Genomic DNA, 72,089 nt, shown 5'->3' with positions numbered 1-72,089 from the left:
GAATGCAGTGGCACTTGGGAACCACAAGCGTGCAAAGCGAAAAGCTCAGTGTATTCCTCATTGTGTGCCTTACTCTCTTGTAATCCCTTCCTCTCCAATCTCTGCAAGGGGGAGTAGAAATAAACAAGCCACTTCTGTAGCGATTCTATAATCTTTCCTATGCCTGACCTGTTCCCTCCCCCGCACTCCCGCAGAGCGGAGAGATTGAAGTGGAAGGTATTACAAGACAGTTAGCAGGCACACAGTGGGGAATATACCAGGCTGTTTGCGTAGCATGCTCAGGACTCCCAACACCACCACATTACTTTCTATGTGTATTCCCCATTGTGTGCCTGCTTACTCTCTTGTCCTTCCTCTCCAATCTCTCCACTCTGCAGGGGGGGGAGAAGAAAAACAACAGGTCAGATACAAGACAACATATACTGACTGTAATGGCGATCACATGACTGAGGGACGCTGCAAAGGTCCTAAACGCAGACATTCAAATGGTCACTGAACGAGGCAGTCAGTAAGTGAGGACTATCTGTATTGCCTAGGCAAAAGTGGCTGAAACGTTTTTAAAGTTCACTGTCCAGATAACATTCAGAAGTGGCTCAGACAGACACCTCCCTAATTCACTGAAGTATAAGAAGGAAGAGGAGGGAGAATACAATCAGACTCGCAAAATTTTGTAGCCAGTCTTAATGAAAGTAGTTTTAGCCTTCCTGTGTAGTTGATGTCATGGCCTGGTCCACCTAGTGAGATTGACACAATTCATTGCTAGGAATGGCTAATTCTGCTCCTTTCCACAGGGGTATCCATGAGTGGATGGGTAAAAAACTCAAGATGGCAGCCACACCTGTTGCAGATGCTGGGAAAGCCTTTAGCCCAGGAGAGGTCAAAAAAGTCACACACCAAGCATTTCTATAAAAATAATTTATTTACAGAAAACAAAAACAAAAGCAAAACATTTAAAGGACCTAGCTCCCTTTTTGGAGCAAGCCTTGCTGAGCTACATTTCCAGCAGAGAGAAAAAGAGGAAGTGAGAAGACAAGTCCGGGCAGGTCCTCCCCCCAGGCTATTTTGCATGAAGCACGTGCGAGGAGACAATCACTAGCAACCTTTTTCACTCAGCCAAAATGACTAGGCACAATAATCTATTAGTAGGAAAACCTCAACACTCCCCTTTTTACACTATAGATTAAGTTGCAAACCAATCTTCTCTGACAACTCTTTGTGTCTTGGTACAGGAAGAGGTTTGGTTAAAATATCAGCAATCATGTCTTTTGATTCACAATATTTTAACATTATTTCTCCTTTGCTTATCATATCTTTGATATATTGATATCTAATATCGATATGTTTTGTTCTACTTCTGCAGGCTTCAGATTTTGCCATAGCAATGCAAGCTTGATTATCCTCATAAACAGTTATAGGCTGGTTCACTTCCATGCCTATGTCTTTTAACAAATGTTTACACCATGTAACCTCATTACAGGTTTGTGTTAGAGAATAAAACTCTGCTTCTGCAGTGGAAAGAGCAACAAGTGTTTGTTTTCTAGAATGCCAGCCTAAGCTAGATCCAGCAAATTGAATTAAAATCCCAGAAGTGGATTTTCTGTCACTGACATCTGCTCCCCAATCAGAATCGGCAAAAGCCTGCAATTTCTCAGTTCCAGAGGCATTTAGCATCAGGCAATAATTCTTTGTTCCTTGCAAATACCTCATTAACCTCTTCAATGCTGCTTTTCCAGTAGATGTAGGCTTCTCTACCTGTCTACTTAAAATGGCCACAGAATTTGAGATATCTGGGCGAGAATGATTTGCAATGTACAGTAAACTTCCAATTGCAGATCTATAGTTCTCTGCCTCAGTTAATTGAGTTTCTCCTGTATCTTTCTGAAAATCTATTATCATCGGAGTAGAGACTGGTTTACAGTCTTGCATATTAAAATCTTCTAGGAGCTTTTGAATTTTACTACGTTGGTTTAACAGAAAGCTACCATCCTTGTCTCTGTGTACTTCCAAACCTAGGTAATTGGTCACAACTCCAAGGCTTTTTAATATGAAACGGCTTTTCATGCAGGCTTCAAAATCAAGCCTTTGTTTTTCTGTTGATGTGAATAGCAGCAAATCATCAACATAAATGCACAGATACATACAGCCTTGTTTGTCCTCCTTCATATATACACATGGATCTGCTTGTCCTTTTTCAAAACCAAAATTCTGCAGTTTTTCATCTACTTTTTGGTTCCAGGATCTAGCAGCTTGTTTTAACCCATAGATTGACTTCTGCAGTTCACAGACTAGATTCTCCCCTTTTTCATAGCCAGGGGGTTGCTGCATGTATAATCTGTGGTCTAAATCACCATAGAGAAATGCAGTTTGAATGTCATAGTGGTTAACTGACATTCCCTTGAGTGCAGCAACTTTTAACAGTAATCTAATTGATTCACCTTTAGTAACTGGTGCAAAAGTCTTGTCAAAGTCTAAATCTTTCCTTTGAGTGAACCCTTTTGCAACCAACCTTGCTTTATATTTTTGGATTTTGCCATCAGCATCCCTTTTCAGTTTGAAAACCCACCTACAACCCAGACAGCGTTCATTGGGAGGTAGATTTACCAGTTTCCATGTTTTATTTTCTTTCAAGGATGCTAATTCCTGTTGCATGGCAGAATGCCAATTTTGTGCAATCTCAGGTGGTAAAGCATTCACTTGTTCTAAAGACTCAGGTTCTGTGAATATGTGAAAAGCCTTTACTGTTTCAGCCTGAAAACGTGATGGAGGAACGCCTTTATTACTCCTCTGAGATCTGCGAGGTAATACAGGGCTTAAATTTTGACTCCTATCACTTTCCTGAGAAGCATCTGTCTCATCAGACAGATCTTCAGTTTGCTTTTCTGGTTTAATGTCCTCATCAGGCAAAAGATCACCATCAGCAAGTCCTTGCTGTTCTCTTGTGGTGATCAGTTCAACTGGAGAGCTAGAATTTAATCTCCCCCAGTTTTGTTCAGCAAAAGAAGCACTTTTGCTAATTATTAATTTCTCTCCCATTATGAACCTGTAGCTCCTCTGGCTTTGTTCATAGCCAACAAAGATGGCTTTCTTTGTTGTGGGGCCTCCTTTCCTTCTCTGCTGTTTTGGAATGTGAACCCATGCAGTGCTACCAAACACTCTAAGATGGCTTACCTTTGGTTTCACACCATAAAACAAATGGAATGGAGTGTCCTGAATCATAGAGTTATACAACCTGTTCTGAACATAACAAGCAGTCGATAAAGCTTCTCCCCAGTACTTAAAACATAATCGTGAATCTTTTAACATGCATTCCATCGCATTTTGCAAGGTCCTGCCCTTTCTTTCAGCAACACCATTTTGCTGTGGGGTGTACGGGTTAGAAAGAATTTGTTCTATCCCTTTTTCCACTAGGAACCTTCTGAATTTGTGAGAAAGGTATTCTCCTCCTCTATCACATTGGAGTGCAGATACAGGCCTAGGGAATTTTCCATTTGCCCATGTCACAAAACTTTTAAATTTCTCAAATGCCTCATCTTTATGTTTTAAGATGTAGATAAATGTGTATCTTGAGAAATCATCAATGATGGTCATTGCATACCTTGCTTGTCCAAGACTTGGAGCAAAAGGACCAATAATGTCAGAGTGTACAATTTCCAAAGGTCTAGTTGTAACTCTGTCACTGTGCTTACTCACAGGAGCTTTTAGTGTTTTGCATTCTTTGCAAACTACACAATCTAAGTATTTATCACAGGGTTTTATCTTTAGGTCAGCACACAGCTGTGGCATTTGTGCTATATACTTGTAATTAGCATGACCAAGTCTCCTGTGCATCAGGTGTACACATTGGTCATGATATGGTGTGTTGCCAACTGCAGCCTTGCAGCTTGGCTTCCTTGCATTTTGCACAATGTACAAGGAGTCTTTTAACATACCAGTAGCACACAATTTCCCATTTTTACGTATCTCACAACCATTTTTCTTAAATGTTATGATATACCCTGTTGCAGCCAATTGTGCCACAGATAAAAGGTTTGATTGTAAATTTGGCACATACAACACACCTTTTACAGTTTCTCCTAAGCAGGATAAATACAAGTCACCTTGTCCCATAATTTTGGTGACAGACCCATCAGCCAAAGATACACTTTGTCTTTCAGTTTTAGACAGTGACACAAAAGAGCTTTTACAATTACATAAATGACAACTGGCCCCAGAATCTAACACCCATACATCAGAATTACCCTTCTCAGCAACCTGTGCAATCTGGGTTGTCTGAAGAGCCTTCTTCTGTGTTGCCATTGTGTTCTTCTTCTTTGTCTTTCTACTCTTGGGTCTCATGGCACAGTCTCTTTGCAAATGTCCAGCTGAACCACAAGTGAAGCATCGCTGGCTTGCTAGCGCTGTGGCCTCAGGTTCCTTTCCCTTCTTTTCCCTCATTTTCTGGTCTTGCAGCTTTCCAGAAGAGATGGGGGGGGATCTTTCCTCTCTCTTCTCCCATTCAGCGAGTAAGCGCTGTGTAACATACGATGGGGTGAGGTCTGCTTCAGGCATAGCCTCCAGGGTACAAATCAGCGTGTCCCACATTGCATTTAGTGAGGAGAGGAGGATATAGGATTTTGTGAGAGGTGTAAATTCCATTCCTCTCTCCTGCAACTCAACAAACAGCTGCTGAATATAATGCAGGTGCTCAGGAAGGCTTTCTCCTTCTGCAAGGTAGGCTCTGTACAGCTTTTTCGTCAGAGTAACTTTACTCCCTGCTGTTGCCTTTACATATAAGTCTCTCAAAGCGTCCCAAAGTTGCTTTGCAGACTGCATGCCTCGCACGTGGACTAGCTGATTGTCCTCAACTCCCAAGATAATGGTGGCTCTAGCCCGCTCATCCTGTCTCAGCCATTCAGCATTGGGATTTTGGGGGGATTGCTCACCAATTGGCAGCCAAAGATCCTCTCTGCGAAGATACATTTCCATCTTCAGGGCCCAATTCAAATAGTTGGTCTCTGATAGGCGCTCCAGAGGCATCGCTGAGGGCTGGGAGGTAGCCATGGCTTCTTCCTTCTTTTGCAAGTCACCTCAGCTAGCTTCTAAGTCCTGCAGACCGGCAGTTGCTGGAAAATCTCCAGGTGGCTCCAAAGAAAATCTTCACAGGTCTTTGCTACCTGCCTTTAAATTGTGCATGAGGTGTGGAGCTGACCTCTCTTTTCTCTCTGGGTTTTACTGCGCTGTTTTACTGGGCACATAACCTGTTGCAGATGCTGGGAAAGCCTTTAGCCCAGGAGAGGTCAAAAAAGTCACACACCAAGCATTTCTATAAAAATAATTTATTTACAGAAAACAAAAACAAAAGCAAAACATTTAAAGGACCTAGCTCCCTTTTTGGAGCAAGCCTTGCTGAGCTACATTTCCAGCAGAGAGAAAAAGAGGAAGTGAGAAGACAAGTCCGGGCAGGTCCTCCCCCCAGGCTATTTTGCATGAAGCACGTGCGAGGAGACAATCACTAGCAACCTTTTTCACTCAGCCAAAATGACTAGGCACAATAATCTATTAGTAGGAAAACCTCAACAACACCCACACATTTGAAGCCCTGCCCCCTTTTTATCTGATGTCACTTTAAAAGGAGGCAGGGCTTTGATCTCAGAGTTGCAGCTGCCATCTTGACATTTTGTCCCCCACGCCCACAGATGCCCCTGCCCAATCAGATGCTTTTCCAACAATGGTGGTTGGTTAGTCACTTCTGATTTTGTTATGTCGCATCGCTTCTGCTCATGCATTCCCAGAGGGATGGGTTGCACAACTGAGTCACAAACCATCCAACCACAATTTAGCCTAGCATGTTCTGCATGCATAGCCTGTTCGATGTGTCATGCAAACCCAGTAAATTAAGTGGATGGAGATGATGAGACCCTCAGAGAGAGGTGTTCAAGAACAAAAGAGAATGTATGAATTGGTGGTGTATGGACCTGTTGAAAGCAAGGATGGTTTGTAAGGATAGAAAGATAGGGAAAAATATAGTGAATAGTATTGATGTAAACCAGATTTGTTTTAGCTCCTTTTATTTTCTAATTCCTCCCCCAAATTTCTTTCACTTAGTACTTTTTTTTTCTGAATGGGAATAGCATGCTGGGTAGACATGTAAGTTGAAGGAACCCATCATTATGACATGTAAAGTGGAACTAGTGCTCTTCAAATTGAACAGACCCAAATAACTATGCTGTAGTTTTATAAACTATAGTCAAGCAAACAATGCTTTAGCACAATATTTGAACTCAATGCATAAACATTAGGTTTATGCATTGTTCTAAGCCATGGTCTGTGGCCAGGTTGGAAAACAATGCTAAGCAACAAACCATTGTTTAGAGGCCAGCATGAGTTTGGTTTGGCTTAGCTCAAAGTAAAAAGAGAGAAAGAAAATCTAGAGTATGGGTGGTATTTAAAAGACAGTATCAGTTCATCATACTTGAATACAAAATAATTGCAAGCATTTAAAAAAGGGTCACAGTGGGTGGCAGTGCCTACCCAGACCTCAAAAGAAGCTCAGTAGAGTTATAGGAAGTAGGAAACTAAACTAGGAAGTAAAAAAAAAATCCAAGAAGAAGGCAATATAAATTACTTCCAAATCATTACCAGGAAAAGTATGGATGTGTCTATTTAAACCACAGGAGTGGAACACAACTCAAGGGAGCTTTTATTTCTTTTATGAACTCGTCTGAACTTTAATGATGGAACCATTTCTTAGGGCCATTGTAATATATACATTCCAAGAGACTTCTGCATAGTCTCCACTTCATTAATTATACAAAACGCTTGTGATTAAAGAATTCAAATAAGCCTTTGAACCTGACTCAGTAGACCTTGCCAGCTATCTCAGAAGAGAGCATGACATTTCCATCTTCTGACACAGAAGACATAACGACTAAACAAGGAGCACTCTTAAGGAGAGAGGAGCCTGACTCTGTCATCATCATGTCACAGCAGTCTGAAAGACCATGAAACTTTTTTGCTCTCTCTTGTTAGCCAAGAAATAAAATGACAGTGGGAAACAACATAGGCCTATCTAAAATGTTGATGGAATGATTTCATCTGCCCAGCCTAGCCTAGCCTAGCCTGCAAGTAGCATAGGCCTAGTCATTTACCAGCTAAGTGACTTTAGATCAATGTTTCTCAAACTTGGCAACTTTAAGATGTGTGGACTTCTACTCCCAGAATTCCCCAGCCACCTAGTTTGAGAAATACTGCTTTAGATGGTAGGATCTACTTTCCTTGTGAATACCTAGCTCACTGCTATAGGTACAATGCAGAAAGAGGTAGCACATGCACCCAGCGGCAATGTTGGTATAGGGACACTAAACTGGAGCTCTCTGTGTATAATCTTCTGCAATCATATGTAGAGGATTATGCTCACTTTGTTTTTCCATACAGCTTTATGTATAGAGAAACCTTGCCACAAATGTTACATGGGATATCATCTAAAAAACAACAGGAAATAGCATCTCAACAAGTAGCTAAAGCAGCTACTCTGGGTGTTCATGTGCTGATTTGAACATTTTGTTGAAAAGAACTATAGCTAACTACATTGTGCATGGATAAATAATAATTATTATGCAAGGATAACCCCATTACTTTTTAATCCCCGTCTTTTGTTTACTACATTTGCTCTACAGTTCTCTTCTTAGACATGAACAAATGGGTAAATTAAGCACATACATGTAATTATTCTACTTCAAAGCAGTTTTATATTTGATTGCCAAAGTGTTTCCTTCCCTTTCTTCCTCTGCAGCAAAGAAAAGGCAATCAAAACATCTGTTTGCCCAGATTGCAAGTATTTTCCTTTGAAGAGGCATTTGAGTTGCTATTGATGCTTTCTGCATTCCTGTAAGTACATTTGCAAAGTTAAGGCTTCCATCAATGTTTCCCCAGTGTTACTTGTTGAGTATACCTTGTTGTTGTTTATTCGTTTAGTCACTTCCGACTCTTCGTGACTTCAGGGACCAGCCCACGCCAGAGCTTCCTGTCGGTCGTCAACACCTCCAGCTCCCCCAGGGACAAGTCCGTCACCTCTAGAGTATCATCCATCCATCTTGCCCTTGGCCGGCCCCTCTTCCTTTTGCCTTCCACTCTCCCTAGCATCAACATCTTCTCCAGGCTGTCCTGTCTTCTCATGATGTGGCCAAAGTATTTCAGTTTTGCCTTGAATATCATTCCCTCAAGTGAGCAGTCTGGCTTTACTTCCTGGAGGATGGACTGGTTTGATCTTCTTGCAGTCCAAGGCACTCTCAGAATTTTCCTCCAACACCACAGTTCAAAAGCATCGATCTTCCTTCGCTCAGCCTTCCTTATGGTCCAGCTCTCGCAGCCATATGTTACTACGGGGAACACCATCGCTTTAACTATGTGGACCTTTGTTGTCAGTGTGATGTCTCTGCTCTTAACTATTTTATCGAGATTTGTCATTGCTTTTCTTCCAAGGATTAAGCGTCTTCTGATTTCCTGACTGCAGTCAGCATCTGCAATAATCTTCGCACCTAGAAATACAAAGTGTTTCACTGCTTCTACATTTTCTCCCTCTATTTGCCAGTTATCAATCAAGCTAGTTGCCATAATCTTGGTTTTTTTGAGGTTTAGCTGCAAGCCAGCTTTTGCACTTTCTTCTTTCACCTTCATCATAAGGCTCCTCAGTTCCTCTTTGCTTTCAGCCATCAAAGTGGTATCATCTGCATATCTGAGATTGTTAATGTTTCTTCCAGAGATTTTAACTCCAGCCTTGGATTTCTCAAGCCCAGCATGTCGCATGATGTGTTCTGCATACAAGTTGAATAGGTAGGGTGAGAGTATACAGCCCTGCCGTACTCCTTTCCCAATCTTAAACCAGTCCGTTGTTCCGTGGTCTGTTCTTACTGTTGCTACTTGGTCGTTATACAGATTTTTCAGGAGGCAGACAACATGACTTGGTATCCCCATACCACTAAGAACTTGCCACAATTTGTTATGGTCCACACAGTCAAAGGCTTTAGAATAGTCAATAAAACAGAAATAGATGTTTTTCTGAAACTCCCTGGCTTTTTCCATTATCCAGCGGATATTGGCAATTTGGTCTCTAGTTCCTCTGCCTTTTCTAAGCCCAGCTTGTACATCTGACAATTCTCGCTCCATGAACTGCTGAAGTCTACCTTGCAGGATCTTGAGCATTACCTGACTGGCATGTGAAATGAGTGCCACTGTTCGATAGTTTGAACACTCTTTAGTGTTCCCCTTTTTTGGTATGGGGATATAAGTTGATTTTTTCCAGTCTGATGGCCATTCTTGCGTTTTCCAGATTTGCTGGCATATAGCATGCATTACCTTGACAGCATCATCTTGCAAGATTTTGAACAGTTCAGCCGGGATGCCGTCATCTCCTGCTGCCTTGTTATTAGCAATGCTTCTTAAGGCCCACTCAACCTCACTCTTCAGGATGTCTGGCTCTAGCTCACTGACCACACCATCAAAGCTATCCCCGATATTGTTATCCTTCCTATACAGGACTTCTGTATATTCTTGCCACCTTTTCTTGATCTCTTCTTCTTCTGTTAGGTCCTTGCCATCTTTGTTTTTGATCATATCCATTTTGGCCTGGAATTTACCTCCAATGTTTCTAATTTTCTGGAAGAGGTCTCTTGTCCTTCCTATTCTATTGTCTTCTTCCACTTCCACGCATTGCTTGTCTAAAAATAATTCCTCGTCTCTTCTGGCTAACCTCTGGAATTTTGCATTTAATTGGGCATATCTCCCCCTATCACTGTTGCCTTTTGCTTTCCTTCTTTCTTGGGCTACTTCTAGTGTCTCAGCAGACAGCCATTTTGCCTTCTTGGTTTTCTCTTTCTTTGGGATATATATTTTGTTGCCGCCTCCTGAACGATGTTGCGAACTTCTGTCCAGAGTTCTTCCAGGACCCTATCTACTAAGTCCAGTCCCTTAAATCGATTCTTCACCTCCACTGCATATTCCTTAGGAATATTAGTGAGCTCATATCTAGCTGATCTGTGGGTCTTCCCTAATCTCTTTAGTCTGATCCTAAACTGTGCAGTAAGAAGTTCGTGATCGGAACTACAGTCAGCTCCAGGTCTTGTTTTTACCGACTGTACAGATGTCCGCCACCTTTGGCTGCAAAGGATGTAGTCAATCTGATTTCGGTGTTGTCCATCTGGGGAAGTCCATGTATAAAGCCGTCTCTTAGGTTGTTGGAAGAGAGTGTTTGTTATGCAGAGTGAATTGTCTTGGCAAAATTCTATCAGCCTATGTCCTGCTTCGTTTTGTTCTCCCAGGCCATACTTACCTGTAATTCCAGATGTCATTTGACTGCCCACCTTAGCATTCCAGTCTCCTGTGATGGAAATAACATCTCTTTTAGGCGTGTCATCCAGTAGGTGCTACAGATCCTCATAGAACTGCTCTACTTCAGCTTCTTCAGCATTTGTGGTTGGGGCGTATATTTGGATCACTGTGATGTTAGATGGCTTGCCCTGGATTCAAATTGAGATCATTCTATCGTTTTTTGGATTGTATCTGAGCACTGCTTTAGCCACTTCACTATTAATTATGAAGGCTACTCCATTTCTTCTGTGGTCCTCTTGTCCACAGTAGATCTGGTGGTCATTTGATGTGAAGTGGCCCACTCCAGTCCATTTCAGTTCACTGACGCCCAAAATGTCTATCTTTAATCTTGACATCTCCCCAATAACCACATCCAATTTGCCCTGGCTCATAGATCTTATGTTCCAGGTTCCAATGGCGTGTTGATCTTTAGAACATCAGATTCGCCATTCACCACCAGCACTGTCGGCTGCTAGCCGTCCTTTCGGCTTTGAGCTAGCTGCGTCATCACATCTGGGGCTAGTTGAACTCATCCTCTGTTCCTCCCCAGTAGCATTTTGACCATCTTCCGACCTGGGGGTCTCATCTTCCGATGGTATACCGACATATCTCTGGTTGTACTGATCCATTTAGTTTTCACGGCAAGAATACTGGGGTGGGTTGCCATTACCTTTCCCAGGGATCGCATTTAGTCTGACCTCTCTGTCATGACCTTCCCGTCTTGGGTGGCCCTTCACGGTTTAGCTCATGGCATCATTGAGGTGCTCAAGCTCCGGCACCACGACAAGGTAACGATCCTTTGCTGAAGTGAGCATACCTACTCACATGGTTTTCTACTGCTAGGGAATAAGTTGTTCCAATAGAAAAGAATAATTGTAGCTCAGGGTTGAACTGTGGAGTTCTTGGTGTTTGCTGAGCTTGGTTGTCTGCTTGCAGACATTTAATTACCCAACTGGGTGACATCATCAGTGCAAGTGAGGGTGGGGTTTCCTGCCTGTTTATATACAGTAGCTTGCCCTGCCAGTGTTGGTGGTTCCTTGATTAGAGTATTGTTTCCTGCCTGATGGTTCATCTGGTGTTAATCCCTGCTGATCTGAATGTTGGCTGCTGGATGGGATGTGTTGTAGTCTTTTTATTTCCTTCCAAGGTTTTTTATCTGAATGGTGTGTAAAGGTGGTTTATCTGTAAGTTACCTAGTTTGGTAATGAAACATCTGCAAGCAAACCACCAAGCTCACAGAGCATCAAGAACTCCATGGAGTAAGTTGTATTAGACATCATCTACTTTTGGCCATTATAAAATAATCTAGGGTACCTGACAACTGAGTGACATCATTCTGCGTGATTCACTCTTCAAGATTACTCTGGGCTCAAAATGTTCCCTTACAGCTGTTCTATAGATCCCCTCACTCCATCTTTATAAGAAAGAAAGACTGGAAACCCAGCAAAGCTTTCCTTGCTTCTAATAGCATGCAAATTAATGTTTCCCGATGGGTGGATTTCATTAAGGCTTTTTGCTGCAACCTGCCTTTTAGTCTTTCGCATTAAGCTCATTGTACCATCACATACATGTCATGTTAATAGGAAAAACCTTCCCTTCAAAGAACAAATGGCTAAAGCAATTTGGGCTTTTATGTTTCGAAAAGAGAAGATCTATAATAAAGGTTATAGGCAATCCCAGGGTTCAGAGATTATCTAAACCATAATGGGATTGGCTTGGACTCACTATGCTGGGTTAATCCAATTATAGTGATTGACCCATAATGGGAACTATGGCTAGTTCATATAACATACTTAATCAGGTCACTTTAAGACCAAACATTTACATTTTTATGATGTACTATGCCTTGTTCATTTTAACCTGGGATACTATTGTTTTTTATGTCTTTAACTTGGGATGGTGTACAGATCCAGCCTGTTTGGTGAGTTCAGTGTTATGAGAACTCAGATAATGGGTGAATTAAAAGTAATAAGGTTGCAAGTCCATCCTGTAGACAGTTCTGTATTAGTGACTTATACTGTCTTCAAACATCACCCAGCCATCTGTCCTTATTGCTATTATTTTAGCACAGCAGTGATTGGGTGATTCTAGAAGATGCTCCAATTTGTTACTGGGGGAATAACCTATATAGGCCTCTGTGAAGGCGTTCTGATTCCTTTTTGCATTTTTAAAATCTTAAATGTCCTATCTTAAAACTGTTTCCTCCGAAGACCAAAAGAAGAAACATATTTGACCACACCAAAGGTTAAGTCAGCAACATATTGCTCAGAATGGCCAATCAGATACCCATATGAAGGTCAAAAGTAAGCTTGCCACTTCTAATATTGGTGGTAACATAACTAATAGCCATTAATAGTCTTAATCTCTGTGAATCTGTCTAATCTCCTTTTAAGCTATGCGAATGGGTGGCCATCACTATTTATTTATTTAGATAATTTATATGGCTGCCCATTTCATAGAAGTGACCCCATGAGAGAGAACTGGCCACACTCTCCTTTAGGCAACTCCAAAGGATCCGTACAGCCAGATTCCAACTCCAAGCGAATCTGAGTGACTTTATCCAACAGATGCCTAGAATCGTCCTCACTGTGGCTCTGTAGGCCCCACATGTCCTCCTTACCTAGGTTGCTCTGAATGGGGCCATGGGTTGGCACTTTGCAGATGCAATAACAATAGACAAATAGCTCCATCTCTACAGACTTCAGGCTAACTATGTCAAAGTAGGAGGGTAGGGAAGGGAAGGGTTGGGATGGACAGCTTTAGAGGGCTAGACTTTGATTGCATGATCATGGACGCCATCATGACTTTTCTGACTGCCATAAGGCAGGCCCCCTGAGGACCTGTCACAAGGTATGACCAAAAGGCAAGCTGGTGAGGATGCTCTCTACTGCCCCATGATACATTTTAGAAATCAAATTTACCTTTGCCTTTTTGCTGGGCAAGTAAGCTCTCCATTTTGTGTTTGAGTGTATAGGGGAGTCCTAAATAGTGTTGGAAGTCCTGGCATATCCAGCATGCCTCATTAACATGTAAATTGAGTTGTCCCACAGTGCAACTCTGAGGAAGCTGTTTGTTGCCACTCCCTTTCCCTCTCTTCCTTCTTCTCCACCAGAAGCAAGCACAGGGATGTGTGCTGCTCTCCTCCGTTCTGGGCACCATGTGGTGGGCCTGGAATTCCCCTTTCTTCCATGCAGCTCTTGGCAGCTGTAGGGCTGAGAGTTTAGGGCAAAACTAAGTATTTAGAAAGGAAAGAAGAACAAAGGAACTTCATCTTTTCCACCAAGATGGCTGTAACACAAGCAACAATAAAGTCAGTAAGAAATTCTTTTACTTCTTAACCTAATCTAAGCGTGTGATTCTTTATGCTTGGGAGGGCTGAGTGTGTAAGATCAATAACCCATGTTTCCCTGACATGCTCACTGAAGCTATCTAAGATAATTTTCTTTTTCTGTGCCAGCTTCTCAGCTGTGTTATAAGCTCTGCTCCATTTCAGTGGTTCTAGCAGGCCACTAAATTGGCTTCAAATAGGACCTAAAGACTTTCTTGTGAATCGTGCTAGAGGTCAGCATATTACTTTGCAGTACTTAATTTTAAACTTTCCTATTAATTTTAATGATTTTTTAAAAAATAAAAGTCAGATGTAGTAGGGAGACTGGTGGGCACAAAGGGAGGAATATGTAGGCACATCATTACCTACTTCTAGTATAAAAGGTAGCTAGGCTCAAAGCTAAATCAGACTCTCATGATGTGGAATTTAAACAGAGACAGGAAAGGTTTAAAAATGCATGGAGGAGCCAATGGTAAAGCTGATAAATATCCTACAGTTCAAATAAGCACATCAGCATGGGAGGGATTTTTAAAGCAAGGCTGTTTTCTGCCCTTCTTTAAAAATGCACCAACCATTAACAAAAGAACACCAATTTCTTTGCTTTGATTCTTTTTAAGCAAGAGAATGACTAACACCCTGTTTAAAGGGGGAGGGGGAAAAATAGTAACCAAGAACTGGGATCTGATGTAAAAAAGGACAGAAGGGCTGTAATAATACAACCACGTAATGGCTTTGATCCATGCAGGTGGCACAGAGGAAGCAGCTCCCCTATGGGAAACCTAAAGAGAAGAGCATTAAGAGCATTAAAGCCAGGCACACTGGTTGGCCTTTGCACCACCTGTTATTTTAATCAAGGTCTGGCAGCTGCACCCAATCATTCAAACCTTCTTTATGTGTTCATTCACGCTGGTGGGGGTTGGTATGTGTATGTTCCTTATCTTCTCTCTCTGGTGTGCTCGAAAGAAAGGAGTAAGAAAAAGCAATTGGCCTTTCTGCCCCAAATGCCCTTGCACAGCAATTCATAAGGACACATGGTGTTTATCCATTGTTCTTCGAATGTGCTCTGAACATGGCTCAGTCATTCTTTCAGCAGCCTGCAAAGTAAGTTAATATTGTATGTGTGTACACACACATTCTATGACAGATGTTTCTGTAATATTATCTGTAATGTGTGGAGATGATAGCTTCACCAAGGCCATCTAGTGGATGGATTCACAAATCACACATAGCTATTACGGTTCGTAAATCATGATCTCTGGCTTAGTGTGATGTGTGAATTTAGTCAACCATGGCTTATTGTGATGTACTAGCCCAGTGCACAATGCCTGTGGTGAGATTTGAACCTCAAATGCTGTGGCTGGTTGTTTAGTCTTCTAACAATTATATTCTCAGGTCAAGATTATGGCTTCTAGTGTAACTAAATAAAAATTTGGCTGATCATTGGACAATTAGGAATCAATTAGCTGCAATTAATACTATGGTTTGTTTGGAATAAAAGTGCATGAACATAAGCTCATCAGCCTTCATGGAAGATCTGAATGGGGAATTAAACATGGAAGTCATTTTCCCACTTCAAGAAAGGAAGGGCAACCCCTTTGACCAGCAATCATATTTTATCTTTGAAGATGTATGTATGTATTTATGTATTGCTATTGCACTGGCTCCACAAGGGCTCCTGGTAGTTTAGAGAAAGGTAAAGGTAAAGGTTTCCCTTGACATTAAGTCCAGTCGTGTCTGACTCTAGGGGGCGGTGCTCATCTCCATTTCAAAGCCGAAGAGCTGACATTTGTCCGTAGACACTTCCGTGGTCATGTGGCCAGCATAACTAAACGGAACGCCGTTACCCACCCGCTGAAGCGGTACGTATTAATCTACTCACATTGGCATGTTTTCGAACTGCTAGGTTGGCAGGAGCTGGGACTAGCAACGGGAGCTCATCCCGTCACGCGGATTCAAACCGCTGACCTTTCGATCGGCAAGCTCAGCAGCTCAGTGGTTTAAGCCGCAGGTATTGCAGGGGGAGGTGTCAAAAAGTCAAGGTGGCATCCACAGCTGTGAGAATGAAGCCCCACCCCCTTTCCACATGTGCTGTGTGTGTGATGCACATAAAAAGGAATGAAGCTTTGATCATACAATCACAGCTACCATCTTGACTTCCTTGAGCCCCTGCTGACACCCTTGCATAAAACTGTAAAAACATACCCAACCTCCAATAAATCCAGTGCCTTTAGCATCTTCCTTGATTCTTCACTACAGTAATTAAAAGGTCTGTAGAAGAGCTCTGTTGTCACGGCCCTTTGAGAAAGTTACAAAGGGTACCATTCAAGTCTCTTGGTAAGGTGTTCCATAGTGGGGAACTGCTTTTAGCATCTCCATTCTGGCTGAGCAGACCAGATGAGTCAGTTCCACCTGAAGTTGGCAGACTTAAAAGTGTTTGACAAGTTTTAGGAAAAACAGCACCCCCCACCCCCTGCATTAATGGCTAATGGCATTTTCCAGCATCACCAGACATCACTGAAGTTAACTGAAGCGGACTGCCCTTGTTATTGTTCTATTGGCCCAGTGATGGTTGGCTGTGACTGGGGTGGATCCATACCTTGTCAGAAAAAAGAGCCTCCCTCTGGAGATATAAAAGGGATCTAATCTAATCTTGAAAGGAAAAGATTGGGGGGAAAGCTTGAGGAACTTAATAAGAAGGAAGTTTATTACAGAACAAACCAAATAAATAATATACAGAAGCTGAGCGTTGGTGACACTGTACCTTGAAGGACCTGGAGTTCTGATGCAAAAAAAGAAAGACTTTGGAACCACATACTTAAGTACTGCTTTCTGAAAGAAGGAAGTTACTATCCTATCTGTATTTTTTAAACTATTGAACTTTAAAAGCATTAGAATTAATATTCTTTGAAAAGCATTGGTTGTTGGTTTGCAACTATACATACATACATACATATATACAGTACATATATATATGCCAAACATAAGCATAAACATTAACGTAAGAGCCAGTTTAGTGTAGCAGTTAAAGCACCAGGTTAGAGACTGGGAGACTGTGAGTTCTAGTCCTGCCTTGGGCACAAAGCCAGCTGGGTGACCTTGGGCCTCTCTCTCTCTCTCTCTCTCTCTCTCTCTCTCTGTGTGCCCTAGGAAGAAGGCAATGGCAAATCATTTTTGAAAATCTTGCCAAGAAAACTGCAGGCAGTCACCAGGGGTCAACACTGACTTGAAGGCACAGATCAACTTAAATAGTAGAAATATAGGCTGTGTGTAATTTAATTTAAGGAGAGCTAATGAAATCTAGTCACGCACAGAGATATGCTGATCCCAACTCGATCTATTTTTAAATGTGCATCTTGTAACTATATATGATACATTCAACATGTGCAGTTTCTTTTTAGCCTATATTTTGCATTGTATATCCAGAAATATACATTAACAAAATCATGTTAATTTTTAGCTACGGCCCATGATGAAACATACAAAACATAAAATATGTTTTCAAGGTTATTATGCATAACTAGTTATTGAAATCATAGGCATTGTTTACATAGGGCTGAAAAATGCTGTTTTTTTTTCTTTCCTAAATTACTTTTGTCTGGCATTTGAGGAAAGACTTAATGATATTATTTTTGGATATTTTGGAATGTCCTGAAACGTTATGAAGGTATAGCAAACCCTCCAAGAAAACATGGATTATTTACCATAGAGTATGTAATTAATAGCAAGGGTGGTTAACCATCTCCTTTAGTATATTTTAATGAGACAAGAAGAAGAAAACATCCATTCATACTTCACTGTAACTAAAGAGAGAAAACCATTACAACTGCACAACAGACCCCAACCTTTCTGCTAAATGAAATGGCAAATGGAACGCACACTTACATTGGAATGGTGTTTGTAGAAGGGCATGTGTGTCTCAGAAAGACAAATGCCTCGTTCTTCTGCTGTAGTACTGCTCTTCGACAAGTTGTAAATCATTCTTACTGGTAGCCAGGAAGGCTGAAAGTATCAATGTTGTTTTGCCGGGTGTGATCATATCACTGCATGTCCGTAAAGGGTAGACTATTTAATCACATCACAGCAGGTGATCCTTCCCAAGGAGACCTCGGTGGGATTCTTTGAGTCCATCCCTTTGTGTAACATCTTTCCTTGTTCAATTATATCAAAAGAAAACCCATTTTTCTTAAAAAGGAGAAGACCGACTGCTAGGTATTATTAATTTTTTGAGTCAAGTAATTTAATTCATAAATGTGTTTTCCTCTCCATATCTGCTTTCTTGAATAGCAATTAAACACCTTTCATCCCTTCAACATCTCTAGTTGCCTGTGTTGGGCTTGACTTATTCTTTAAAAACATTTGAGGCAGAGAGGAATAAATGGGAAATAACGTTAACTCAGGAAAGGAGAGGGATTTAACTGCTACCAGCAGCCAAGAGTATACTTTTAAATATTTAAAGAGATCAGCAGGGAAATCTGTGCAAGTGTTTGGAGATTCTGCTGAGAGAATGCAGGAACAAGGAATACCTCGGCAAATGTATAGAAGGTAGCAATAAAATAGTTTGACTTAATACAATTACAGTTTGCTGAAATTCATATCCTTGGGCGGAGGCTTGACCCTGAAATGGAGAACCTCAGTGTTAGTTTTTCTAAAATAAGGAAACAGGGTCTTGAGGTTGTGTAATCCTTCTTTCTGATGCTGTACTAGCTTTTTGGGGGGAAGGGCTGAAGAAATCCCTTCTACCCCATTCAGTAAGAATAGCTAGGAAGGCCTCCCTTAGCTGGAAAGAATGCTTAAATCAATTTTGAAACACATTAGCTCAGTTCTTCAGCAGGAATGAAATAGCCTGGGGACTACAAAGCAATACTTTTGTATGAATGCATAATCGATAGAACTGCCTCCCCAAAGGCCCACAAATTCAAAACCAGATGTTAATAATCCATAGATTTGTGGAACTAGCATACGCAGAATGTAAACCCTTTATTGCCCAACCAATCTTGCAATAAAAACACACAATTTTCAGGTTATGGAAACTTCACTTGGTTCACAGCAAAGCTAACTGAGCTTCCAGCTGAGATGGCTACTGTGCAGTTCTCCTGCTTCATTAAGAGACCGTTAAAGATACAGTATATATGATCCATCTGACACCATCTTCCATTTGTACCCTTTCCCTAGCCTAACCCTTGCATCTCCAGCCTTTATTCTTAACATACCAACAGGAGGAAAAAAAATGCATTAAAGCTAGAAAAGCTGCACAATGCCTTTATTGGTGTCATTGGGAATTGTCCATCTGGAGGCACCCTGAGTGCCAGTCTGCAAAAGATATCTTGCTGTGCAGGTACAACAGTGCCAAAAAAGCTCTTATATACGCAAAAGCACTAGCAGTCAATACAATCACATTTAAGAGATTTTATCCTCTGCATAAGCTTGTGTAAAACCAAAGGAATGTATCACTGGCCTAAGAACAGTAATTCATGCTTCTTAGTTAGATTACTGCAATGTGTTATACATGGAGCTGCCTTTGAAAATAGCCTGGAAATTTTAGTTCAAAATACAGCGGCTAGCCCAGTGTTTCTCAGCCTCAGCAACTTTAAGATATGTGAACTTCAACTCCAAGAATTCCCCAGCCAGCCATTCATTTAGCGACAGTTTGGACTTACAATGGTGCAGAAAAACCAACTTGCGACCAGTCCTTGCACTCATGACCATTGCAGCATCCCCATGGTCACGTGATCATGATTCAGGCTCTTGGCAACCAGTTTGCGTTTACAGCCGTCACAGTCTCCCATGGTCACGTGATTGCCATTTTTGACATTCCCAGCCAGCTTCCAGCAAGCAAAATCAATGGGGAACCGCGTGATTTGCTTAAAAACCATGTGGTTCGCTTAATGATCTTGGTGATTCGCTTAATGACTGCTGCAAAAAACATCATAAAATCAGGTCGGATTCGCTTAATGACCACTTAGCAACTTAAATTCTGTCCCAATTGTGGTAATTAAGCAAGGACTACCTGTATGGATAAGGATTCATAATCCTTTAGTCAAGTAATATCTCTACATGTTCTGTATAGGAAGTCCTCAGAGAGGACCTTTGAACGTGTGAAATGTGTACTTTCTATGCCACAAAATAATTAGCTGGCCCATACGGTTCTGTGATAGCTAAAAAGGATTCCAGGTCAAATGGCTACCCCGCTGCTGGTATAAGATGCAGCACATCTAATTTTAGACATGAAATATTAAACACTGAGTGACGCTGGAACAGGTTGTGTAAGGAAAACGATGCTACAATTATTTTTAAAATCCTTTTTGAAAACCAGATGGCTATCCAAGGAATTGAGCAAGGTGGGTGGAATGGAACAAGAGCCTTGGCAGAAGAGAACTTGATTATGAGTCTGAAGGTGAGGATTGTGTGTTTTAAGCAAGCGCCAAGGTAGTTTTGCAGTGTGGAAGACTGTATGAAGATTAGGAAGGGCACAGAAGATGAAAGCAGCATATGACCAGGGAAAGGTTGTAGGAACAGATCTGAAAATACTAAGCCGGAATATGGTGAAGACATTACTCTGCAGAAGTTAGTCTAGGTCAGTGTTTCTCAACCTTAGCAACTTGAAGATGTGTGGACTTCAACTCCCAGAAGCTGAAGTCCACACATCTTCAAGCTGCCAAGGTTGAGAAACAGTGGCCTAGCTGCACCCAACCTAGTGCAGATGTATTGGATGACAACTCAAGCCTACGCAGCTGAGCCATGCTGACTAGAAATCAGAGCAGCTGTAATTGTACCCATTTGGAAGGCATCAGGGTTTCAGAGGAACCCAGAAATTGGGCTGGCATACAGGACTGCAGAATTAATCTTGAAGAAGGAGTGCAAAATCAGTGAAGTAAATCCTGGGAAAAAGGAGGAGGGGGTGAGAAAGAAATTCAAGTGTACCCCGCCTTGATTCTCTTCCGTATAATAGGGGGCAGAGGGAAACTCTGCCAGGCTTTCAAGAGTCTAGCCTAAAACAATAGAGTTGTAATAGTCTTTGTGGGGTCTATTCCTGACCCAGCCGACCTAGAAGTACTAACGATTGGGCGACCATGGGATGCAGACACAGCCTGGGTGTCAGTGGCCACAAAACACTGATAGAAAGAGGATGGAAAAGGGAGAACAGCAAAGGGTCACAGGATGGAGTATCCTTGAAAAGGGATGGTTTGTCAGGTTTGTTGTTGTTGTTTATTCGTTTAGTCGCTTCCGACTCTTCGTGACTTCATGGACCAGCCCACGCCAGAGCTTCCTGTCGGTCAACACCCCCAGCTCCCCCAGGGACGAGTCCGTCACCTCTAGAATATCATCCATCCATCTTGTCCTTGGTCGGCCCCTCTTCCTTTTGCCCTCCACTCTCCCCAGCATCAGCATCTTCTCCAGGGTGTCCTGTCTTCTCATTATGTGGCCAAAGTACTTCAGTTTTGCCTTTAATATCATTCCCTCAAGTGAGCAGTCTGGCTTTATTTCCTGGAGGATGGACTGGTTTGATCTTCTTGCAGTCCAAGGCACTCTCAGAATTTTCCTCCAACACCACAGTTCAAAAGCATCGATCTTCCTTCTCTCAGCCTTCCTTATGGTCCAGCTCTCGCAGCCATATGTTACTACGGGGAACACCATTGCTGTCAGGTTAGAGAAGTTTTCTCAACCTTGGCCGCTTTCAGATGTGTGGGCTTCAACTCCTTGCTGGGTGGGGAATTCTGGGAGTTGAAGCCCACACATCTGAAAGCGGCCAAGGTTGAGAAACACTGAGTTAAGGATTCCAAGTTTATTTTATTTATTTATCATATTTTTATCACTGCCCATCTCCCCCACACAGGGGACCCCGGGCGGTTCTGCCCACACTGCAAAATTTTGTTGCAAGGCCCACTTCAAAGAAGTCCATTTCGAAGAAGAAAAACTTATCCAGAGACAAAAGATACGGTCTCCCCCAACTTCATATTCATTCCCAGCGGTTATCTGCCATCCTTGTATTGTTTTCTTAGCAGTAATACAGATGTGGCTTTCCACTTCTGCACTATTCCCAGTCTAGTTTCTAATAATCTCCCACTCAAGTACACTTTCCTTTTGGGAGGAGGGGAAGTTCAGCCAAGGTTCCCCCTGCTGTGACCAGTAAAGCTTCCTTCAAGGCCACTACGGCCCCTGGATGGCCCCTGTCGTTTTCGTGGCGAGAGTGCGAAGGGGTCCGCCACTGCCTTCACCTGGGAGGCTTCTGGCACTTCCCAGTGTAGCCTGCAGCCTCGGTGCTTTCCTAGTGGTCTCCCATCCTAGTAGTAACCGGGCCCGGCCCTGCCAAAGATCGCCGAGTGTCCGGCTGTCCTGAAGCTGCCGGTCTCTCCGTCGCCCAGGCGCTCCGGGGCTCCCACGCACCCACGACAGGCGGTGTGTCGTCCTCGCCGCCGCCCATGGGTTTCCTGCTACTCCGGAGAGTCCCCGCCTGCGCTTCTTCCTCCGCCGCGCTCGGCCGCAGCCTCCGACCCCGCCTCCGAAGGGGCCGCGGCCCTTCCCCTTTCCTTTCGCTTTCCCTGCCTGCCAGCACCGTCCGGCCGCCCGCGCACTCCGCGGCCAAACTTCGCGTCGGCCGGGATGGCGGCGTCGGCGTCGCTGCCGGCCGCCCCGCTGCTCATTCACCGGCTGGCGGAGCGCCTGCTGAGGAGCCTCAGCAACTTGCTGGACCGGGCGCCGCCGGGCAAGGGCTGGCGGGACTTGGCGCAGCTCGCGGGGAGCCGCGGCGGGGTCCGGCTGAGGTGAGGGGGCTCGCCAGGGAGCGGGGTCGGGAGGCGAAGAGCAGAGGGGGAGGACCCCCGGAGCCGCCCTGAAGGGAGACCTGGTCCTCCGCAGGCCGCGGGGTCCCCCGTCCTTGGTGAGACGAGCGCGCCCTCTCCGCGCCCTGGGGTGGCGAATGGGGGCTCGTCCGGGCGCGGGAGTCGCGGCCTCGGGATGGCATCGCCGCCACCTCGGGAGGCTTCCGAAGATGAAGACTGACGACGCTTAGTCCTCCTGGCTGTGTTTTGTCTCCCGGGCCTGGGCAGAAGACCTCTCAAGGGCAGTGGCAAGAAACGGAAGTGGCTGCCCCATCGTGGTTGAGGGCTTCTGGTTGGCCACCAGGGGAAACAGGCTGGTGGTTCGAATCAGAATGATTTTCACGTTCTTGCCCTGTATAGGCTAGGAGTAGACCAGTGTTCTCCACCTTGGCCGCTTTAAGATGTGTGGACTTCAACTCCCAGAAATCCCCAGCCAGCTTTGCTGGCTGGGGATTTCTGGGAGTTGAAGTCCACACATCTTAAAGCGGCCAAGGTGGAGAAACACTGGAGTAGACTTCAGCAATACTTCCTCTCCCTTGCTCAGAAGTCAAGAGGCCCTTGCCAGAGCTGTGTTTCCCAAACAGTCAACAAGTGCGGTCTTCAGAAAAGCGTCAAGGGCCCTGCCCAAAGACAGAAAGAACTCAGAGGTGCCTGTATGTAAAAAGGTGCTGTGGGAAGATAATCCGGAACTATGTTCCATTGCCAGAGAAACTAGGGCAAGAAATAATGGGCACAACCTGCAGCTACCTACGTTTTGCTTAAAGATCAGGAAAAACTCTCTCATGCTACATTCAGTACAACAAGGGAACAGTCTATCTACCCATGGAGGTTGTGGTTTCTCTGCTTTCAGGAGGGTTTTAAGAAGAAGCTAGGCAGCCACCTTTCATGGATGGTTTCAATGTTTTTTCCATACATCGCAGAGGGTCAGACTAGATGATCCTTGTAATCTCTTCCAATTCTACAGTTCTGTCATTCCCCTTTTTATCATCAGTTCCACCATGATTATGGGAATGTCCTCAAGGAAACCTAGAATCAAACCTGCCAGATTGATCAAATCGAACATTCCCTAATTTGTATGTTCTGCATGGAGTTGATGTCCCCAGAAAGAGTAGGTTGGCAGTTTGAGAGTACGCCTGGATTCCATCTGTCCTTGGATTTGCAGCTGTGGCGAGAAATGCACTTGCATAATTACATTTAGTGCGCCATCTGCAATCCTTCCTGGGCCACTCAGACTTAGCACAATTAGCCATGGCTTGGGGATGTAATACATCTCAACTACTGCAGTGCACTGTATGTGAGGCTATCCTTGAAAAATATCCAGATATTGCAACTGGTGCAGATTGCAGCAGCCAGGTGACTGAGGGTGCAAGATGTAGAGATTGTAAGATTTTTATACTGGAAAGTTCTACACTGGAGCAGGGTCCCAGTTGCTGGCTGGGCACTATTTAAAGCGCTGCTCCTGATCTTTAAAACAGCGAATGGTTTAGGGCCAGGTTATCTGCTGGACCACCTCTCTTTCTGAGAACCTGCCCAATTAGGTCAGCAAGAGATGCCCTTCTGAGGATGCCCCTGTTGCCAGAAGCTCAACTCTTAAGAATGCAGGAAAGGGTAGCTGGCAGATTACAGCGCCTAAAGAGGTTCTTTTTCAGTGAGCGGATGGTAAAAACACATCTCTTTGCCAAGGTTTGCTAATTCTTTCAATAATTTTGATTTTGATTGATTTTGATTTTGATTATATTGAATTTGTTTTGTTTAATGTCCTGTATTTCTTGTTGCTGCATTCCAGTGATTTGAGTGCAAACCAAAAGGTGAATTATCAATTCAATAATGCATTTTTAAAAGTAAAATTTCCTGTTTCACTTAGGCGTGTGAATAATACTAGTAATTGTCTTCTGTGTGGTTGTAGCTTGCCTTGTATCTATCAGTTTATTAATTAAAGCAGGCTTTTCCATCCTGGTGGTCCTTTCCATGTTCTGACTACAAGTTCACAGCCAGCATCTTTGCGCAGCTCAGTGCTTCAGCTTTTCCTCCCCCAGAGAGGGTGATTCTCTACTTATTTATTTGCATTGGGTGTGATCTGATCATCCTAGCCCTTCTGGGGAAACATTTCCCTTTGTATGTCAATGTTGTGGTGGGCCCGTGTGTTAGCCCTGAGTCACGCAGAGACACAGGGGGTGGCTTCTTGAAGGCTGAGTAATCTCTTTTTTTTTTCCTGTATTCTAGGAGCAAATCATTTTAGATGTGAGGAGGAAACATTCATATAGAGGGAATGGTGCACCTCAGTGTTGACCTAATATAGACATGGTGCTACAGGACAAGGTGTTCCCATCAAATTCTTCAAAATGAATGTATCACCTTTTACATGGCCTGTTGCGATCTTTAAAGGCTATCTGCTTGCATACTTACCTGCCTAGTTTTTAAGATCATCTTCCAAGTGACCTCCCCAACCCCATTGCCTTGAAATCAGTTGGAGCAAGTGGCTATCATTGAGGGAGTTTTTCAAGTGGAAGCCTTTAAAAAATGTCCCTACATATTTAAACCATCACTTGGCTATTGCTTCTATTTTGGTTTTACTCTGTGTTTGCTTTTTTGCTTTTATTTATGTTTTTATCACACTCTCTTATGATTCAGAATTACACTTATTTTTTCTATTGCCGAGATTCTTGTCTATAGAAATGCAATGAATGAAATCAGTTGCTTGAGAATAGTCAGATTTTGCATGTATCTCCTAAATCAAAGTGCCCTGTACAATTTGGCAAGGGGCTTTTTAAGATAGCTTGACCTGTGTTTTTCTGGTGCTTTTTTCTACCCTCCCTTAGATTGTTGCAGGAAGACTTGGCCTAGTACTGGATTTATCAGTTGAACAAGTTAATTGGGTTGGGCAACAAGAGAAGTAAACTCCCTATACATTCTCTGGCTATTATGCAAGACCAGGTTGATCTTTCTCATCTACAATATTCTTTCTGGGAGCTAGAATTGCAATTTTACTCCAGACTAGTGTTTCTCAACCTTGGCAGCTTTAAGATGTGTGGACTTCAATTCCCAGAATTCTGGGAGTTGAAGTCCACACATCTTAAAGCTGCCAATTTTGAGAAACTGGTCTAGACGGTACTCATAATTAACTGTATGTATATAAAGATATTTCCATTATTATTGCTATTATTATTTGTTATCATTCTTTGCAGTTCTCTTGAATTGGAGCATTGTTCTCTGCAAGTTTTGGAGCCTGAAGGAAGTCCCAGCAGGAGTCTTCTTCAATTAATGGGTGAAAGAGGCTGTACAGTTTTAGAGTTGACAGAATTGCTTCAGTCCCTGGAACATACAGAGGCACTTCAATTGCTCAACCCAAGTGAGTTTGAATTCTCAGCCTAGGCCACCTCTTAGTAATCTCATTACTACAAGTTGCATCTTGTACTTAAAACATGAAAGTATCTTGGCTTCCATCCAACGAGTAAGAAAATCCAAAGGATACTGCAGTCTGACTGTCAAGGAGGGAAGAAATGCTGACAAGCTTTCTATTCTTGTATATCTTCCAGTTTTAGTGAAAGATTCTATCCTGTTTGATTCAGTTCTAGCCTGTTTGATATTCCCTGCCTGTTTGAAAGAGCCTTTAGGATTCTGCCAGTGAAGAGTCAAATTGCTTTTTTGTGAGTTAAATGTAACATGTAGTTTAGCTCTAAATACACCGTAACCTTGTGTATTTTATCTTTATTTCAAATATCAAATGTAAACGATTCAGGATCTAATGGAGCAAGCTGGGTTAGAGTTGGATGGAATGATAGCTTGGTCAGTGTAATGACTGGAGGTAAGATTTTGGGCTGGCATTCCACACACAGCATGGAGTAGATCTCATGTGGGAACCAGCCACCTGATTGTAGGCCCTGTGCAAACATCTTGTTTTAGCATAAAATTGTTGCAGGGTACGGGATAGGCCGAGGATTTGGATCAACACGTTGGTTTCTGTCTGCAGCTTTCTGTAGCTCTTTGATTCTAACTTTTTAGATGAGGAAGTAAGCCCTTATTTAGACTAGGATTGTGACTGACAACAGTATAAGAAAGAATAAGCATGGTTTGCTATGCAGTATGAGTGTAATTATGTCAGAATAGTTAGTCCAAAGTCCCAAGACACAGGACCACCCCTCCAGGATTTTGGTGAGGCCCCCACGGTTGAGGTCAAATTGCAATCTGTAATGTGATAGTAGAGAATAATTGTGAAATGTATACCAATATATACCAATATTTTATTAACTGTCTTTAATTTTAAGCTTCTTTACGATATATCTAATCTTTATCATATATCTAATCTCAAAGGACAAGGTTATCAATCTTGTCCATTTGAATAGAGCAGGTGTCATTACCTTAGTTGAAATGGTATTTTTTATGGCTTGGTATTTGAGCATTATAGCATAAGAGATTTCATAATCTCTGTTCTAGCAAAACTTAGTCTTTTTCCTTCCAGTACTTGCATATGTGAGGTCCAAGAGAATAAACAGAATTTAATTACTGTTTGCTAATGTAGAATAAACTTAGAGGGTCATCGTATTTTAACTGCATTGAAACCAATGAGAGGTAAATAATTTGTTTTTTTCTTTTTGTATGTGATTAAAATTCCTGCGAGAGAACGTTGCCTAACCTTATGTCTTTAAACCTACAGTTAGGTAATGTTCTCTCACAGGAATTTTAATCTCACACAAAAAGAAAAAAACAAATTATATACATTTCATTGGTTCTTAAGTTCAGGTTGGTACATCATGGTATGGACATTTTAATTAAAGTGTTTGGGGTATTTTTTTTACAACAGGAACTAGATTTTTGTAAATTGTAGCAATATAACCATAGAACAGTTTATAAAATATTTGTACAAATACTCATAGTTCAGTTGCAAGGATAAAAAATCAAAGATGCAAAAGATACAAGAAAAAGCTAAAACTGATGCATTTTGAGATCAGAAAAATTCCACATAGATATAACATATCCAGATCTGAATCCTGTACTGTATATTTTCCTGACAAAGAATCCCACTGTTAAGACATCTGCTTGGTTATTAAATGTTTTGGGGTTGATTTGATTGGCAATGTGCTTGGCTACATAAAAGGAAGTGTGTGTTTCTGAATAGTTTCTAATGATACTGCTTTCTTTATAGAAAAATAAAGTTAAATTAATAGAAGATATTATCCTAGATTTTTGCTTTGAACTGAACTCCTTATTTTTGGAATGTTGAAGAAGAAATAAAATTTGAGTTAAATAATATATTGTTTATTCGTTTAGTCACTTCCAACTCTTCGTGATTTCATGGACCAGCCCACGCCAGAGCTTCCTGTCGGTCATCAACACCCCCAGGGGCAAGTCCGTCACCTCGAGAATATCATCCATCCACCTTGCCCTTGGTCGGCCCCTCTTCCTTTTGCCCTCCACTCTCCCTAGCATCAGCATCTTCTCCAGGGTGTCCTGTCTTCTCATGATGTGGCCAAAGTATTTCAGTTTTGCCTTTAATATCATTCCCTCAAGTGAGCAGTCTGGCTTTATTTCCTGGAGGATGGACTGGTTTGATCTTCTTGCAGTCCAAGGCACTCTCAGCATTTTCCTCCAACAGCACAGTTCCAAAGCATCTATCTTCCTTCTCTCAGCCTTCCTTATGGTCCAGCTCTCGCAGCCATATGTTACTACGGGGAACACCATTGCTTTAACTATGCGGACCTTTGTTGTCAGTGTGATGTCTCTGCTCTTAACTATTTGATCGAGATTTGTCATTGGTCTTCTCCCAAGGATTAAGCGTCTTCTGATTTCCTGACTGCAGTCAGCATCTGCAGTAATCTTCGCACCTAGAAATACAAAGTGTTTCACTGCTTCTACATTTTCTCCCTCTATTTGCCAGTTATCAATCAAGCTGGTTGCCATAATCTTGGTTTTTTTGAGGTTTAGCTGCAAGCCAGCTTTTGCACTTTCTTCTTTCACCTTCATCATAAGGCTCCTCAGTTCCTCTTCGCTTTCAGCCATCAAAGTGGTATCATCTGCATATCTGAGATTGTTAATGTTTCCTCCAGCGATTTTAACTCCAGCCTTGGATTCCTCAAGCCCAGCATGTCGCATGATGTGTTCTGCATACAAGTTGAATAGGTAGGGTGAGAGTATACAGCCCTGCCGTACTCCTTTCCCAATCTTAAACCAGTCCGTTGTTCCGTGGTCTGTTTTTACTGTTGCTACTTGGTCATTATACAGATTCTTCAGGAGGCATACAAGATGACTTGGTATCCCCATACCACTAAGAACTTGCCACAATTTGTTATGGTCCACACAGTCAAAGGCTTTAGAATAGTCAATAAAACAGAAATAGATGTTTTTCTGAAACTCCCTGGCTTTTTCCATTATCCAGCAGATATTGGCAATTTGGTCCCTAGTTCCTCTGCCTTTTCTAAACCCAGCTTGTACATCTGGCAATTCTCGCTCCATGAATTGCTGAAGTCTACCTTGCAGGATCTTGAGCATTACCTTACTGGCATGTGAAATGAGTGCCACTGTTCAATAGTTGGAACATTCTTTAGTGTTTCCCTTTTTTGGTATGGGGATATAAGTTGATTTTTTCCAATCTGATGGCCATTCTTGTGTTTTCCAAATTTGCTGGCATATAGCATGCATTACCTTGACAGCATCATCTTGCAAGATTTTGAACAGTTCAGCTGGGATGCCGTCGTCTCCTGCTGCCTTGTTATTAGCAATGCTTCTTAAGGCCCATTCAACCTCACTCTTCAGGATGTCTGGCTCTAGCTCACTGACCACACCATCAAAGCTATCCCCAATATTGTTCTCCTTCCTATGCAGGTTTTCTGTATATTCTTGCCACCTTTTCTTGATCTCTTCTTCTGTTAGGTCCTTGCCATCTTTGTTTTTGATCATACCCATTTTGGCCTGGAATTTACCTCCAATGTTTCTAATTTTCTGGAAGAGGTCTCTTGTCCTTGGTATTCTATTGTCTTCTTCCACTTCCATGCATTGCTTGTCTAAAAATAATTCCTCGTCTCTTCTGGCTAACCTCTGGAATTTTGCATTTAATTGGGCATATCTCCCCCTATCACTGTTGCCTTTTGCTTTCCTTCTTTCTTGGGCTACTTCTAGTGTCTCAGCAGACAGCCGTTTTGCCTTCGTGGTTTTCTCTTTCTTTGGGATGTATTTTGTTGCCGCCTCCTGAACAATGTTGCGAACTTCTGTCCAGAGTTCTTCCAGGACCCTATCTACTAAGTCCAGTCCCTTAATTCGATTCTTCACCTCCACTGCATATTCCTTAGGAATATTAGTGAGCTCATATCTAGCTGATCTGTGGGTCTTCCCTAATCTCTTTAGTCTGATCCTAAATTGTGCAATAAGAAGTTCGTGATCTGAACTACAGTCCGCTCCAGGCCTTGTTTTTACCGACTGTACAGATGTCCGCCACCTTTGGCTGCAAAGGATGTAGTCAATCTGATTTCGGTGTTGTCCATCTGGGGAAGTCCATGTATAAAGCCGTCTCTTAGGTTGCTGGAAGAGAGTGTTTGTTATGCAGAGTGAGTTGTCTTGGCAAAATTCTATCAGCCTATGTCCTGCTTCGTTTTGTTCTCCCAGGCCATGCTTACCTGTAATTCCAAGTGTCATTTGACTGCCCACCTTAGCATTCCAGTCTCCCGTGATGAAAATAACATCTCTTTTAGGCGTGTTGTCCAGTAGGTGCTGCAGATCCTCATAGAACTGCTCGACTTCAGCTTCTAAAGAATATATAACCAGGCATTTTTCATCTCCTACATCATCATGAAAATATAAATATAAATATATTATTGTAAACCACCCAGAGTCCCTCTCTTCGGGGGAGATGGGTGGTGGCAAAATTTGAAATATATATAAATATAAATATATACTCTGTGTGTGTGTGCGTGTGTGTATAAACTTACTGATTGCAGTATGACTGAAGCAAAATGAGCTAAAAATGAGCTAAAGTAAGGAATGGCACGTGTCATACATGCATACATACCCATCACACTATTTCTTTTGGGGTTAAGAAACACTATGCAGAGTTCAGGAAAAGAATAAGGCCGAAATTATGAGTTAAGAAAAAGAAAAGGAAGCATAGCTAGATGTACTTTATATCAACTCTATTCACCTCCCTGTATCTTTCTGTCCTTGGAAAACATTGATGTTTCAACTGCATCCATAGAAAGCTTCATTCATCGCCTTTGGTGCTTTAAAATTCTCACCTCTCTTTTTCTGAGGATCTCTTTCTTGGTGTTTCCATTCTTCATGGCCTATTCGGTCTTCATCCGTATATTTATTTTGCAGTTTGATCCTTCTTAATTCTCTACGTGACCAAGCTACATCAAAGTCCTTTTTCATATCAGCTACTCCATTTTGTATTCAATCCACATTTATTCAGCATCCATTCAGGCTTGACCCCACCTCTTACTGTTCTGCCACGCAAGAGAATTGCTGTGCATTGATTCAGAGACGTTTGCTGGATCCAGAGGTTTTGTCAGAATGATGAATTCTGCACTGTGATACAAGCGCTACCCCTTATATAGTATGTGCATCATTGCAACACATCTTTTGCCATTAGACCTCTCTAGCTACACTTGTGAATGCTGATGCACTGCTTGTGATTTCTAAAATTCTGATTAATTTATATATTTCATCATGATTAATAACAAGTACCAGGGCATTTATCTGTGCATTTAAAAAAAATTGCAGTGAAGTTTTATTACGCCTTGTGAGTTTAAACAAATCATACCACTTCATTAAACTGACACATTATATTCAGAAATATCAGGTATAACTACGGGGGGTGGGATGTCCTTTGCTTTTATTGACTGTGTACAAAAAGCTAAGAGAAAGAAAACATACGAACAAAGCAAGGAAAAAGAGAAAGGAACTAAAAACAAAAACGTATGTATACATATGGATTAATGAACACACATATATTTAAGTTTTACATAAGCATTTCTATTCTGGAATATATTTCATTATGATAATCCATAGCAAATCTACAGTGACAAGTGATTCATTTATAAATTGCTAATAACATCAGTTCTGCAGACCATAGATTGCAGGACCACATGTTTATTTTTTACAGTGCTAAATAATGGAGCATCTACTTACTTTGTCCCAAAGTCAATTTCCACAGGATATAAATATAGTTCAAAAGAATGTGAACAGTAAATATTAAATATTATTTCATAGTTGAGTTGATACATATAGTAACTTCCTCCCCAAATGTAACAATCACAGAACACCGTATGAACATAGGTTTACAGTAAATGAAGCATTAATCTCATTGCATCTCAAGCAATATGATGCCTTTTCTGTATAAATGCAGTGGAGTCTAATAAGTATGAAATATTATTTTTTGTTGAATAATATGTAATCTAAGATATATGGAAGTTCTTTATGTTGATATTAACACCTTTTCCCATTGTCCATGCAAAATAGGAATCTCTAATTCTTATTTCATTCAACTATTAAAGTTTGCAATTGATACGCAAACTGGTTAACAGTTGGCTTCCAGGTGCAAGTCAAGGTGTTGATGGTTATCTTTAGAACCTTTCATGACTCAGGGCCTGGTTATTTCTGAGACCACTTCTCCCTAATTATCTCTGCCCATCCCACAATATCTGACAGAGATGGCATGTTCCAGGGCCTCTCAACTGAAGAAATGTCATTGTATGGCACTCTACAATCATGCCTCTTCTGTTGCGGCTCCTGCCCACTGGAACAACGTCCCCCCTCCAAGGTCTGCATGATCCCAAACTTCCTGTTCTTCAGGAAGCCATAAGGACTTCTAGCAGGCCCTGGGCTGTAAGGCTTTGAGAACCCACCGGTATGCTGTGACTATTTTAATTTGTGTCTATTCCCCGTATGGTGATTTGCTTCTTCCTTTACTGTTATATTGTATTTTTAACTTGTCCTATATACTGCCTTGGCTTATATGATGATTAGACAGCCTTACAAACCCAACAAATAATTAAATAAGCAAGCAAGCAAACTTCAGTGCTTTTATATAACTAGGTTCATCTTTTGCATTAAATATAGATTACTTCTACCTTTTTCACAGGTATAAAGATCATTGTAGAACCAGAATCCCAAGCTGTTTTATCTGGCCAGATGGTGAAGCTGAGCTGCTGGGCAACAGGATATCCTCTCCTGTACTACCAGTGGTTTAAAGAAAAAAAAATGGTAAGTAAATATACTAGAATGTAAATGGTAGCTTCTAAAACGTAGAAAATTCCAGACCATGTTGAATGTAATTTTCTTTTTTTTAATATTTTATTAAGACTTTTCAGTACAATAAAAGTGTAGAAAATTAAAGAAAAAATACAAAAGAAAAGAAAAAAAGAAGATAAAAAAAGAAAAAAGTGAAAAAAGAAAGCATAGAATTATGACTTCTGACCTTCTTTCCTTCAAGTAATTGCCATCTTAATTTTTCCCCTTCCTCTTTAACCCTTTTTAATCCCCAAACCCATAAACCATCAATTCAGTCTTCTTCTTTCAGCAAAAAGTCCGTATAAGGCTTCCAGTCTCATATTGAATACAATTTTCATTCATCTTTTCCTTACAACCTAAGACTTATGTACACTATGGGATGTTAGACTCTTACGTATTCTATATCTCATTATTATTATTTTATTTTATAGTATTTATACCCACCTCTCTCGCACAAGCTGAAAGTGACATATGCATCTGAGCGAGAAATGGGCTCAAAGTCAGCCAATGTGTTTCCTTAACCATGTTTAATGGGAAGAGGGAATGGCCTTATGGGACAGGAGGAAGAGCCACTACCAAGACAGTGATCAGATAAAAGAAACCTGAGCGGGGGGCAGAACTGTAATCTGAGAAAACGTCTCAGATGAGCCCCTCCCTAGTTCTCACGAAGATAAAGGGAGGGAGGGGGAAGCACATTCAGACCTGCAAGATTCTGTTACTGTACCTTTATAATAGAGTAATATTGGCCTGCATGACTTTGGTCTCTTAGTCTGGTCTACATTGAAGTGTTTGTTTGTTTGTTTGTTTATTTAATCAAATTTATACGGCCACCCATCTCACACAAGGTGGCACATAAGGTGTCAAGGGTTGACACCATGACACTGTACTGGCCATCTTACAAAATAGTTTCCAAATTGTTATTTTTGAAGTATTTTGAAAATGTAGTTGGGATACAATGTATGGTAATAAAACACATTTCTTAAAGCCAGCATACCGTTTTTTTCAGTCCTTATGGTTTTTAAAAGAAATGTGTTTTTCATATTTGAGGAATAGTAATTTCACAGTGAAAGTAGCATATTGCAGGGATCTTGGCAGCACTGAAAAAAGTGTTCTGGAATGGGTGTTTATAGCATGTAACTGAAATATGAATATAACTGTTTTATTTCCGGACAAAACATTTCTATTACATCAAGCAGTGCTGAATAAGGTACCCGTTAATGCTATATGATTTTATTCTTGGTAAACACTTGCATTTGGCAGAACTTGGAATTTCACTATTGTTGAAGTCTAAGTACTCTCCATCTGTAATGTTTTGATTTTATTTTGATCTGTGTGTACAGCATGGAATTTTCCCATTATCAAAAGCTACACTTCCCATCCAAAATAGCTATTTAATTAATTGAATATGTACGTGGAAATGTATTACCGTATTAGGCTGCAGTCCTAGGTATTCTATCTATACTAAGTTATTAAGCTTTAGTAAGGAAACATTAATTATTAAGGCATTTCCTCACTAGGAACTTATAGTATCTTCATGGCATCATCCAGCCATTGCTGAAGTGTTTTAACCCCTAAGTCTACAAGGGAGATGTTACTTAGATTCAGCTGTCCTGGCAGTTTCACACACTGTAAAAATCTGATTGTTAAGAAGTCTAAAGTACCACTATTTTATTCTGAGAACTGCTGTGAACATTTGCTTCTCTTTCTAACCAAGGGATCCTGTGAATAATGTGATTGCCCTTTTGATGGACTTTGATGGCAACAGCAATTGTTCAATGAGCTGTTATTCATGTTGACCTCAAGGGGTGAAGTTAAATTAACTGCTGAAAATAAAAGAAAATATCTATGAGTTTCCATCAAAGAAAATACTTTTCTTAACTAAGAAACTAGTTCTATGGGGTACTTTACAAGTAATAGATGCTTGTTCTTTTTTATGTGTGGGTAATTCACTTTACCGATTATGATTTGTTTGAATCCTTGGGAATTACAGAGAACATGAAGGATATATTGAAGTAGTTTGAGCCAAGGCTACAAAAGGGTGTTTCACTTCTATACTGTCTTTAAAATCCAGTTGCAAATTAAACTAGCGCATAATTGCTTAGGGGAAGCATTCCAGCACTGTACCCTCATAAAACTTAATGATGTAAAATAGAAATGTCAAGCATTATTCTAATAGTGTTCATATACTGTGTGAGTTTTGCTGTTTTATTCCTGAGAATTGTATGCTCTCACTAAACCTGAAAGTGTATTGGTGCTTGAACAGGGATTCATCCAAAGTCCCAATACTTTTTTACTAATAAATTGGCTATGATGCCGAATGATATTGTCACTTCCCAGGCTTCACTTTGTTAAGAAACGCTGCCATGTTTGCCTATAATTCTTGCCTAATATCTCTGTGTCTCAAAAATGGGTCCCTGCCTTCCTGAACAGCATTCCCCTGGACTTCTTATGGCCCCAACTCTTTTGTGTTTTCAGGAAGCCTTGAAGACCTGGCTTTTTCAGCAAGGTGTTTTGTGACCTCACTTGTTGATCTATGTTTTATGGTGTGTAACTGGTTTTGTTGTTTCTCTGACATGAGTTTTAGCAGTCGTACTGTGATTTGCTTGATTTCTCTTGCCTTGTTTTTTTAATATGAATTATTTATGCTTTGTAAACTGCCTAGAGTTACTGTTGTGACTGAGATGGCTTTTAAGGTGGTAAAATGAATGAATGGATGAAATCTCAATACACTGGATCTCAAGGATGCTTTAGAAGCTCTCTTTCTGTTCTTAGTCTTGGTCCTGAACTGGAGAGACCTTCAATTAAATCCCTGCTCATCTACAAGTTTATTAGGCAGCCTTTGCCACTAAATTGCCTTCCATCTTAATCTGTTTAACAGTGTTGTTGTGTTGATAAAATAGAATAATCCCATGTATGCTGAGTTTCTTGCAGACTGAAGATTAATTTTAAAATCTTGAGGGCTTAAGATCTCATTTTTTTAGTTAATATGTTCAAACAGGCAATACTTTGGCCTAGAATCCCAAACTGATCTTTCCTGAAACTATATTCTACTGGTTTACAAATAATGCTCAACACAGAACAATGGCTGAGTTCACCAATCACTCTAGGTTTAAACCAAACAATCTACAAAACCAGCTTTTGTGTGTAATATAGCTAAACACTATTGTATTTTATCTTCCACTATCTTCCATACTGTGGCAATATGTGTGGTCTGTTTCTGATGCATCCTAATCCAGGTTCCAAATGGGAATTCTCCAGAACTGGTGTTCAACCAAGTGACTGCAGATGATACTGGATTATACATATGTCGAGTGAACAGTGATTCTTCTTATGAGTTCAGCCGATGGGCACAATTGGATGTTTGTGATAGCCAAGGAGATTCTGATGGTGGGTTACAAACTTTTTATATGGTAGAAATGGCAAGAAGAGAGCTAGGTGCAAATATGAGGAATACTGATTTTCTAGCTTCATTTCAGAGTTGTGACAATAATGATTTAGGATCTCTGCAGCTGTTTCTCTTGCCCTAAGAATGCTTGTGAATGACTATAAAGCCATAGAATGTCTGATTATAGAATTTTCTCCATTCCCTATGGCTGCAGTTTCAGAAAATACAAATCCTAATCTCTGTCACATTAGATAACAACTACAATAGAATGTCTAAAACTTTTAATCAGTGCATGCTAATATATTTGACCACAACAACTGAGTTAAAAGCATCTGACATCTGTCTTGGAGAGAATGCTTTACTGGTTTCATGTACTTTCAGGAGGGCGCACAGCCCATGAAAGCTTAAAGTCTTGCTAAAGCCTAAAATGTGCTTCTTCTCAGTATTTACCTGGAGACCTTGCATGCTTATTCCTTGGTGGTTTTTAAAAAATATTTACAGATTACTTTTTAGCCAAAAGGATCTTCTGGCTAAATAACACATACTAAGTTTTAGATCATATATTAAAAACCATCTAATGCTGAATGAAGCAGTAAAGTCTTTATCTCTCATTGCAAACTGAGTAACAAAAGGCTTGTCTAATCCCTCGAGAAAGCATTTAAATCCATTTAAAGCTTTGTTGGTAAAATCCACATCTTGAATTAGGCCCAAAAACAATTGGAGCCAGTGCAAATGATAAAAGATTGAGTTATGCTTACTTCTGTATGCTTTACCAACTAATCTAGCTGTACTATTCTGGTTTAACTGCATTTTCTGATCGCTCTTGCAAGGCAATGTCATTTGGCTGCTAATGGTAATATTAAAATGATAAGTGACTAAAATGTTATCCTTAGATGTATCTTGGTGGACAATTCACTTAAGCAGTTGCTTGTCCAGAGAGATGATATACTTGAGTCTTTTTACAGCACTTGCAATCCTAGTAAGGTTCTTTCTCATTAAGAATGGATATGTAATTAAGCATGGCAGTAGTCACTAACAGTTTTATATGTAAGTTTTATAGTGCATGAAATAGGAATGTAGCCATACTTGTAATTTATTAATACCATACATCATCAAGTACTTCTGTAATGAATTAGCACCTACACATTAATATATGTTACCTGCAGGAATATTTTGCTTTAATGCAAGAAAATGCATTAATCACTGAGAAGTTCCCAGAATATGAATGTGGCAAATAATTTAATACAACTCAAATCGCCTGAGCAACTCGTACCTCTTTAAATTTAATATATTGGATTTCCTCTCTAAAGGAACAAGCACACACTGTTTGTTCCATTCTTCCCAGAACCATCCACTTCCTTTAAATTAGATGCAGCAAATAAATGGGGGAAGTGCCTGGGGAGGGTACAATTGTGGGCCAAGAAATCATTGTCCTTTGCTGACTGCTTCGGCTCTGCAAATCTTGCATCTCTATTGTTTTGCCGAAAAGATTTTCATCTTAGGAATGTTTAAAATCTTCCATTTAAGGAAACTGCCTTGAGTTGCCTGAAATGAAAATACGTATCTGCCTGCATCCACAATCTCAAAACCTGATGGTTGGAGAAATGTTAATTCTTCAGTGTGAAGCAATAGGAATTCCTGTGCCTCAGTACCAGTGGTACAAAGAGGAATTTCCGCTTACTAATGGAGATAAAAAGGTCTATGTGGTGAGTCTTTTTTTCCTTCAGCTGTATCGATGAGGAATTGATGCTCACATTTTAAGTTCAAAGCCTCCTTGGAATAAATTCTTCAAGAGTAACTCTGAAATTCAGTAAATAAAATAACAAGTTCATTAACCTCCTAATGCTTTGCCATTAGCATGCTGATAATAGTTGCATGATTCTCCTTGGAATACTGCACTCCAAAGTGAGCTTAATTGCTTGTATCCTATTTCCCAAAGTCTTAACTGGCTGAAAGACTGAACCCAAGGCTTTTAATTATTAATCATTACTGCAAAGTTGATGCAAGACTACATACAAGCCTTAATGCAATGACCTCCATTAATTTATTATTACTTTTATGAAATGCTTAATATCCTTGGGCATTAATGCCTTGCTGCAGAAAGTTATAATTATTTTCCCTTAAATTTGTATAGCATACAGAGCAGCCTTTCTCAGCCTTTTGACCCTGGAGGAACCCTTGAAATATTTTTCAGGCCTCGGGGAGCCCCTGCACATTCAGGCTCAAATATAGGCCAGAAGTTACAAAATTATGATCTTTGTTTCATGCGAAGGCCTAAATAGATGCATTAACTGTGTTCTTAAACTAAAAATAAGGAACGAAACTTGCCTCTTTACTGTGAAGTTGCCCGAATTTGAAATAATTTTTAAAATAAATTGTGATCTCCCAGGCAACCCCTGGTGACCTCTCATGGAACCTTAGGGTTCCATGGAACCCTGGTTGAGAAACCCTGATATAGAGTGCCTGGGTTCTGTGCTAGGGGGTAATTACTTTTTTTTTCTATGAGGAAGGATTTGTTTTGTGTTTTATGAAGGTACACTGAATTACATGAACCTTTTTCTGCAATTTGAAGGGTTTCTCATCTCAGTGAATTAAATATTAGGCCGCTGAATTTGTAGCTTCAGATTCAGTCTGCCGGAATGCAGACTTCATTGAACTTCATTGAAATGTAAGCAAAAGTACTGCTGGAATAAAAAGAATGAACTCTGGAGAATGCCTTACTAGCAAATGTCCTAATACCCTTCAAGGTATCCTGCGTAGACACTGAACATCAAGGGACATACTGGTGTCTGGTATACAATAACCAAGAAAATGAAGAAAGCAAAAAGGTGAAAGTCACTATAGGTAAGAAGGATAATAATGAACTTAGTAAGCAGTGAACTGGCATGTAGTTCCATCTGGCATATCAACATCAGGAACTACTAATGGGAAGTTGGATCAGGTATCATTAACATGGCAGCTTTTATGGGACTTATTTTCTATTTATCTTAAAAATTTATTCCATAGAAAATTATGGTCTGAACTTTTTTACGTTCCTATTTCTTGACGCTAGACACCGATATGGTTGACATTCTTGTAACTGTAATGATTATTTATGTTATAGATTTTTTTTTCACTTGCAGAAGGTCTTGTTCAAACTGTATAATCATTGTGTTCCTCTGAACGTCATTTCTGGAAGAGATAAGCTTGCCACCAACATTGTGTTCATATGAGAAACTTCATGCCTTAGGGAAAAAAAGACAGGATCTCTAAACTATTTATCAAATTTCTAAGCATGCTACCATATGTTAACTTGATTTCCTGATGTTTATTCATGCCTGTGGGAAAGGGATATATGTCAATAATGTTACCCTACTATTTGCATTCTGCTGGGGGGGCGGACGTAAGTAGGATATCCATAAATTTTCATTTTTAATATTTACATATTTTTTTACTTTTTAAAATGTATCAAACACCATGAAGGAAAATGTATAGAGAGCCAGTTTGGTCTAGTGGTTAAGGCAACAGGCTAGAATCCAGGAGACTGAGAGTTCTAGTCCTGCCTTAGGCCTGAAAGCCGGCTGGGTGACCTTGGGCCAGTCCCTCTCTCTCAGCCCAAGAGCCAATCAGGCGTGGTATGAGAGTTCTAGTCCCGCCTTAGGCCTGAAAGCCGGCTGGGTGACCTGGGGCCAGTCACTCCCTCTCAGCCCAAGAGCCAATCAGGCGTAGTAGGAGAGTTCTTGTCCCGCCTTAGGCTTGAAAGCTGGCTGGGTGACCTTGGGCCATTCACTCTCTCTCAGCCCAACCCACCTCACAGGGTTGTTGTTGTAGGGAAAATAGGAGGAGGAAGGAGTATTAGGTATATTCCCCATCTTGAGTTATTTATAAAAATAATAAAGGCAGGATAGAAAATCAATAAAAAAATATAAATAAATAAATAACATGTATCTATGTGTAATGTGTACACAAAATGTACATGATTAATTTTAAATCAGGGTACAACAGGCTGCTTCAACTTTTGCATTTTAGTTTCTAAGTATAAAAGAGACTGGATTTCCAGTAGGTAGACAGTTAAAAGCTGCTCTAGAACTGAGATTATATTGTCCTTCTGTAAAGCACCGCATCATCTACAGTTGTTTGCATTATTTACAGTTCATTGTTCTACAAGACCATTTAAGTTTATAATATGCTGTGGCCACTATTGGTTAAAAGACTCAATATTCTGTGTCCTATATGTTTATCGCTCTCAGATAGGCGTGCTAATTTACATGTGTCATCTCTTCAAAGACTAGGAAACCAGTGACATGTAGTTGGTACTACTTTAATCTGTAAAGCTATAACAACAGAATTGCAAGTCTGAATGTCTTTCCCCCTCCCTCCCTTTATCTTCATGTGAACTAGGGAGTGGCTTGTCTGCGATACTTACTCACATTACTTTCTTGGCCCGGACTGAGATCCTCTTATCTGACTGTTGCCTTGGTAACAGCTCTTCCTCCTGTCCTTCAAGGCCATTCCCCATGCCCTCTACAACATGTCTGGTCTCTGTGTCAGAGAAGGTAATTTGCTTAAGCTCAGTGGCACTGGCATACCTGACTTTGCTTTTCCATTATATATATGAGATTGCCTCCAAGTTTTTAGAAAATAAAAGTCTACAGTGAAGAAAAGTGTTAAATGCATCAAATGTTTCATTATGCATTGTCATTTATGAGTTTGATGCAAAAAAAAAAAACTCACACAAGGTTTCACAGCAGCTCCCTCCCAACAGAAACGCGCATCAGCACCATGGCATGTGAAACGTTATGATGTACAGTGCACGTTGAAACAGTGAACATGACACTCAGTTTGATAGACACACATTTAAGTATGAATTATGCAGTAATACTTGGCTCTAGACTTGTTGGGAATGTAAATACCATTCTTACCTATTTGTTTTCTTATCTGTCACAAATAAAATCAGGAGCTTCATTCTAGCATTCTTTTCTCTTGAAACTCAAGGTGGAAAATCTGTTACAGTAGAATGCACTGAAGGTAATGTTAATCAAATACTGTAGAGCTTTCTGGTGAAACCTAAATACTGACAGTTTGGTGATTCTGGGATCTATAGCTACAATGGAGGTTTGTGCTGTAGTAGTCTATGAATGCCAATGTAATATAATGTCATATTCTTGCATGAGCTGTTAATTCCTTCTATACATCTTCTACTAATTATACAAAGTCTGTCCTTTGCTACTAACTTTGTAAGCATTGAATAAAACAATCATTAAACATCTTCTTTCTATTTTTAATTTTCATTTTTGGGCAACTCATAAATCCCTTTTCATATATTTGTCTAACCTGTATATTCATTTTTCTTTGTTTTTTTCAGAGGAATTAAATGACTTTGAAGGATTTGGTAAGTATATTATAGTGGATAACATATATGAAAACTGTGCCGGATCTTTGTTCATGAAGAAACGATTGGCTGTTATTGATGGTGCTCATTATTTTTCAGTCTTTAAATGCATCATTGAGTTTATACAGTAGTCAGCATTTATATGGCTTTATTCAGGCTATCCAATACTATTCTGTATCAGTCTATAAAGGAGATATATAAATTTAAGCACCATTTAAAACCTAATGAAAGTCAAGCTAAGGATCAAAATTGTAACATATTTGTACTGCCTGAAGCAAAATCAAACATTCATGAGAAATATAGTTAGTTAATTAATGTATTGATTAGTAGATTGACTACATCAAGACACAACACAGCATCAACTAACAAAAGGATAAAATAGATGTAAATATGCCAAAATACACAGCAAAATATATTCAGATAAGCATATATCTGCCAAAATACACAGCAAAGCATCTGTAACAAAATACACAAAATAGGCCAAAATACACAGCAGAGTATATCCAGATAACCTTTGCATGAGGCCCCAATCTCTTCTGTGTAACAGACTCTCAGCTGAACAGTTTTAACTATAAACTTGGCAGTTCTGCTAGCTACATACTTTTTAGCACCCTGAAGGAAGTAGGACAATCTAGGCTACTATGTTGAGTAAAGATCCTAAATATTGAGCCTTTGCTGGGCTGTATAATTGGCACCCAAATGAGACAAGTGTGATGTCTCCTATATATGGAGCTTCACCTATATATTTCCTCGCATCATATGGCATGTGGTAGAACTACCCATATTTTACCATGCAGTCCAGCAACTCAAATCTTGCTCTGGTAAGGGCTGTTCTTTAATACTGTATCACACCTTTTGTCAAGTATTTTTCTACTTGAAATGTCATTTTATTCCTGGCCAACCACTTTAAAGATCTGAATCTTGCAAGAAACTCTATATCAGTCTGGATGCTGATATCCATGACTCTCTGTTTAAATGTTTCCTTGTCCTGGTATCCAGCTGAAAGTAGATATTAGGTAGATAGCCTGGGCTGCAAGATAACTTTAGTAAGTCGGTTTATCCACGTGGTGGACTGAATCACAGCTATCTGACCTTCTAAGCACATTTTGTGTAGCCTACCAGGGTCCATTAGGAGAATCTTCCTCCAGCAGCTAAAGACTTGAATTGTTGAGTGGCTATATACAGGGCGGATACCTGTTTCTGCTCTAACCATGGGGCATCAGAAATACATTTCCGCTATTAATGCATATCAGCTATTATGTATATATGATAAGATGATCCAGATACTAACTGAAGATAGTATGAAATGAATCACACTGTTTGTTGATCATGCTAAAACTAGCACAGAGATATAATCAGGTACTTGGTAAATCCATGGATTCAAATGATACCTCCACTGGGAATTATGCCAAGCATTCTGCTCCCTGTCTAACAATCATGTCAGTTCTCTTGCTACAGGAGCACAGGTTTACATATTTGTATTTTGCCAAGTACTCCTGTAGGTTCTGAGCAACTCTCTTTGCATGCATACGTGTGAGTTTTTGTCCTTCACACTGTAAGCTGCACAATAATAATAATAGAACAACAAAGAACAAAAACTGTTTTATCTGGCAAAAGAGCTGGTTTTCAGTTCCCAATGGCCAAAAATCTTGTATTAGTTCAAAAACAGGAACTAGAATCTCTGAAAGCTACATTAACTTTATGTAATGAGCTTGGAAAGATGTTGCTAATTTACATATTGAGTTCTCTATGGGTGGCATAGTTAGAATATTTTCATGACTGGTAAGATCAGAGTAAATGATTCTGCAAGGAGTTAATGTGCAGCTCTCAGGGACAGCGGGACACATCTAGTAAGTATCAGGATAGAAATTTTTAATTCCTTGGGGCATAATTCTGTTTCAGTCATTCTGGACAAAGAAGTCTAGAAATTCCAAGATGTTAAAACCATTGGGATTATTTCTCCCCCCCGCCAAATTAGGTAAAAAAAAATCAAAAGAGGGCTTCACAAATTATGTTGGAAACAGACAGTGGCTATCATCAATTACAGGTCTTTATTAATATGGCTGTTTACATTGCATGACCTGATAAATAGAACATTTTCCTGTTTCTCTGAACAGATTTTATCTTATCCACATGCTCCACATAGTTCCAAAAATTATTCCGTCTAACTACCATTCTAGCAGATAGCTATTTCTAATAGGTCCAGAAAATTGTAATTATTTCAGTTGGAAAGATTGAAACTTTACTTTGTAACCTGCATAATGCATATCCAATAAGATACTCTTACGAATATAGAACATACACCAGAGTAGTGCTCAGCTTTAAAAGTGACCTAACTCGTGTTCTAGTGGGGAGTAAAAGTGGGATAACTCCAGTGAACAGGACATAACCTTTAAAAAAATGAAAAACACATTGATTTCCCTTGTAAGCGCTGGAAAAGCTGGATGATCCAAACTGAAGAACCTTGTAATGTGTTTATTATTTGTAAATTGTATTGATATTTGAGAGCCAGTTTGGTGTAGTGGTTAAGGCATCAGGCTAGAAACCAGGAGACCGTGAGTTCTAGTCCCGCCTTGGTCACAAAGCCAGCTGGGTGACCTTGGGCCAGTCACACTCTCTCAGCCCTAGGAAGGAGGCAATGGCAAACCACTTCCGAAAAACCTTGCCAGGAAAACTGCAGGGATTTGTCCAGGCAGTCTCTGAGAATCGGACACGATTGAATGGATAAATATATATATAAAGAGAGAGACAGACAGACAGACTGACATTAAGTAATACAAAACTCTTTCATTCTTTCTTTACAAAACAGATCTTGAACAACCAACTGAAAGGCAGTTTGGTAAGTAGCTTAATGCATCTTTCCAACCAGGCAAATGATATAAAGCAGAGATGACAAGTACCTAACCCAAAAGCCTTCCCCAACCTGTTTTTGAGGAGTTATCAGAGGTCCTCCCATTCTCCAAAAACTCCCTCCTCAGTACCAGATGACTCCATGTGTACACTTATCCAAACATAAAGAAACAGAGCAATGTGGTTCTGGCCAAGTTTTCTTTTTAAAAATTCAGCATTTTCAATATTTAACTGTGAATTAAAAGAAGAATTCTGCGAACTAAAAGAAAATCCTGTATTTGTAATTTATAATACTTTGATTTGAATATCCTCTTGCTGTCTGATGGAGTCTGTATATCTAGCCAGCATATATATCACCTAATCCAAGTCTCCTTGCTTCATGTTTTGTGGTACCACAGTAACCTTTGTAATTCCATGATTTGGACTATAGCTTCCTCCCTCTCAATTTTGCCTTTGCTTAGTAAAGGTAAAGGTTTCCCTTGACGTAAAGTCCAGTCGTGTCCGACTCTAGGGGGCGGTGCTCATCTCCGTTTCAAAGCCTTGGAGCCAGCGTTGTCCATAGGACACTTCCGGGTCATGTGGCCAGCATGACTCACGGAACGCCGTTACCTTCCCGCCGAAGCGGTACCAATTAATCTACTCACATTTGCATGTTTTCGAACTGCTTGGTGTGCAGAAGCTGGGACGAGCAACGGGAGCTCACCCCGCCGCGCGGTTTCGAACCGCCGACCTTCCGATCAACCGTTCAGCGGTTTAACCCGCAGCGCCACCGCGTGCCTTTGCTTAGCAGTAAGCAAATAAGTAAACAAATAAGTTCTATTCCAGGCATACAGATATGTCATTCATTCATTGTATAATTGCTGCATTAAGAAATAGACATGTATCTTTGTAGGTTGATGCCTTCGTCATTCTTTCAACAATTATTGAAGTCTGAAAATTGTCCAATTTTTTTTAAAATGGCTTTCTTTTAACTTCAGAACGCCTAATATTAAATTAAGTAATTAATTCAGACAAGGTTAATTCCTTGCTTCATTACTTGTTTGAGATTTGGCCTTCTATAGAGGGTGTTTAAGCTCACTCTGGGAAAGGTTCCACTGGAATTTGATTCTTTGTTTGGCAAAGAACATTATTTATAAAAGGGATTTAAGTATAGGCCTGAACAACAAAAGGTCAGTGTATTTCCTTAGCACAGCAAAATGCAAACTATTTGCATGATGTTACATGAAAGGTCATCGTTGCAATGGGAAGTAGCTGGGCTACCGTAGTTACGTTAAACAAATGTAGCCAATGATGGAATTTGCTCCTGCAAATTCAAAATCTGTACCATCAGTATTTCTCCTGCTGGTGTACCAATTTGGGTCTGTCAACTTTGTGTAAAGAAAGGTTAACCTGGATGATTTTCTTCCATTATGCTGCTATGGAGAGATCCCCTGTAAGCTACCTTAAATTCTTGGAGAAAAGGCAGAATATAAATCTAAATAAATAATAAGGAAGGATCAATCTACACACTGTAATAGAACGTGTGATTTAAAAGTGATGCTTATGTGACTAGACAGGTGCAAGAATATAGATCTCATAATTAATATTCTGCTATATTAAAACATTGAGTAAATGAGAGAAATAGCATTATATGACAAAATGTTCTAAACTAGCCTTCTTGGGCTGATCATTCAGTTTTTGATTTTATTTAATGAGGACAACACAGATATGTCATTGCTCCCCCTAAATGATAGAATTAGAAAAATGTCGGCACAGAACTACATACATCACCTCTAAAGAAAGGAATGGCTGCATCTGGGCACAGGAATGAGTGAGGGAAGACACAGAAGGGTCGGCAAAGACTTAAGATATAGTTTCATTCATGTTTTTCTCCTTCAACACTCAGCAAAAAACTGAGACGTTCCATCAAAAATGAATGTTGAGAATTTCTGTCTTTTCAGGGGAACAGCAGATCTGGATTACTGGCACAGGTTGCTACGATATTATTTCATCTGAGATACTTATATGCCTTCCATCATAATATGTACTTAAATGAGGTTTACAATCAGTAATAAATATATAATAATAAACAAACAGTTAAGTCAAAACCCAACTAAATTCCCCCACCCACCCACTTCAATTGCTGGGTTTAAAATATGTCCACCCTTAAGGAAAAACTACTAAATACCTGGAAGAGGCTGATTTTCAAGATTAATTTTAATACGTATTGCTATGTAAGATTAACAAAAAACATTAAATGTCTTAATCCGACACTGTGAAAGATAAGGTGGGCATTGGGTGTTGTAGAAATTGGTTGTTCTTACATACAGTCTATTCTCTTGTGACTCCTTCTCCCACTGTTACTATAAAAACTGTTCAAGAAAGCTGAGACTATTCAAGGTAGAGCCAAGGATCTGGAATTCCTATTCACAGTTTTGATCAGCAATGAGATAGCACTTTCCTATGACAGAAATGTAAAGTTTCCAACTGGAAGTACAATTCATGCTGTCTGCTGTTTATATTACATCTGGTGGTTGGCAGACTGTTTTGCTAATGTATCGTTTTTCTTGGGATGAGAATAGGTCAGAGATCCTATATAATCAGTGTAAATAGGTCTGTATTAAATCCCTCTGTGATGCACTAACGCCCCAAACAGGTGGTAATTGAACTCCTGAGCGCGTGCAGTAATTTCTAACTGTCTCTCTGAAATGGCTGTCACTGAGATAGAGCTTGACAGATTCTACTTCATCTATAAACTATTTGTTTATTTCTAAAGCTGCAGGTGTAAATTAAGTCCAAGGCAAATAAATTGGTTTATGATGGTTTCAGGAAAGCTATTAAATCTTATTGTACCAAAACAAAACAGGAAGTGAATCTGAACTTGAATCAAAACTTGGGCTAATGTGTGCTCTTGTTTCTGTAGTTGCAATCCCAATGATGTTGACATGCCTCCCCCGCCCCCCAGTACTCTTCCTTACACATTTTCTTCTTGGGAGTTACTTACGTGTAAGATACCATGAAGCCTGCCTGTGGAATATCATGCATGTGATTTGCTTGAGCGCCCACTTTGGAAAAGCTATTTGGAACCATGCTGTGTTTTCTGCCTTTGTAGCAGTAGACAAGGTAGCGCTGCTGATGGGTAACATGAGCTACTATAACCATCCCAAGCTTAAGGCTCCGTTGGTTGATGTTTATGAGCTGACCAACTTGCTGAGGCAGATGGACTTTAAAGTGGTTTCCTTGCTGGATCTGACGGAACCTGAGATGCGGAATGCAGTGGACGAATTCTTACTGCTCCTGGATAAAGGCGTATATGGTAAGAGTTTGTGGCTTGACAGCCCATCAAGCTGAGCTTCAGTTTGATTGCCAGAATGTACCTTTCAAGGCTAACTTAGTCTGTGGGATTTGGATTTCTGCAATGAGCAGGGAGTTGGACTTGATGGCCTAAATAGCCTGTACTAGCACTGTGATTGAATGAAGTAGACAAAACACCTCACTCTTTGAAATACATAGGAAATGCATGTGATATTAGTTCAGTTGTGGTCATCTACCACTGATGCAATATATAGACAAAACTGTCATCTCAATTAAATTAGCACTGAACATGGCTGAAGTTAAACATGTGAAGCTTCCATATACCCAGTGGATTGGCAGTCCTGTTATCACATCTTCCAGCTGCCTGTTCAAAATTTACAGCAAGGATCTGTCCCAGCCCTCCATCTAGGCAGAAATGCAGTCTGTGGCTACATTCTCTGTAATGGGTGAGGGGCTAATTTGTATCTCTGTCTGGTTTATACCTGACATATTCCTATGTGCCTAACCCTTTTCTGTGACCCTTTAATCCTAATAGCCTTAAGGGTTTGTTGTTATTCTTTTTAAAAGAAGTAACATCTTCAGTTCATATTTCGCTGTTTGCAAAATCCTCATTATATTTTTTTCACATGGTGCTCTGGCCATTAAATTACCTTAGGATCCTTTCCAGGTACTTTGAAGCACTCAAGAGTCTTTCAGTCAGTGTTACCTTTTTTGATCATCTCCAGAGTAGATCTGCTTCACTGAACTTCAAATAGTCTTTTAGATCTTGTCCAGATGCTTGCTCTTCATCCTAAGTAACTATGGTTGGGCACTGAATTTTAAACAGCTTCATGCTTGGAGTTTAAATTATGCTCCTAGGAAGAACCTGAGATGTGGCCTTGAAATGTGATAATGTAATTCAGTATCTTTATCTGTTATAAAACTTGGAATGCCCATTTTGCTTTGACTTGGTTCTTCCCATCATGGTGGCCTAGTCTTTGGGATCAGTTCCAAGTTGGAATTCAGCCTTTAGACTGTAATTTTTTTTCCATTCACATTGTATATATGTGTGAAAATGTCTTTTGCTGAGTCTGTTTAATCAAACATTGGCTGCTCTACTCTCCCACGTCTCTTTTTTCCATCACTTGACCTTTTCAGTGAAGATGCCATGGGCCGAAACCTCTCAGACCACTGATATTCCTCTACATGCCCATCACTCTTTAAAACTGATTTGAAAATGCATGTCTCTGAATTCCCATCAGTATTTTATTTTTCATATATTTTTCATAGTTGTTATTACAGATATTTCACTAGGAAGGATAGGAAGAGCCCAGCACTTGATAGTACATAAATGAAGTCAAGCACTGTTTTGAGTTGGACGTGCATCTGCAGTAGATGCTAGCACACCATGTGAAGTTATTACATATGCAACTTTCTCATTGATCAGATGCTTAATGCTTGATTCACTTAGTTCCTCCTGATCTGACATTCAGAATGCCTTTCACTCTTCATGCTCCTGAGCCAACAATCACTGTGACAGGAAGATTTATTGTAATAGCAACAGCACTCCCAGACTTTCAGACGGCAGCATACTTTGACAATCCTTTTTTGTCAGACACATTCAGGTCACTTACAGCTGTAGATATGATGTTGCTGCTGCTTCCTGATCAGGCTCTGGCATGCCTGTGGCATTAACTTTGTGTTATTGATTTCTTTTTCCATTGTAATGAAATATTTTAAAAGTTCTAGATGACAACCTATGAAAATCCAGACATGGCAGTAACATAGCCATCTTTGTTATCATGGGCTCTTCAGATAACATGATGTTATTTAGAGATCATTTAACAGAAAAAGATGCTTCTCATAAGCTAATATTAATAAATTTCTCCCATATCCACCAGATTTTATGCTGTTGTTAGGTAATGAGTTGTTTTTTTTGTTTTTTTTAAAAGACTCAGTAGCGTTGTTGTCCATTTCTTCAAGTTACATTGCTTGGGAGGAAAGTAAAGAAACAATACCACTTCCTTTAGAGAAGTGTTTTTCCTGGAGACTTAACAGATATTTCTATGTAATTTTCTTGGCAACAATACGGAAGTGGTTTGCTCCTGTATTATATAGGGCTGCTTCTTCTGACTTGTTATTTGTTTAATTAAGTGAACGGCAGTGCAGCACTCTGCAAGGAATCAAGGGGAGATAGTGGGGATTATCAGCAGTGATAGCTAGGGATTATGAGAACTGAAGTTCAATACATCTAGACAATATTGGGTTGGGAAGTCTGCATTAGAGCTTGGCATCCTTTACAACGAGCAGTAGTTCCTTACCCTGATCTCCATACCTGGGCTGCCTGTTTGCTGAGCAGTGAAATTAAATGAATAGTGTTGCTTAGCAATCTTGCTTAGTACAATTGTTAAATGCAATTTTAGCTGTGTTTTTGTTTTCTCCTCAGGTCTATTATATTATGCTGGGCATGGCTATGAAAATTATGGGAATAGTTTTATGGTTCCTATTGATGCCCCAAATCCCTATCGGGCTGCAAACTGTCTATGTGTACAAAACATTCTCAAGCTAATGCAAGAAAAGGATACTGGCCTCAATGTATTTTTACTGGATATGTGCAGAAAACGGTATGAAATTGTTTCCATCACTTAAAGAATTCAACCCCCATAACTCAGGGCTCAAGATATGGGTTATTGCACCAGGCTGTCCAGCATACCAGTTCAATGAAAATTGATTGTGACAGCATTTTAAGCAGACAATAAATGGGGGATATAGCTGGCTAGCTTGACCAACCACTATCAGATATGTACAGGTAGTCCTCGCTTAATTACCACAATTGGGACTGGAATTTCAGTTGCTAAGCAAAGCAGTCATTAAGTGAATCCAATGCAATTGTACCAACTTTTTTGCAGCGAATCACCACAGGCATTAAGCAAATCACATGATTCCCTATTGATTTTGCTTACCAGAAGCCAGCTGGGAAGGTCTAAAATGGCGATCATGTGACAACAGGACACTGCAATGGTCATAAATGTGAACTGGTTGCCAAGTGCACAAATCATGATCACATGACCAGGGTGGCTGCTGCGACGGTTGTAAGTGTGAGGACTGGTCATAAGTCATCTTTTTTTTTCAGCACCATCGTAAATCTGAACCATCACTAAATGAATGGTTGTCAAGCGAGGACTACCTGTAGAAGAATGTTAAATGCATAATGGAAAAGGGCTTAGAAGGGCCTAGAAGTGAAGCAAGCACACAGTGAGGCTAAAATCTCTTCATTAAAGAAAGAAAACTGAAATCATCAGATTGCATCTAAAAGCCAGCCTCCTAGTATTTTCAGTGAGGTATAACCAATCCAGAGGCACATGCTTAATTATGTGATTACCCAATATTGTAAATCTCTCTTCTTTACTGGCTCACACAGATCTTTGGAGCCTTACTATATATCAGTGTATCCAGAGCTGATAGGTAATATCAAATGGCTTGAAAGACTGGATCACAGATTCCAGTCCTGTTCTTCTGGACTAGTTTTGCCTTCACTCTGTCCTTTCATTAAATAGCAACATGATTGGTTTACCAGGTCAATGGAAGCAGTTCACACTTCTGCCTAAGTATCCATTCTTCCAAGGAAGTGAGAGAATAGGATTTGGAAATAAACAATAGGATGCAGCAGTCATAAAAACATTAATTGTCTATTCTTGATTCTGATTCAGACTTTTTTATCATTTTGATTCTTATGTTTATTGAAGGAATGAATATGACAATACTGTTCTCATCCTGGATGCCCTGAAGGTTACAGCTAACATTGTTTTTGGATACGCCACGTAAGAATAGCTATTGAAGTATTTATCTTTTTAAAATGTGGTAACCTATTCTAATTTCTAACTAATAATAATCCATTATCTTTGTTTTTTTAAAGTGGGCACTACATGAATAAAATTCTGCTTGGGGCTTTAGCAAACCTTTATAGTGCATGTTAGAGGTTAAAATCTGTTTTTATCTGAGGTAGAATAACTTTATTTATTCATGATCATTATTTAAACTGTGAATTGGCACCAAGAGGGGTTTTTCATTCCTCTGTTACTGAGTCATGCACATGACTTTCAATATTTTATGAGTTTCATCTCTTCCTTGCCACAGAAGAAAAATAAAGAAATGACTGAGCTGTACCTCATTGATCTGAATATTAGTACCTTCTTAGCCACTCGATGAAAAACTTGCTTCTAAATGTAGACTGAGGAGATACTGCATTCAGTTCAGTTTGAGACATCTCAGCCCCTGGATTGTTTTCTCTCTGTGTTGAAGAAAAGACACATTAAGTCTCAGGCTAAGTTGAGAAATCCCCTGAATTCAAAATGGCAGCTATTATTCTTCTTTGATGGAAGAAAAATTGAGGGAGATTTCTTAAGGCCACATAATGTATCCATGACAGAGATGGGCTTGAATCCAGGTGAGATCCTGTTTATTGAAACTGTTGGTTCTCACAACTTGGAAGACTCTTTGTTTGGTTCAGACTTGGCTGCTAGTGTACTCTGCCACAATGGCCACTCATTTGTCTTATGAGTCAGTGTATATGTGAACATTTCTTGCATGTAGGAAGGGTTCACTATTGACCTAATATTCCTCTGTCTCAGGAAGAAATACGTGCAGACTGGTTTCTGCGCAGAGACTCTTTCTATATGCTAAATGGTCTCTGTGAAGAATGAAGCTGGCCTGTACAACCTATCCATCCATCCACTGAAAGAGTGAATTAGATGGCCTGTGGCTTCTTTAAATATTAAGTTCTTTTCAATCTGTCTGATCAATTTGAACAATTAAAAATATCCCTGCTGCCCAGTCTGAAGCAACGCTACCTCAGAAGTTTAACCTTAGTAGTTTAGAGGCTGTGTGATAAAGATGCTACAGTGCTAACATATGCTGTCAACATATTGTCAAGGTGCCAAGGGGCAGAAGCTTTTGAAATTCAGCAGTCTGGATTAGCCAATGGAATTTTCATGAAGTTTTTAAAGGAACGGTTATTAGAGGACAAGAAAATTACTGTGCTGCTGGATGGTGTAGCAGAAGGTGAGAAAAACCTATGAGAAATAAAAAGATATGCGTATAGATTAATTGTACAGGTAGTCCTCGCTTAACTTAATTCTGGGAGTTGAAGTCCACACATCTTCAAGTTACCAAGGTTGAGAAACACTGTTCTGGGTAGTACACAACATAATATAATAAAGTTATCCCAGTTGCCTCAATTCATACCAATAAAACCAAACAGTAAAATATGTGATGGTCCCAGAATATACTTAGGCACCAAAACCCTGTCTATAATGGAATTGCCAACTTCTTCTTGAATGTATGGAGCCAGACATATCTCCACATAATGGCTACCAAAGAGAAGTCCTGCTTTCTATCCCAGGCTCCTTTCATTTCCTCAAGGATGGAACCTTGAGTAGGACCTCTCTACAAGATGGGCAGACTGGATCTGCCCCTTATACAGGCACATATTATTCATTAAAATCTTTGCTTTATGTATTAGAGATAAAGGATGAGCCATGAGTCATTTCTGCAAGTAAAAACTCCAAGATCTGGTGGCAGAACAGAAATTTACCTAAGACCCAAAGCCCAACCCAATTAGGAAGGCACCCACTCTTCAGGAATAACTTTAGGTCAGGTGGAGGATAATTCTCAGTAATTTTCAACCCTCTGAACCCAAGAGCTGCTTAGAAAGAAAGAGATGGAGAGACTGCCCCTGGATTCAGCCAAGCTAATGTGAACTCAGCAGGGCTTCATTGCCATTTTGGCTACTTAGGGCTGGCCTCTTTCTATTCTGAATGGCAGGAGATTTCTAAGACTGTGGTATGGGATGAAGGTTGCTTTCTTCTATATAAAGGTAAACATGCCCTTGAACTGAGCATTTCTGATGACTGCATCTGTGGATATGCCATGCTGTCTTCTCCTGCTATACTTTTTCTATGTCCTGAATAGTCAGCAGGCTTGGAGTTCCCAGGAAATCCACTATCAAAGTAATAACTGACTGCTGCATAGCTTCTCTACTTGATTTCCTACCTAATACTAATACACTTAGTACCTAACTCCTTGATTTTCAGAGATTATGCAGAGAAATTATTTCTAGTAAAAGAAATGGCACCAAACTAGCAGAAGATCATGAACAATAGTTGTGACCAAATGCAGAACCTGCATAAAAAAAGCAAAGATACAGTTTTTTCCTCCTCCAATCCTCTCGTACTTTGCCAAAAGAAAAAGAAAAACAATCCAGCTTCCAAAAAAATGAAGGCACATTAAACATTTTTCATAATGCTAGTAGCAATCTTCAGACAGGCTGCTGCTTTTCTTTTTTTTACAAAAGCTACAAAAAGGGATAATTTTGAACAGAAAAGTGACAGATGCATGCTTCACTAATCCTTCCTCCACCAAGAATTTTTCTACTGAAATTCCCCAGTTTCCCCAAGCTGTTTTGCTCACAGACTTCCAGATGCTTGTTTAAAATGTGTATCTGTATCCCCATATGTCAAAAATCCGTTGGGGGGACAATTTTGAATAAAAATCTCCAGGTTGATAAGGAAACAAGTAAACTTACATAGACAAGGCATACCTGCCTATTCCCTAGCTCCTTTTCACAATCTGGAGTAGCTTTTTGGTATTCAGAAGAACTAAATGAAACACCATGTTAGGGCTATGCAAAGGAGTTGCGGTTATCAGTGATCATTTTAACTAATGATTCAGGTACAGATAGTCCTAGCTTAACAATGGTAATTGGGACCGGCAATTCCGTCGCTAAGTGACGTGGTCATGAAGGGCGATGTCACATGACCACGCCGACTTGCGATGGCAATCCTGGCACTTACAGTTCCAGTTGTTAAGTGAATCCCACATGATAGTTAAGCGTGATGTTATGTGGTCATCATTTGCAACCTTCTGCCGGCTTCCCCATTGACTTTGCAAGTCAGAAGCTGGCAGCGAAGGTCACAAATGGCAATCATATGACTGGGAGACGCTGCAACGTCGTAATTGCATGCCTGTTGCGAAGTGCCCAAATTGCAATCACATGAGCACAGGGATGCTGCGATGGCCGCAACTATGAGAACTGGTCATAAGTCCCACTCATTCAGGGCTGTCATAACTTTGAGTTGTCACTGAACAAGCAGTGGGAGTTGAACAAGAATTCTGGGAGTTGAAGTTCACACATCTTCAAGTTGCCAGGGTTGAGAAACACTAACCTAGACTCTTAGGGTTGGCAGTATGGAAATTATTGTGCTAAATAAGTATTTTTAGCGGGAAGAAAGAGCATGATAATTATTGATCAAAACAAGCTAAGATGCTTCAGAAAAGTATTGAATCCTATTGAATACTACATATGCATGAGTAGTAGAAGTGGGATAATTTTCATGAAAATAAGTTAAAGGACATGTTCTAGATGACTAAATTTTGAACATCTAGATTGAAAGGGCACCTTGAAATCTGGTTTGTCATGAAATGCTGATGCAATTATAACCATTGTGACAAGGTCACGCTGCCCAAACGTAGATGCCTTAATTAGAATTTTAAGCAAGTTTGATTCCTAGAAACTTACTTGTGGCTTTTTTATTATTATTATTTTTAGATATGGGGAAGTGTCACCTTACCAAAGGCAAGCAGGCTTTGGAGATTCGCAGCAGTTTATCTGAGAAGAGAGCGTTAACTGATCCTATTCAGCAAACAGTAACCTCAGAAGAAGCTTTGGCACGAAATCTACAGTGGGCGAAAGCTCATGGTACAATAAATGTGAAAATGACCTTTTTCCTTAGTTAATCTGTAGCCCTTCATGTCCCAGAAATATATAGTTAAGAAATGAGGTTGTTTCAAATGAATCAGCATCTGAATTGCATGGAGGTCCGGACAGTTAGAGGGAAAGAGCAAAAGAAATCAAGTATAGGGGGAAATGCCACTATGCCCTTGTTTAATTTATTTCATCAGTAATGCCCCAGAGCTCAGGGGCTGGCAACTTTTTTACTGCCCCCCCCCCAATTTAATGAGAACCTGTCTGGTTGCACCCAATCCTACCCCACCTACCCCTCTGAATTTTGGGTTCCTACCCATTTGAGATGGAAAAACTACAACAGGTATAGTTTTAATAAAGTTAAAGATAAAAATAACCCCCAACCTCTGCAATAATTGTACTTATTTGACCCCCCCTACAGTATGCACCTGCCCAAAACTATTAAATGTGGCTTCTAGCTATGCTGTTGCTAGATCGAAATTGTATTGATGTCCATGGCTTTTTGACTGTGGCAAAAAAAAGGGGAGACAATTTCCCCACCCTGCTTAATTATGTGCAAATTTGCTAATTATCACTTGTTATTCCTATAAGGCAACCTTCCACAATCTGGGACCCTCAAGGTAATGTCCACAGTCCCACACTACTAGGGAATGACAGGTTGATTTAGGATGCTGCTAGTAAGTGAAAACAAGGGCTGTTTTTCAATGTGGGCCCATATTTTAGGAGGAAAGCAGAGCAGTGGATAACTGTCAGGGCAAGGTAGTTTGTGCAAAATATATGAAGAAGTCTTCCAGTTTGGTTGGAAACCACTTCCCTGTATTTCCAGCTATGTAACTACTAAAATAAACTTCTGAAATTCGGGGAAGATCATGACTAATAGGTAAGAGGAACAGTGCTATTTGCACAACTGTTTTTAAAGAGGAACAGGTATGTATCACTGCCTACTAAAATGTGCTTGCTTTCAGAACTTCCTGAAAGTATGTGTCTTCAGTTTCAATGTGGGGTCCGGATTCAACTTGGTTTCGCTGCAGAATTCTCCAATGTCATGATCATCTACACAAGAATAGTTAAGAAACCACCTGAAATCACCGTTTGCAATGCTTATGTCACCGATTTTCCCCTTGTAAGTTAGCCTCGGGGGTTTGCATGTTTCTTCTTTTGAAGATGATATAAACCAAATAGAAATACCATGCTTTAAGCATAAAACACAACTGGCATGATAAAAAGGCTGGGAATGGGGGGCATGAAACCTAAACACCTCATCATTTTAATTTTAATTTTAATTTTTAAAATTTCCACAGGATTTGGATGTGGATCCTAAAGAGGCAAATAAAGGGACACCTGAGGAAACTGGCAGCTATTTGCTTTCAAAAGATTTGCCCAAGCACTGCCTCTACACTAGAATAAGTTCACTACAGAAGCTAAAGGTGATTACTGGCAGGCAAATCTTGTTTGCTTTCCTACATTTCTCTATTCCTCCAGCAGCAGCAGTGCTGTTCAATTATTGTTAGACCTACTAAGGTTATCCTTTGCTTGCAGCTTTAAAAGCAGAGTATGTGTGTTGAAGGCTACAAATCTGCAAATGTTCCATGTTGGAGTTTTGGATGTGGGTCAGTAGTCTCTGGAAAAGTAGATCAAGCTGTATGGGGAAGTTGCTGGAAAAAGAAATGCTACTCAAGCAGGAGAAATTAGGCTTCTGTAACAAGTCTGAAGAATGTATAGGGCCTAGGAATGATTGGAGAATGAAGTACGATTTGAGATACTATTCTGAGTGAAGAAACTGCCCTAATCCACTGAAACTACAGTGTGATTTAGGAGAAAAAGCATGTAAATTGGTTTACAAATCACCCTAATGGCTGGTGATCCAGCACAACTTTCCCTATATTTCTTGGGACTGCTGGGGATTGTAATTCTGCATTCTGGAGAACTGGTTCACCATGAGTTACACTGGATATATTTGGGGCCAAATGTATTTAGTTCTTGATTTGATTTTCCATGGAATGTCTACCTTTCAAAGCAAATTATTTTTGTGAAATTCTTGTTTGAAATTCTTATTTGTCAAGTTCTATATATGTAACGTAAGTGCAGAATAAGCCAGCCTATGACTATCATATCCGCTTCTAATATCTGGCATAACGTGGTGATGGCAGAACATTAGAAATAGATGGCCAGCATTCTTTGTTTTATGGTCCATCTTGTGAATTTAGTGATAGGAATATAGAGATACTTTGATCGCAATAATAATATTGTGTGGACTTGAATGCCTGGCAGTAAAAGGCTATCGTTATTAATATATTTCCCTTTAAATCATAGGAAGACTTAACATTCACTGTTTGCCTGCATTATGAATATATGGGACTTGATGATGCTGTGGATGAAAGGAAGGTGGTTAACATTGGCAAGCCACTTATTGCTAAATTGCGTATTCACCAAGGATTTGGAAAGTGCAGCTGTTTCCAGAGCTGTGGTTTGCCTAATGATCCTTCTTCTGCCCAGTCACTGGCCACAGGAGCAGCTGGATTCTGCCCATCTCACCTTAATCAATCATGTTCTTACACAGGCTTTGTCCAATCAAGTCCTTCTCCTATTGGAAGCCTGATGCAGCCGCCAAGATGCCATTGCAGGATGGTGCAAAATAAGTTAATGGCATGGCAGTCAAAATGGTCACATTCATCAGATTCAGACCTGAGCAATATTCCTGTGGAGACCACAGATGAACTAGAATCTGATTTCTCAGGAAGTTTAAAACTACCTCATGAGCCTTAGCCAACGTTTCTTTTTGTAAGTTGGAATGCTGTCCACCCGTCTTAGATACTGAAAGGAGAGCAGTAGCATTTTCAATGGTCTTGCCCTAGAGTAAAATTATGGGGCCTGGTGACACCCTTGTCTGGATCGAACGCATTGGAGCTACAGCACTGGTTGAGAGAGAAAGAGAGATTTTAAAAAGTTTTCAGACAACCGGAAATGCAGGTCGCAACATTCCCAGATATTATCCCCTGTGAGGTGAAAGACGGAAAAGAATTTGGTAAAGGCAGACTAGATTTCTGTGGGAAGTGACTGCTAATAACCAAGCAAGTCGGTTGTCAGAACAAGCACAAGCTAAACACAAGTCTTCTGAATGTTCTTATCTTCAAGATGCAGAATTTTTAATGTGCTGACTGAGAGACATGCAGGAGCTGTGATACCAGTCTTTCCTTTCACCAGGCAACCAGGAGAAGGAAGAATAGCAAATGGGCCAGAAAGTCTGGAGATCCCAGGGGGCAAACCAGTCATACATTTAAGCAGCATTTTGGGAGGAAAAAGACAAATTGGCCTGTTACAGAGTCTGAAAAGGCCCCACCACAATGATCTTACCATCCAGAGAAGTGGAGGTCAAAGGAAGTTAAGGGACACCGATTAGCTACTTCTTTTGTTCTTCCTTACTGTTGAGACGGTCACAGTACACAGGCCAGAGCATCGGTGGAGGTGGCGGTGAAGAGAGGAAATGGGCCAGTGGTCCAGTGGGACACGCTACCCTGGCAGTTGCTGCGGGGTGAAGAGTACGATGAGTTGGCTTGCCCTTTTTTTTTAAAAAAAGAAACTTTATTATATTTTCAATGTATGCATAAAACATGAAAAGATAGAAAAAGGTTGAAAGAAAACTGAAGAAAAAAGAGATAAAGTGCAGAAATAAATAGAAGATACAAAAGGAATGACTTCCGACGCGTTACAGCAAAGATACATAGAAAATGCATCAATCTCTTACTCCAGTTTTAGCTATAGTAAACATTATTGTTATAATCCATTTCAACTTAATAACCAAAATCCCAAACTATAACTTCATTTTTTTCAGTTACAAACAAAAGAAATAAATATTATCTCACATCTGTATGGTCAGTTTCGCCTTCTCTGCCAAATCCATTAAATTTATCTTATTGTTCCCCTAATAATACCTTCCACCACTGTACATAAAAAAGCTTACTCTAATTATAAAAAAAAATACAAATCAAACTGTTATTTCAAACTAAATATTCATCAAACTTACAAGGGATAAATTCTATTATACATTCAATTTAAAAATCTTTGAAATTATAATACATATCTTTTCCCAGTAGTTCTTAACATTCTTAAAAAGCAAGAAATACCTCACTTTATAAAGGCTTGCCCTTTTTTTTAAAATTGATTGTATGCCATCAAGTTGCTGGCTGGGGAATTCTGGGAGTTGAAGTCCACATGTCTTAAAGTTGCTAAGGTTGAGAAACACTGGACTAGACACTAGAAAAATTCTGCAAAATTTATCATTTGTAACAAAGCTCAGCTTTACTCCACAAGGCCCTCTGCTGAACATGATGTGCTTCATCACACCCATGTTGTCTAGTGCAATATTTTGTGTCACAGAAGAGCCAATCAGATGCCTTCAGAAGCTCGCAATCATGGACAGACCAAAAAGCTGACAGTCTGTTATCTGAAGCAGAGACTGACGGAACAACTGAGTTGCCAGCATCTGGCATTCTTCATACGAATTTGGCATACAACTCCCACCAACTTTATTTGTTTATTTATTTACTAGATTTATATAGCTGCCCATCTCACATATGTGACTCTGGGTGGCACACACAAAATAATCAAACCAAACCATTAAAAAAACCCGTTAAAATACAATTAAAAGAGTTAAAACTATAATGAAACAAAAACAGAGGAGAGTGCATTCCAGAACTTACAAATAAGATACCCATTTTGCGGGCTCTACACTTCCATGGGATCCCCAGGCCTGATGACAAAACCAGGTTTTAAGGGCCTTCAAGACGGTCAATAGAGTTAAGGCCAATCTCCTTTTGGGGGGAATGATGTTCTAATGAGTGGGTGCCACAGCAGAAAAGGCTCTGCTCCTGGGCACTGCCAGACAAAGGGCCTCCTGCTGGACCTGATGAGATGGGTAGATGTAACCAGGGAGAAGTGGTCCCTTACATAACCTGGCCACATGCCATGGAGGGCTTTAAAGGTCATAACCAGCACCATGAATTGAACCCAGAGGCAGACTGGCAATCAGCGCAGCTTGTGAAGCAGAGGTGTAACATGCAGTTCAAGGGGCACGCATAACTACCCATGCTGCCACTTTTCGCACCAGCTGAAGCTTCCAGATGCTTTTCAAGGGCAGCCCCATGTAGAGCGCATTACAGTAGACCATTTGGGAGGTGACCAGGGCATGAGTGACTGAGAATAGAGCCTCCCAGTCCAGGAACGGGCACAGCTGGCACACAATGCAAAGTTGAGCAAAGACCCTCCTTGCCAGGACTGCCACCTGCTCCTCAAGCAGGAGTCATGAGTCCAGGAGAACCCCAGATTGCACACAAGGTCTTTTGGGGGCAGTGCCACCCCATCAAGCACCAAGGTTGGTAAATTCCTAGATCCAAAAGGCCTGCAAACCCAAAGCCACTAAGTCCTGCTAGGGTTGAGCCAAAGCCTTAGCAGCCAAAAGCTTCAGCTATGAGCTGCCAACTATCATAGAGGACAACCAGTTGAGAACAGTTGTGGCACAGTATCACACAAGAATAGGGAACCTGCCCTTCCAGCATAAAGTTCATAAGCACTGACATGGGATCAGCAGGAAGCATCTAATGCCAGTATGTAATCTACTGTGAAATTTCCCAGGCTTTCCGTTTTCCACATTGTTTAGTACAGTTAATTTTAAATGCTTCCATTTCATGCACGTTGCTTAGTAGAGCAACAGCCTCTATCTTTTGTTTATTGTTTTGTGGGGATACATTGCTATTGCTTTTGAAGTCTGGATATATTTTGATTGACATATGCCATCAAGTCAGTGTCGACTCTTAGTCACCACATAGAAGACTCTGCTTAAGAATGAATTAATATATGTATAGTACTTTATGGAGCTCACATCAAACAAACATGGAAAATGACACTGCACTTGATTTTTGACACAACACTGCCTCCCCTTTTCATGAGGTTTAATTTTTCCTACTGTCTAAAACTGGACAAATGTTTGGGCATTTATTGTAAGCTACATTAATAGAATCTTGCAAGTCTGAAAGTACAAATCTCCTGCAGTCAATTTTACGGTCTGAGAACTTAGGGAGGATCCCTTCTGAGTCTTTCTGTCTTCCCATTATGTAGCTGCGGGCTATGCTCTCTCTTATCTGATGGTTCCCTAGGCAGCATCTCCCCACCCCCGTCTCCCAGGTCTTTCCCACATACGATTACACTCTCTGACTTCCTGTGCTTCCATTAAATCCCAAGGGAACTCTGGGAACTCCGGAGGAAATTCCTCCCAATGGACATTTTTTGCAGTGATGCTCCTCTCAGCCTTAAGGAGTCCTGCCTTTTGGAGTGTGGTGCTATTGCCCACTCAACAAGTTGAACCATCTGGACTCAACTTCAAAGCACCATTTGGATCCACCAAATCCAAAGTTCTCCAGAATTGGTTTTGATACCACTGTTGGTATCAGAACTCTGCAAAAGTCATGCAAACATGCTCTTTTCTCCAATACTTTCTTTGTCTGTTAGTTCCATCCTGATAGCCTTGATGAGCAAATGAATTCTTTAAACAAGAATTAAGGAGGTGAGTATATTGCTGTCATCTTTCATGAGCTTATCTGCTAAATCTCAGTCAACAGTCCTGTTGCTTGAAACCCTGACCTTTTGCATCCGTGCTCCAGGAACCCTACCGTCTCCTTTGTAACGGTTGCCTATTCCAATGAAAGGAGTCTCACCAGTAATTACTAGAGAAAACTGCTTTATTGAATGAATAGTATGCAAAGTACGAAGAAAGCTGAGAATGAGCAAAAGCGCGCCAAATACAAACTTAAAAAGCCTTGCTCCCGTTGCGAACCCTCCCCTCAGGCTAGCATAGCAACCACCCACCCCAGATGCTAGCAACCGTTAGAATCGGCCTGAGAAAGTAACCTTGAGCAGCAGAGATAACCCAAACATACATTCCAGAAGATCACAAGTTGCACAAAGGAAATTTACCAGCGTGGCCAGGCAGGCACGCAACTGCAGACATGACATGTGAAACGTTACGAGGAACCATAAACATCGGAACGGGAACATGACATACCACCCCCCCCACAAAGAAAAAAAACTTAATGGTTAAGGCGCGGGTTTATCAGGGTAAGCAGCGTGAAACTGAGCAACCAAGTGGGGAGAGCGCACATCCAGTGCAACGACCCACTCCGGATGAGGGAAATGCTTCCAGCGAATCAGATACTGCGGAGTGGAATGGAAACGTCTAGAGTCTAATATTTCCTTGACTTCGAAATGTTGTTGACCATCAATCATTATGGGGGGAGGTGCAGCCGGCTCAGGATGCCAATGTGTAGACTCCACGAATGGTTTAAGCAAACTGCAATGAAAAACAGGGTGTAAGCGCTTGAGATTGTGAGGTAAATCCAACTTAAAGGTAACAGGATTAATCTGAGCAACAATAGGAAATGGACCTATGAACTTGGGCGCCAGTTTTTTGGATGGTTGAGGGGATTTGATGTATTTGGTGGAAAGGTATACTCTATCCCCTATTTGAAAAATAGGTTGTGGTGCCCTTTTTACGTTGGCATGTCGTTGATAAGTGGCTTGAGCATCGGCTAAAGCTTGCTGTATTTTTGGCCAGGAATCTGCCAGTTGTGAGGCCCAATCAGTCGGGGAGGTGGGTGAGGTAGACGGTGGAGGCAATTCAGGAATAGGGACAAAGTCACGCCCGAATACAGTACGGAAGGGCACTGCCCCAGTACTTTGATGCACAGCATTATTGTAAGCAACTTCAGCAAACGGCAGGAGGTCTACCCAGTTGTCTTGTTGATAATTAACAAAAGCACGTAAATATTGTTCCAACGTGGCATTGACAGCCTCAGTATTTCCATCTGTCTCAGGATGGGACGCCGTGGATAACGCCTGTTTAGTGCCCAATAGCTTCATAAATTCCCGCCAAAAGCGTGACGTAAATTGTGTTCCTCTGTCAGTCACCAAGCGGGCGGGGCTACAGTTTAATCTGTACACGTGAACCAGAAAGAGGCGTGCCAGCTGTTGTGCAGATGGTAGAGGTGCACAAGGGACGAAATGAGCTTGCTTCGAGAAAAAATCCTTAACAACCCAAATGACAGTCTTTCTCTGGCTAGGAGGTAGATCCACAATAAAGTCCATAGAGATTTCCTCCCAGGGGTGGGAGGGATTGGCCACTGGCTGCACAAAGCCCTGAGGTTTCCCCCCTTTTCGTTTTGCAGTAGCACAGACAGGGCAAGAGTTGACATAGGCTTTTACATCTCGCCGCAGGGTTGGCCACCAGAACTGTCGGCACACTAGATGAATAGTTTTTGTAAAGCCAAAATGCCCAGCTGTTTTATCGTCATGAGACCTGAATAGCACGGTTTTGCGCAAGGTTACAGGCACATAGAGGCGATCATCTTTCCATGCCAAACCTTGCTTCAAAGTAACCTCGCTCTGATTGTTTTGCAACCAAGTATCCGATTTCAACTCTGTCAGAAACTTTTGTTGCAAATCTGCAGGAATGGATACAAGTATCGCGCTAGGACTGGCAGAAGTGTCAGGTTGCTGCGCCCGCGTCTGACTGCGAGTCACTGCTGCTAGTGCCATTTGGGAATCTGTCCAGAGGGTGCCCACCACATCTGGGGCTGTTCCCGAATCTTGGGGTTGCCGAGACAGTGCATCAGCTAAAAAGTTTTTCTTTCCCGGAATGAATCTGAGTTTAAAATCAAAGCGACTGAAGTACTGAGCCCATCGCACTTGCTTAGGGCTGAGCTTGCGAGAGGCAGTAAGGGACTCCCAAGTTTTTATGATCAGTCCACACTTCAAAAGGGTGTGCCGCCCCCTCCAATAGATGCCTCCAATTCTCCAAAGCGGCTTTAACCGCAAAAGCCTCCTTCTCCCAAACATGTTAGCGCCTCTCTGTCTCAGAGAATTTACGTGACAGATAAGCACAAGGCTTTAATTGTCCTTGCTCATCGGCTTGCAATAAGAGGGCACCAATAGAAAAGTCTGAGGCATCGACTTGCACCACAAATGGTCTGTCAGGATCAGGGTGTTGCAAGATTGGTTCAGAGGTAAACAGTCGCTTGAGTTGGTCAAATGCCTGTTGACAACCAGGCGTCCATTTTAGGCGTGTCCCTGGATTCTTTGATTTGCGGGTGTCTCCTACACCCTTTGTTTTAAGTAATTCAGTCAGGGGTAAGGCAATCTCAGCAAAAAATTTTAAAAATGGACGATAGAAATTCGCAAATCCAAGAAAAGATTGTAGTTGTTTGCGTGTGCGTGGGGGTTCCCATACCAAAATAGCCTCAATTTTGGCAGGATCCATTTCAATGCCTTTATCTGAAATTCTATACCCCAAATAATCAATTTGTGTTTTATGAAATGCACATTTGGATAGCTTGGCATATAATTCAGCATTTCTCAATTTGGTTAACACTTGCCTAACCAATTGCACATGTTCTTCCATTGTTTTTGAATATATTAACACATCATCTAAACAGACCAAAACACCATTGAACAAGTGGTCGTGCAAGACCTCATTTATCAATTGCATAAAAACCCCAGGTGCCCCAGACAATCCAAACGGTAACACTTTATACTGAAAAGCCCCAAATGCACAATTAAAAGCTGTTTTCCATTCATCCCCCTCCCAAATGCGAATGCGATAATGCGCCTCCCTTAAGTCCAATTTAGAGAAGATTTTCCCCCCCGCCAAGTGGGCTAACATTTCCTTGATGACCGGAAGAGGAGATTTGTTTAATAGGGACACTGCGTTTAACCCGCGGAAATCCGTGCATAGTCTTAAAGTTCCGTCTTTCTTTGATCTAAAGAGTACTGGAGCACCCACTGGTGAATTGGCTGGTTCTATGAAGCCCCGCTGTAAGTTTTTGTCTATGAACTCACAAAGAGTAGCCAATTCCTTTGGGGTCATTGCATATACCTTTGGTCTGGGCAACTTTGCATTGGGAAGAATTTCAATGGCACAGTCAGTTTTCCGATGAGGCAGCAGCCGATCCGCCTCCTTCTCCCCAAACACATCGGCAAAGTCCTGGTATTGGTCCGGTAGCCCTTCCAACGGTACAGCGAGGGTATGCAGCGTTGACACTGCTGCCCTCCCCACATTGCTATCCTCCTCCTCATCATCCCCAGGAGGGGCTTTATAGAACCCATCTGCAAAAGTAACAGTTCGGTGTACCCAGTTTATACTAGGGTTCTGTTGAACAAACCAAGGCATGCCCAGAATGACCAAGGGACCACCCACCGGTGCCACCACAAAGGGCAACTTTTCCCAGTGGCTACCCAGTTGCAAAGCCACTAACGCTGTAGACTGGGTGACCGGTTTCCCCCCCGATATAGATCCATCCAATTGGGTGAAAATCATGGGACGTTTCAAAGGGAAGGTGGGTAACTCCAAAGCAGCTACTACATCAGGATGCATTAAGGAACGTGAGCATCCCGAATCAATCATAGCCCATAGTTCCACAGTTTTTGTACAGGAACCCAGCTTAAGACTCACGGTCAACGTTGGGAAATTTCCACTCACCGAGACATGATCGCGCCCATCTTCCTCCACCTGCTCCTCGGCGCTTTTTAGAGCAGGTGGCTGGAGTTTTCCACCGGTTGGGAGGTTTCTTTTTCGTCTTGTCCGCCATAAAACAAGTCAACATCCTCCACCAGCTCCGCTACTGTCGCTTTCATCTTCCTCGGTGCCACTGGTGATTTCCCTGCCGATCTGTGTCTCCGTTCCTCTGGTTTCCTGCGGGGACATGCAGCTGCCAGGTGCCCCTCCTTTCCACACCGCAGGCACAATCCTTTGGCAAAACGGCTTTCCTTCTCTTCTTGCCACGACCGTCTCACTGGTTTGCTAGCACTAGCTGCTGGCCTTGTAGGTTTTGCCATTGCTTGTTGTTTGGGACCTCTTTTAGTTTGAGTATACTTAGCTTGGGCTTGCTCAACCTTCGCAGCCAATTGTATCCACTCATACAGCGTGGCTGGGTCACCACGTACAACTGCCCATCGTAGTATATCTGGTCTTAGTCCATCTTTGAACATCTCTACAAGGGTGGTGGCAGACCAATCCTCTACTTTGCCAGACAGTGCTTGAAACTCCAGCGCATAATCTGACACTGATCTGGAGCCTTGAACCAACTCCCTTAGGGCTACCTTTGCTTTTTCCTCAGCTAGAGGATCACCAAAATGCATTTTCATTGCCCACATGAAATCCTCAAAGCAATCCAACTCCAAAGCGTCCATGTCAACCACTCGCACGAACCAGTCTGCTGCTCTCTCCTCTAGTTGGGTCACGACAGCATTAATCTTAGCCCGTTCAGAACGAAACACGCTTCCAAACTCTTCCATGTAGCTTTGGGCATTAGTCAAAAAAAATGACAGCTTTGTAGGATCCCCATTAAACTTTACATTAAAGTCTCGATATCGGACCCTGGTTGGGCTATCGTGTCTCTTTTTGTGCTTAGCCTTTCGTTGCTGTGGCGGCTCTTCCTCCTGCCCCTCTGGAGCTATTTCTTGAGCTTCTGCCAGGCGAACTTTCACACGCCTTCCCCCCTCGCGGCTCCGTCCTCTCTTCTTCCGCTCCGTACTTGGGGACAGTAAGGCGGCTTTCTTTGGAGGCCTGCTCGGCGGGGGCCCTCCCCCCCAATATTTCCGTTGCTTTCCCTGTTTGTCTATTGGGGGGGGTGTTGGGGACGCGGAGGTGTCAGGAGAGTCACTGCGTTCTTCACCTCCCGTCTTTTCCTTTTTTTGAATGTCCCTGGTAAAGGTTAACTTTGCCAACAAATCCTCTATGGATTTCATCCTCGCCTCCAGCTGCTGGGATTTCTCCGTCTCCGTTGGTGTCACTGCCTTTGTCCTTTTTGTGATCTGCATGGTTGGAAACAGCGAGGAATACACCGGCTTGGCTGGGGCTGCTGGCGACCCATACAAGGGTCCCTCCGTTTTCTTGACCACCACTGACTTCACTGCCTTCTCCGTTTCACAACTGGAATCCGTTGCCTCGGAGAGGTCATCCGACCCTGGCGTGAGAGTCCCCTCTCTCCGCGGTCCCATGGGCTCTCTTTCCCCACCTCTGGAGAGCTGACTTTCCCCCGAGCTGGTGGTTGATTCTAGGGCAGTTTCAGTCATCGCTAACTAAACTCCTCACAGGAAACTGGATGGATGCTAGCGGACTGATATTAAAGATTCTCAGCTTTATGTAATGATTGCCTATTCCAATAAAAGGAGTCTCATCAGTAATTACTAGAGAAAACTAATTTATTGAATGAATAGTATGCAAAGTACGAAGAAAGCTGAGAATGAGGAAAAGCGCGCCAAATACAAACTTAAAAAGCCTTGCTCCCGTTGCGAACCCTCCCCTCAGGCTAGCATAGCAACCACCCACCCCAGATGCTAGCAACCGTTAGAATCGGCCTGAGAAAGTAACCTTGAGCAGCAGAGATAACCCAAACATGCATTCCAGAAGATCACAAGTTGCACAAAGGAAATTTACCAGCGTGGCCAGGCAGGCACGCAACTGCAGACATGACATGTGAAACGTTACGAGGAACCATAAACATCGGAACGGGAACATGACACTTTCTGTTTGTTTTTAAAAATTTAATGTTCCTGAAGTTAACCATTTTTCCCTTACAAGACTGATACATTCAACCACATTTCAGAAGGTACTGAGAGAGCAATCCTAAACTGGTGGGAGAGTTGCTAAGGGCTATTTAATATGCTGCCAAGATCATTGTCTAACCCTAGAAAGATAAGCTTGTGATTGGATGCCTCCCCAGAATAGTGCAAGGAAGCTCTCTTGTCCTGGTTGACTGGCAATGCTGCATTCTATGGGTGAATGGTAGGGGGCTGAGAAGGGTGCCTGAGGTTCCTCGTTCTCCATCTGCCTATGTAGAATTTAATCTATTCATATCCCATTGATTTCAATGAGGAAATCAAGTATGTGCTGAAGTATCCGGACTGAAAGCATGCCTAATGCTAATTTCTCTAGCATTGGTATCTATAGGAGTTAAATATCTTTGTTGAAAGCTTGAAACATTTACCGCCCTTAATTTGAGAAGCAAAGTTTAAATAACTGTAACCCTATTCAATATTTTTTGGCAAGTTTATCAATATCTATGCATAGGAATGTTGTTGTTTGTTCGTTTAGTCGCTTCCGACTCTTCGTGACTTCATGGACCAGCCCACGCCAGAGCTTCCTGTCGGTCGTCAACGCCCCCAGCTCCCCCAGGGACAAGTCCGTCACCTCGAGAATATCATCCATCCACCTTGCTCTTGGTCAGCCCCTCTTCCTTTTGCCCTCCACTCTCCCCAGCATCAGCATCTTCTCCAGGCTATCCTGTCTTCTCATTATGTGGCCAAAGTATTTCAGTTTTGCCTTTAATACTACTCCCTCAAGTGAGCAGTCTGGCTTTATTTCCTGGAGGATGGACTGGTTGGATCTTCTTGCAGTCCAAGGCACTCTCAGAATTTTCCTCCAACACCACAGTTCAAAAGCATCTATCTTCCTTCACTCAGCCTCCCTTATGGTCCAGCTCTCGCAGCCATATGTTACTACAGGGAACACCATTGCTTTAACTATGCGGGCCTTTGTTGTCAGTGTGATGTCTCTGCTCTTAACTATTTTATCGAGATTTGTCATTGGTCTTCTCCCAAGGATTAAGTGTCTTCTGATTTCCTGACTGCAGTCAGCATCTGCAGTAATCTTCGCACCTAGAAATACAAAGTCTTTCACTGCTTCTACATTTTCTCCCTCTATTTGCCAGTTATCAATCAAGCTGGTTGCCATAATCTTGGTTTTTTTGAGGTTTAGCTGCAAGCCAGCTTTTGCACTTTCTTCTTTCACCTTCATCATAAGGCTCTTCAGTTCCTCTTTGCTTTCAGCCATCAAAGTGGTATCATCTGCATATCTGAGATTGTTAATGTTTCTTCCAGCGATTTTAACTCCAGCCTTGGATTCCTCAAGCCCAGCATGTCGCATGATGTGTTCTGCGTACAAGTTGAATAGGTAGGGTGAGAGTATACAGCCCTGCTGTACTCCTTTCCCAATCTTAAACCAGTCCGTTGTTCCGTGGTCTGTTCTTACTGTTGCTACTTGGTCATTATACAGATTCTTCAGGAGGCATACAAGATGACTTGGTATCCCCATACCACTAAGAGCTTGCCACAATTTGTTATGGTCCACACAGTCAAAGGCTTTAGAATAGTCAATAAAACAGAAATAGATGTTTTTCTGAAACTCCCTGGCTTTTTCCATTATCCAGCGGATATTGGCAATTTGGTCCCTAGTTCCTCTGCCTTTTCTAAACCCAGCTTGTACATCTGGCAATTCTCGCTCCATGAATTGCTGAAGTCTACCTTGCAGGATCTTGAGCATTACCTGACTGGCATGTGAAATGAGTGCCACTGTTGGATAGTTTGAACATTCTTTAGTGTTTCCCTTTTTTGGTATGGGGATATAAGTTGATTTTTTCCAATCTGATGGCCATTCTTGTGTTTTCCAAATTTGCTGGCATATAGCATGCATTACCTTGACAGCATTATCTTGCAGGATTTTGAACAGTTTAGCTGGGATGCTGTCATCTCCTGCTGCCTTGTTATTAGCAATGCTTCTTAAGGCCCATTCAACCTCACTCTCCAGGATGTGTGGCTCTAGCTCACTGACCACACCGTCAAAGCTATCCCTGATATTGTTATCCTTCCTATACAGGTCTTCCGTATATTCTTGCCACCTTTTCTTGATCTCTTCTTCTTCTGTTAGGTCCTTGCCATGTTTGTTTTTGATCATACCCATTTTGGCCTGGAATTTACCTCCGATGTTTCTAATTTTCTGGAAGAGGTCTCTTGTCCTTCCTATTCTATTGTCTTCTTCCACTTCCACGCATTGCTTGTTTAAAAATAATTCCTTATCTCTTCTGGCTAACCTCTGGAATTTTGCATTTAATTGGGCATATCTCCTCCTATCACTGTTGCCTTTTGCTTTCCTTCTTTCTTGGGCTACTTCTAGTGTCTCAGCAGACAGCCATTTTGCCTTCTTGGTTTTCTCTTTCTTTGGGATATATTTTGTTGCCGCCTCCTGAACAATGTTGCGAACTTCTGTCCATAGTTCTTCCGGGACCCTATCTACTAAGTCCAGTCCCTTAAATCTATTCTTCACCTCCACTGCATATTCCTTAGGAATATTAGTGAGCTCATATCTAGCTGATCTGTGGGTCTTCCCTAATCTCTTTAGTCTGATCCTAAATTGTGCAAGAAGAAGTTCATGATCTGAACTACAGTCAGCTCCAGGTCTTGTTTTTACCAACTGTATAGATGTCCGCCACCTTTGGCTGCAAAGGATGTAGTCAGTCTGGTTTCGGTGTTGTCCATCTGGGGAAGTCCATGTATAAAGCCTTCTCTTAGGTTGTTGGAAGAGAGTGTTTGTTATGCAGAGTGAGTTGTCTTGGCAAAATTCTATCAGCCTATGTCCTGCTTCGTTTTGTTCACCCAGGCCATGCTTACCTGTAATTCCAGGTGTCATTTGACTGCCCACCTTAGCATTCCAGTCTCCCGTGATGAAAACAACATCTCTTTTAGGCATGTTGTCCAGTAGGTGCTGCAGATCCTCATAGAACCGCTCTACTTCAGCTTCTTCAGCATCTGTGGTTGGGGCGTATATTTGGATCACTGTGATGTTAGATGGCTTGCCCTGAATTCGAATTCAGATCATTCTATCGTTTTTTGGATTGTATCCAAGCACTGCTTTCGCCACTTTACTATTAATTATGAAGTCTACTCCATTTCTTCTGTGGTCCTCTTGTCCACAGTAGTAGATCTGGTGGTCATTTGATGTGAAGTGGCCCATTCCTGTCATGAGTGAGGATGGCGAGCAGGGGGCTCCCATCCAGGCTGTAAAGTGCATGCGTAGTACTGAGGAATTAGGTGGCCATTCAAAGAGACACAGATCGGGCCCACCTTAGTCTTTGGGGTTTATATGTCTGGGTTTTTCCCACGCTTCTTCAGTTTGTTAGGATTCTCTGTTATGTAGCAGTAATAAAACACTAGAGACCTACTCCTTGTCTCAGCGTGGTTCCTGGCTGTTAGGACAATTCCAGTCCATTTCAGTTCACTGACACCCAGAATGTCTATCTTTAATCTTGACATCTCACCAATAACCACATCCAATTTGCCCTGGCTCATAGATCTTACATTCCAGGTTCCAATGGTGTGTTGATCCTTAGAACATCGGATTCGCCGTTCACCACCAGCACCATCGGCCGCTAGCCGTCCTTTCGGCTTTGAGCTAGCTGCGTCATCACGTCTGGGGCTAGTTGAACTCATCCTCTGTTCCTCCCCAGTAGCATTTTGACCATCTTCCGACCTGGGGGTCTCATCTTCCGATGGTATACCGACATATCTCTGGTTGTACTGATCCATTTAGTTTTCACGGCAAGAATACTGGGGTGGGTTGCCATTACCTTCCCCAGGGATCGCATTTAATCTGACCTCTCTGTCATGACCTTCCCGTCTTGGGTGGCCCTTCACGGTTTAGCTCATGGCATCATTGAGGTGCTCAAGCTCCAGCACCACGACAAGGTAACGATCCTTTGCTGAAGACGCATAGGAATAAGGGAAGGAAAATGAACACATTTCAGTTTCAGGGGCATGGCATCATTCCTGTGATTTCAGTTCTACCCAGGGGATTGTTTATGAGTGTATTCCCAAACTATTCCACTAGAGGTCAGACATTACACATCGGTTATACCACA

The 72,089-nt window shown here is 41.2% G+C and overlaps 1 protein-coding gene across 1 annotated transcript; it reads left to right on the top strand.

Moving 5' to 3' along the window:
• The first annotated feature begins 22,221 nt into the window (after window positions 1–22,221).
• MALT1 (MALT1 paracaspase) lies at window positions 22,222–58,121 on the top strand. Its single transcript, XM_063295786.1, has 17 exons — window positions 22,222–22,434; window positions 25,677–25,840; window positions 32,561–32,682; window positions 35,946–36,096; window positions 37,622–37,800; window positions 38,842–38,938; window positions 41,069–41,101; window positions 41,439–41,465; window positions 44,275–44,304; window positions 47,407–47,610; window positions 50,035–50,212; window positions 51,335–51,409; window positions 52,522–52,649; window positions 55,195–55,344; window positions 56,316–56,473; window positions 56,652–56,777; window positions 57,664–58,121. Exons 1-17 carry the CDS (start codon window positions 22,274–22,276, stop codon window positions 58,114–58,116), a joined length of 2,436 nt encoding a protein of 811 aa, XP_063151856.1. The 5' UTR covers window positions 22,222–22,273; the 3' UTR covers window positions 58,117–58,121.
• Window positions 58,122–72,089: the final 13,968 nt, after the last annotated feature.

The sequence above is a fragment of the Candoia aspera genome, chromosome 2 (genome assembly GCF_035149785.1).
Source record: "Candoia aspera isolate rCanAsp1 chromosome 2, rCanAsp1.hap2, whole genome shotgun sequence".
Lineage (NCBI taxonomy): Eukaryota > Metazoa > Chordata > Lepidosauria > Squamata > Boidae > Candoia > Candoia aspera.
Note: the sequence above shows the minus strand (reverse complement) of the source record. Positions and strands in the feature narration are given on the sequence as shown.

Excerpts from the sequence above, each read along its gene's own strand:
- MALT1 (XM_063295786.1), top strand. The coding sequence starts at position 22,274 with ATGGCGGCGTCGGCGTCGCTGCCGGCCGCCCCGCTGCTCATTCACCGG. Across the intron at positions 25,841-32,560 it reads ACTTCAATTGCTCAACCCAA|GTATAAAGATCATTGTAGAA; the intron begins GTGAGTTTGAAT and ends CCTTTTTCACAG. Across the intron at positions 36,097-37,621 it reads TAGCCAAGGAGATTCTGATG|GAAACTGCCTTGAGTTGCCT; the intron begins GTGGGTTACAAA and ends CTTCCATTTAAG.